Genomic DNA, 56,268 nt, shown 5'->3' with positions numbered 1-56,268 from the left:
AAAATGTTTTACAGCGAAAACACAATATGTATTTCTATTAGCTAACCACAATAGCCAAACACACAACCGCATATTTTCACCATGTTTCCACCGCATAGGTAGCTTTCACAAAACCGACAAAATAGAGATAAAATTAGTCACTAACCAAGAAACAACTTCATCAGATGACAGTCTTATAACATGTTATACAATAAATTTATGTTTTGTTCGAAAATGTGCATATTTGAGGTATAAATCATAGTTTTACATTGCAGCTACCATCAAAAATAGCACAAAAGCAGCCAGAATAATTACAGAGAGCAACGTGAAATACAGAAATACTCATCATAAAACATTTATGAAAAATACATGGTGTACAGCAAATGAAAGATAAACATCTTGTGAATCCAGACAATATTTCCGATTTTTTAAGTGTTTTACAGCGAAAACACAATATAGAATTATATATTAGCTTACCACAATAGCCAAACACACAAACGCATTTATTCACTGCAAAGGTAGCTTTCGCAAAAACCAGCAAAAGATATAAAATGAATCACTAACCTTGAACAAATTCATCAGATGACAGTCTTATAACATCATGTTATACAATACAATTATGTTTTGTTCGAAAATGTGCATATTTATAGCTACAAATCCTGGTTATACATTGTGAATACGTAGCATCGATTCACCAGAATCTCTGGAGATATTTTGGACACTCACCTAATCTGACCAAAGAACTCATCATAAACTTTACATAAAAATACTTGTTGTATGGCAAATGAAAGATACACTGGTTCTTAATGCAACCGCTGTGTTAGATTTTTAAAAATAACTTTACCATAACATACAGCTTGCGTTATTGTGAGACAGCGCTCACCAAAACGGCGGAGAATAGGAGTCAACATTTTACACAGAAATACGAAATAACATCATAAATGTTTTCTTACTTTTGCTGAGCTTCCATCAGAATGTTGTACAAGGAGTCCTTGGTCCAGAATAAATCGTTGTTTGGTTTTAGAATGTCCATTTCTCCTGTCGAATTTGTGCCACAATGCTAGCCAAGGTTGCTAACATTCCCATCCTCTCTTGACGCAAAGAACGGAAAACTCCAAAAGTCCCAATAAACGTTGAATAAACTGATAAAACTTGGTTGAAAAAACCTACTTTATGATGTTATTATCATATGTATCAAATAAAATCAGAGCCGGAGATATTCGCTGTGTAAACCGAACGCTTTTCAGAAGACAATGTCGAGCTCTGCCGCGCGCCTTCGAAGACAAAGAAAATTCCGAACCTATCACTCCAAAAGCTCTTGTTCGGCCTCAGATCAAGCTAGACACCCCATTCCACCTTCCACTGCCTGTTGACATCTAGTGGAAGGCGTATGAAGTGCATGCATATCGATAAATAAAAGCCAGTTGAATAGGCAGGCCCTGAAACAGAGCCTCGTTTTCAAATTTTTCACTTCCCGTATGGAAGTTTGCTGCAAAATGAGTTCTGTTTTACTCACAGATATAATTCAAACAGTTTTAGAAACTTCTGAGTGTTTTCTATCCAATAGTAATAATACTATGCATATTGTATGATCTAGAAAAGAGTAGGAGGCCGTTTCATTTGGGCACGATTTTTTCCAAAGTGAAAACAGCGCCCCCCTATTGACAAGAAGTTACAAACAGATCATCGACCATTTAGAATCCCACTGTACCTTCTCCGCTATGCAATCTGGTTTCCGAGCTGGTCATGGGTGCACCTCAGCCACACTCAAGGTCCTAAACGATACTATAACCGCCGTCGATAAAAGACAATACTGTGCAGCCGTATTCATCGACCTGGCCAAGGCTTTCGACTCTGTCAATCACCACATACTTATTGTCAGACTCAACAGCCTTGGTTTCTCAAATGACTGCCTCGCCTGGTTCACCAACTACTTCTCAGATAGAGTTCAGTGTGTCAAATCGGAGGGCCTGTTGTCCGGACTTCTGGCAGTCCCCATGGGGGTGCCACAGGGTTCAATTCTCGGGCCGATTCTTTTCTCTGTATACATCAATGATGTCGCTCTTGCTGCTGGTGATTCTCTGATCCACCTCTACGCAGACGACACCATTCTGTATACTTCTGGCCCTTCTTTGGACACTGTGTTAACTAACCTCCAGACGAGCTTCAACGCCATACAACTCTCCTTCTGTAGCCTCTAACTGCTCTTAAATGCAAGTAAAACTCAATGCATGCTCTTCAACCGATCGCTGCCTGCACCTGCCTGCCCATCCAGCATCACTACTCTGGACGGTTCTGACTTAGAATATGTAGGCATCTACAAATACCTAGGTGTCTGGTTAGACTGTAAACTCTCCTTCCTAGCTCACAATAAGCATCTCCAATCCAAAATTAAATCTAGAATCGGCTTCCTATTTCGCAACAAAGCGTCCTTCACTCATGCTGCCAAACATACCCTCGTAAAACTGACTATCCTACCGATCCTTGACTTCAGCGATGTCATTTACAAAATAGCCTCCAACACTCAGCAAATTGGATGCAGTCTATCACAGTGCCATCCGTTTTGTCACCAAAGCCCCATATACTACCCACCACTGCGACCTGTATGCTCTTGATGGCTGGCCCTCACTTCATATTCTTCGCCAAACCCACTGGCTCCAGGTCATCTATAAGTCTTTGCTTGGTAAAGCCCCCACCTTATCTCAGGTCCCTGGTCACCATAGCAGCACCCACCCGTAGCACGCGCTCCAGCAGGTATATTTCACTGGTCACCCCTAAAGCCAATTCCTCCTTTGGCCGCCTTTCCTTCCAGTTCTCTGCTGCCAATGACTGGAACCAATTGCAAAAATCACTGAAGCTGGAGACTCATATCTCCCTCGCTAACTTTAAGCATCAGCTGTCAGAGCAGCTTACAGATCATTGCACCTGTACATAGCCCATCCAACTACCTCATCCCCATATTGTTATTTATTTATTTTGCTCCTTTGCACCCCAGTATCTCTACTTGCACATTCATCTTCTGCACATCTATCACTCCAGTGTTTAATTGCTAAATTGTAATTACTTCGCCACTACGGCCTATTTATTGCCTAATCTTACCTCATTTGCACACACTGTATATAGACTTTTCTATTGTGTTATTGACTGTACGTTTGCTTATTCCATGTGTAACTCTGTGTTGTTTGTGTCGCACTGCTTTGCTTTATCTTGGCCAGGTTGCAGTTTTAAATGAGAACTTGTTCTCAATCTGGCCTACCTGATTAAATAAAGTTGAAAAAAATAAGAAATTACCTCCTCAAAAGAATATAGCATGGAGGAACCCAGAATGTATATGACTGTCTGAATTCTGTAATATGGTCGCAGTGCCCCAAAACTGTCTTCGTGGGCAAAAGCTGCATTGACGCAACAGCCAGTATGGCAGTAGCAACGTTCAATGAGGGAACCACTGCTATATCAAATCTGATGGACAAATTGTGGCTTGACAGCCCTTTGGTGACACTGGAGCAATCAGAGAGGAGTTGTGAGAGCTGATGCTGCTTCAATGGAGTGTGTCAAGAGTAGGCGCAGGTCCCATGACACAGTAAAGCGGCACCAGCAACAACTCAGAGGACCTTACATATGGGGCAGGCATAGCTTATTAATGTTCTGCACATTTCAATAGCCATAAAATATTCTTGTATGTGACACATTGGGCAAAGTGACATGAGAATTTGCCCAAAAGTGCATATTTGCCCATCAGACAAGTATTTAAAGCATATGCTCTATTCCTTGAAAGAAATGTATTAAACGTGCTAATGTATTAGTAAAAGGTATATCTCATGTTTATTTGTCAGTTTAGAAGTGATATATGAATAAGAGTTTAATTAATGTGACATGAATGGTAATATTTATGGAAAGTACATTTTAATTGCATTAGCCTATCTTTATCGGCCATTTTCTCAAAATGACATGTTCCCTGTGCGCCAATTCATTTTTCTCAGCCTTCAAACGACGTACATTCACATTATTCCACATTATTCCATACATAGGTTCTTAGGTCTTATTTTTATTTTATCTTTATTTAACTAGGCAAGTCAGTTAACAAATTCTTATTTTACAATGACGCCATACCCTCCACTAACTGGGCCAATTGTGCCCTGCCCGATCACGGCTGGTTGTGATACAGTCCGGGATCGAACCAGGGTCTGTAGTGACACCTCTAGCACTGAGATGCAGTGCCTTAGACCTGCTGTGCCACTCGGGTAGACTTTTAGTCAGACTTTTACTAAGGCTTTTATTTTACATCTTGTGTTGTTTTGATTTTAAGTGTAATTTTATGTGTAAATATATGCAAAATATGCATCCGTCATACATGTGAATAGTGTTTTTTAAATAATTCCACGAAATTACAATATTTTAATAAAATGATCTGTAAAAGTCTGACTATTGAGTGTCATATCACAATAAAACAAAAACAAAAATCATTCTGCTTTGAAGCAATGTGTTTAAGAACGGATTCTTGGAATATGCAAATTAGCGCATATTGTAATAAAATAATATATTGTATTTATGTATACTTTCAACTGGTAAAGGTTCAGTCTGATGAGAGTAAAGGAAGAAAAAAATCCCTAGTAGTCTGTGGTGCCTGGACTTAACATGGCTGAAGTTAATGTTATTATTACTAAAGTTACTTTACAGTAATGAAACTGGTTAACTTTCATTCACTTCATATTGCCCCCTGGAGGTGATGGGACTGAAGAGCAGAAGTATGTGCCACTCCTAAATGACCTTGGCAAGAGCCATCCCGAGTTAGCAGGTAATGAAAAAAACATCCACAGCACTGAGGCAAATGTGCCCGACTGAAACCACTGCATGGCTTTATTCAGTGCCGGCACCGAGCATGATCTAAAGTAATTCTTTGTGGCCTCCTAATGGGACAATACCTGTAACGTGACTTTGTTGCCTAGTTACTGTACATGTGCAGTACACTAGCCTTAAGCAAAACCACATCAAGCCTGATTTAAGACTGTATGATAAGGATGGTTAATATGTGGTGGTTAATATGTATTAACTGTCTATACTTGTGTATGTTACTTTTGTAAATGTTTCTACCTCAGAGGTCCTAAAGAAGCTGTCCAACCCCTGTAAGGAGGGGGTGAAGGGTGGTCCCTCAAGGAAAGGCTCTGTCAATCAGATCCGGCGCAAGCCCACTGCTGGAAACAAGAAGAGCCATCCTAGAAGACTTAAAGATATGAAGAAAGGAGAGGAGGAAGGCTGAAAAAGATGGTGATGGACATGCATGTGTAGAAAGCTGTGGACCACATACATGTAATTGTGTTGGTGCTGTGGTTCTCTTCACTCTAATTATTTTTTACTTACGTAAATTTAGGTTGATAAATTAACATTCCCACATATCCCTGGGAAAATTAAGAATGGCATTTGCATGTAGCTTGTCTCCTGTATGTACTAGAAGCTGGTATTGGCCCAGAAATGTTTTTTACTAATCTAGGATTATTTGGCTGAGTTAACACAGGCAGCCCAATTATATGTAAAAGAGCTGATCTGATTTGTCAAAAGACCAATTAATGAAAAAAGATCAGAATTGGACTGCCTGTGTAAACTGCAGCCTAATGTGAGAATTAGACTATATGGACCATTGAACTTATTAAAGGAATATAAATGTAGCCTGAGCATACTTGTCCATTTATTCACAACAATTAATAATGTTTAAATTAAATTATTAGTTGAACAACTAATAAAGGTAGCCTATATATTTACAGAACAACAATATAAATGTTGGTCCCATATTTCATGAGTTGAAATAAAAGATCCCAGAAATGTCCCATATGCACAAAACGCTTATAACCAGAAAGGCGTGGCATATCAAGAAGCTGATGATTAAACAGTTTGATCATTACACAGGTGCACCTTGTGCTGGAGACATTAAAATACCACTAAAATGTACAGTTTTGTCACACGTCACAATGCAACAGATGTCTAAAGTTTTGAAGGAGAGTGCAATTGGCATGCTGACTACAGGAATGCCCACCAGAGCTGTTGCCAGATAATTTAATGTTCATATCTGTACCATAAGCCACCAATTTAGAGAATTTAGCAGTATGTCCAACCAGCCTCACAACCGCAGACCACGTACGTGTATGGCGTTGTGTGGGCGAGCGGTTTACTGATGTCAACGTTGTGAACAGAGTGCCCCATGCTGGCGGTGGGGTTATGGTATGGGCAGACATAAGCTACAGACAACGAACACAATTGCATTTTATCTATGGCAATTTGAATGCATAGAGATACCATGACGAGCCCATTGTCGTGACATTCATCCGCCGCCATCACTTCATGTTTCAGCATGATAATGCACGGCCCCATGTTGCAAGGATCTGTACACAATTCCTGGAATTTTAAAATGTCCCAGTTCTTCCATGGCCTGCATACTCACCAGACATGTCACCCCTTGAGTATGTTTGGGAAGCTCTGTGTTGACGTGTAAGACAGCGTGTTCCAGTCCCCTCCAATATCTAGGTCAAAAAGGCTCATTAATAACAGTTTCTACCCCCAAGCCACGACTGCTGAACAATTAATCAAATCTCCACCTAGTCTATTTGCATTGACTATTCCCCTTTTTACACTGCTGCTACTCGCTGTTTATTATCTATGCATAGTCACTTTACCCAACCTACATGTACAAATTACCTCGACTGACCTGTACTCCCGCACATTGACTCCGTACCAGTACCCCCTGTATAGCCTCATTATTGTTTATATATATATATATATGTATATATATATATACACTTTTGTTTGTTTAGTAATGTGACCAATACGGCGCATGTGACCAATACAATTTGATTTGGATTTGATATTCAGCAACTTCGCACAGCCATTGAAGAGGCGTTGGTCAACTGGCCACAATCAACAGCTTGATCGACTCTACGTGAAATAGATGTGTCGCGCTGCATGAGGCAAATGGTGGTCACCAGATACTGACTGGTTTTCTGATCCACGCCCCTACGTTTAAAAAAAATGTATCTCTGACCAACATATTGTAAAAAGGCAGGGAGCAGGCTTCGAACCCTCGATCTTCTAGCCCGAAGTCCAGCGCGCTATCCGTGTGTCCCAAAAGCATGCTCAAGCGGCAGAGTCAATATCGATATCCGCGCGTATAAACCCAGGGTCGTTACAATATGTATCTGTATTCCCAGTCATGTGATCCATAGATTAGGGCCTAATGAATTTATTTCACTTGACTGATTTCCTTACATAAACTGTAATTCAATAAAATCTTTGAAATTGTTTCATGTTGTGTTTATATTTTTGTTCAGTACTTCTGTTGACACAGTAGACCTACCCTAGTCCGATACTACACATGAGACCTGTCAAAAGCATACTTCCTGCAGTGCTGAGCATGACATTTGACCTTGAGAAATGTGATGGAATCCGGCTGGTTGCATAACCGCAGCAAAATTAACTATGTAGATTTTGCCCAATAGTCGAAGGGGTGGGTTTACTAGGCTATCGGATTCACAAACACACGCACAAGGCTTGGACAGTATACAGAAGGAGCCTCAAAATGTCGGGGTCTGAGTTTGAATCTCTGGAGAAGATATTGGAGAAACATATTCCAGATGAGGAACTGAAAGAAGTTAAACGAATCTTGTTTGGAAAAGAAACCAAGTGAGTTGTTGTCGAATTCTGCACGCAACATTATCAGGGTTAAAAAATCCTGTCTGTAGGTTACTAGCCAGCAGATCCGACCCGCTTGCTTATAGCTGCACTAGGGTCAGACAGGATTCCTGTATAGATTAAGACAACATGGAGCCGGCACGAGATATGGCTCGGAAAACGTACCTCAATCCAGTGATGAGAAAAACGGTGTACTCTGAATTGTCAACTTATCCAAACTGTTACATCGAAAAGATTGAACGACTGCTATTTCTTTCCGGAAAACTTTCCTTTTCGTCCTCATGCTAGGTAGCAGAAACCAAAGCAGTCTTTTTGGAATGGCAGTGTCAGCCAATCAGCTCCTTTGTGACACTCCCCAGTAGGAGAAGTCCTCCATAGGAATGAATGGAATTTTACAGTATTTAAATTAAATTGATTTTGATTTTTTTAAATTAAATTAAATTTAAGTATTTATTTATTGTAGTTGGGACAGTAACATTAGTAATCTAAAAAAAATCTACTTTAAAGGAAATGTATATATATATTTTAATGTTTTTATTTTGTATGTTTAGATCACATAATATATTTTAAAAGCATACATTAAAGTGTCTTTAAAATAATACATATATAATACAAAACAAATAGAGACATTAATAAATGCATTTCTATAGCGTCCAAAACATTTTTTACAATGGTTGGGGTGCCAAGATGGAGGCACGGTGGCTTCAACACAGCACCACCTATTAGTCATCTAGTCTATATATAAATCATTGAGTGCAACGCATTTCTCATCCCTGGAATGAGGTATGTTTTCCGAGCCATATCTCATATCTCGCACTGGCTCCTATGGCGTCTTAATCTACAGTGGAAGCCTGTCCAACCCTAGTGCAGCTGTAAGCAAGCGGGTCAGATCTGCTGGCTAGTAGGCTAACAGAGAAAATAGATCAAGTTTCATAACTACTTGGACAGTATGTATGGCCACATTTTGACACTGCTACTATAAAGTAAAACATATAGGAAAATATTGCTGTCTTTATTTTTCCTATCCAATCATTCCTTTTCACTATGATGTTCTGCATAGTGAGTAAATTATTTACAATCAAGTGGACTTTGACCAGTCAGTGTCCTTTCAACCTCTGTCATATTTGTGCCTGTAGATGGGGGCAGTATTGAGCCTTTCACTGGGTAATCCTCAGTCTTAAGTATATGGTTGGTGCACCCTGGCAGCGGTGGCCAAATTAAAGGGATAGTTAAATCAAAAACAATGTTTTGGTATTTTGTTAGTTAGCCAACTGTTAATACAATCACACAAAAACGCACTTGTTTGTAGGTTTTACTAGCAATACATGTGTTGCTGAGGGTCTGTGAACCCAGATGAGAGTCAATGAAGTCATTTTTGTCTGGGTAATTAGGGTTATCTGACCTTCTGGCCCTCCACATATTGAGTTATTTCCTCCTTGAAACTAAAAGGTTTACAGCACATTTGACAATCTCTTGCAGGAAGTTGGTTCTACCAGCATGTGCAGTGGAGGCAGCTTTGGAGTGGGACTTTGAGCTTCAGGGGTACATGTTTGAAGCTTCCATGGAGCAGCTCAGGACCCCGAGAACTGTCCGGGTGGGCCTCATTCAAAACCGCATCGTCCTGCCCACTGATGCCCCTGTCCTTGATCAGGTTAGAGAAGAATGACTACTTGGATTCCATTTATTTTACCAACCAAAGCCTACTACAATATTGTTTAAAGCTATGGCTTTCTCTCTTCCTTCTCATTATATATGCATGTGAAGTTACAATTGCACTTTCAAGTCCTTGCTATGAGCAGTGTTGAGAAGATGCATGAGGCTTGGTGACTGATCCCTGTGTTTATCCCTCTGCCCAGATCACAGCGCTCCACAAAAGGATTGGTGAGATGGTGGATGTGGCAGCCATGTGTGGGGTCAACATTGTCTGCTTTCAGGAGGCCTGGAGTGAGTGACATAACTAAATCTCGGTCTTACTGGGGTAGCCTATTAGAGCTTATCAATGCTTTCCCAAAACTTTTCTTTGTGCAATTTGTTACAGAGAATACGGTAATTCCACTTTAAATAGGATACATATTGTGCTTGTTCACTTTACAGTATCTGTAGAAATTTGGAATTATAACAAGGTGATATTGGATTAGCCAAGGTGATAGGATCTGGGTATATGGCAGTAGGTTCATTTGTCCTTAATTGGTCATAGGGACGTCAGCAGCACACCAAACAGTCTGTTGTCTTATTTGTTTTGGCTCCTAAATGGCATGTTGATGTGTTGTGAATGAGGAGTGCATTACTCTGGTTCCTTAGAGTCTCCCAGTATAGAAACATACTAAACTCACCCCAAAGTGTCCCGCAAGGGAGGTGACCCCCATTCCCACAACTATTTACGGCATTGATAAGCGTACACAGAAGTTTGCACCAAAATGCTTCTCATGGTGTAAAGAAGGATCATGTGACAAATAGTTTGAGCATATTTTCTGTCCTCTGAGAGATGTACTTATGATATGCACCCAAAGTGATGTTTAACTGCTCTCTTGCCTTACTCTTACTGCCTTGAGTTTTTAGAGATGATCCTGCTTTGTTCCCCACCACAGCTATGCCCTTTGCTTTCTGTACCCGGGAGAAAGAACCGTGGACAGAATTTGCTGAGTCTGCAGAAGAAGGATACACTACCCGCTTCTGCCAAGAGGTGAGAGGTCAGGGGTCATCCAGAGTACAGGAATGTACCATGTCTAATGCAATACTGCTAGTGACTCGTACTCTGAGAACAGTCAGAGTAGTAGCCATTTAATAGTATGGTTAGTAAGTATGCACAACTATACTGAAGTTTTACAAATTCCTTTTACAGCAACTAACAGATATGAAACAGTTTAATAATGTCATTGCATAGATTGGAGATTGGCATTGCTCCTTAGTGTATTATTTAGCATGTGAAATAATGTTCCATTATGATTCATTACAAGGCACATTCTACAACATTTATTTATATAGGCCTAATTGTTGAATGTATACTGTTTTAAGAAACAGAGTGATTGTACTGTAGGTTAGTTCGCAAGGTAATAATATTGAATAATAAATGTTTGCAGTGGGAATTCATGCTCAGCTTGGGGACTAAAACATGTCAAAAAACATCAGCTCCCATCTGAGATGAGCATTCCAGCACGTAGCTGTGCACTGTTGTCCACAATACATCCCTGTATGTACACATACTGTATGTGTGCTGATAAAGATGGGAAATTCCAGCCTTGTGTCTTTGTATGATGACCCATGTCTAAAACTGCTCTTGTTTGTCTTTAGCTGGCAAAGAAATACAATATGGTAGTGATATCGCCCATTTTGGAGCGAGAGGAGGTACACAACGTTCTGTGGAACACGGCAGTAGTGGTCTCTAACTCGGGCAGCGTGTTGGGTAAAACCAGGAAGAATCACATTCCCCGAGTGGGAGACTTCAACGAGGTCAGTACAGTAATCAATCTTTTTTTTAATCAGCGATCAAACAATCAATAAACAATTGTATGTATACAGCCCAATTTGTCACAAAGTGCCAAAACACCCAGTATACAGTACTGTATGTCTCACAGCTGGCACTATGTATCCTTCCCATGGTGGTCTGTGCCTCTGTCCACAACCTATCCATGAACCAGGGAACTGGTGCCTTCTTTCACAGAATATGGTTTTCCAGTGAGCCTCAAGGAATTGAACAGTGAAAGCACACTGGCACTAGTTAAATTACAGGGTTCAGAGAGGGTTCTTGCATGTGTGGACAGCACACCTCCTACCCTACTTTACTGCCATATTTGCCGTGCAGTACATGCTGAGCTTTCTATGTCTGAAAGGTTATGTACATGTACAGTGCCTTCGGAAAATATTCAGACCCCTTGACTTTTTCCACATTTTGTTACGTTACAGCCTTATTCTAAAATTGATAATAGTTTTTTCCCCTCATCAATCTACACACAATACCCTCTAATGACAAAGCAAAAACATACCCTTTACTCAGTACTTTGTTGAAGCACCTTTGGCAGCGATTACAGCCTCGAGTCTTCTCCGGTATGATGCTACAAGCTTGGCACACCTGTATTTGGGGAGTTTCTCCCATTCCTCTCTGCAGATCCTTTCAAGCTCTGTCAGGTTGGATGGGGAGTGTTGCTGCACAGCTATTTTCAGGTCTCTCCAGAGATGTTCGCTCGGGTTCAAGTCTGGGTTCTGGCTGGGCCACTCAAGAACATCCAGAGACTGAAAGTCACTCCTGCGTTGTCTTGGCTGTGTGCTTAGGGTTGTTGTCCTGTTGGAAGGTGAACCTTCGCCCCAGTCTGAGGTCCTGAGCACTTTGGAGCAGTTTTTCATCAAGGATCTCTCTGTACTTTGCTCCGTTCATCTTTCCCTTGATCCTGACTAGTCTCCCAGTCTCTTCCTCTGGAAAACATCCCCACAGCATGATGCTGCCAACACCATGCTTCATCGTAGGGATTGTGCCAAGTTTCCTCCAGACTTGACATTTGGCATTCAAGCCAAAGAGTTCAATTTTGGTTTCATCAGACCATAGAATCTTGTTTTTCATGGTCTGAGAGTCTTTAGAGGCCTTTTGGCAAACTCCAAGCGGGCTGTCATGTGCCTATTACTGAGGAGTGGCTTCCGTCTGGCCACTCTACCGTAAAGGCCTGATTGATGGAGTGCTGCAGAGATAGTTGTCCTTCTGGAAGGTTCTCCCATCTCCACAGAAGAACTCTAGAGCTCTGTCAGAGTGACCATCAGGATCTTGGTCACCTCCCTGACGAAGACCCTTCTACCCTGATTGCTCAGTTTGGCCGGGCGGCCTGCTCTAGGAAGAATTTTGGTGGTTCCAAACTTTTCCATTTAAGAATGTTGGAGGCCACTGTGTTCTTGGGGACCTTCAATACTGCAGACATTTTTTGGTACCCTTCCCCAGATCTGTGCCTCGACACAATCCTGTCTCTGCGCTCTATGGACAATTACTGTGACCTCATGGCTTGTTTTTTGCTCTGACATGCACTGTCAACTGTGAGACCTTATATAGACAGATGTGTGCCTTTTCAAATCATGTCCAATCAATTGAATTGACCACAGGTGGACTCCAGTGAAGTTGTAGAAACATCTCAAGGATGATCAATGCAAACAGGATGCACCTGAGCTCAATTTCGAGTCTCATAGCAAAGGGTCTGAATACTTATGTAAATAAGGTATTTCAGTTTTTTGGGGGCAAAAAATTCTAAAAACCTGTTTTCTTTTCATTATGGGGTGTAGATTGCTGAGGATTTCTATTTTATTTAATCCATTTTAGAGTAAGGCTGTAACATAACAAAATGTGGAAAAAGTCAATGGGTCTGAATACTTTTCTTCCCTCCCTAACTCAGTCCACATATTACATGGAGGGAAACACTGGCCACAAAGTGTTTCAGACCCAGTGTCCTGAGCAGATCACCATGTACATATTAATCGAATAGTGTCCTATTTGTTTATCAAACAGTAAGTCCTAATGTCCAGCTCCCACAATGGTGTATCTAGGAAGACATGGGTGCACGCTCATTTCGGGCAATTTTCAATAAGTCATGTCATCCACTAAACCTATTTACAGGTCAATGGATTCTGCATATTCATGCAGATGACATGGCATGTATGACATGTTCATTGATCATGTTTATTGTCCTACACTGACATCTACAGTATCAACAATTTCCTTAACCTCTACAGGTCTACTGTATTTCTATGAGAACTTATTTGAACCTTCTTTAATTTTTGTCTTTTTTTTCTATATTTCCTTACATGTAACCTTGTTATGCTCACCTCTTACATGTTTTTAAGGAAGATATACTGTACTCGATGCAGATATGCACAGACTTTTGCTTTGACATATTTTTCTTCCCTCCCTAACTCAGTCCACATATTACATGGAGGGAAACACTGGCCACAAAGTGTTTCAGACCCAGTTTGGAAAGATTGCTGTGAACATCTGCTATGGGCGCCATCACCCTCTCAACTGGTTCATGTACAGCATGAATGGAGCAGAGATCATCTTCAACCCCTCTGCAACTGTTGGAGGACTCAGTGAGCCCATGTGGTCAATTGAGGCTAGGAATGCAGCTATAGCAAACCACTGCTTCACCTGTGGAATCAACCGTGTTGGGACAGTAAGTACCACCAAAGACAGGATTATTTTGTTGCACATCTTTCTCTATTACAACCACCTATTATTGAGCCAAGTCCTAGAGGCATTGTAACATCTATTTTATGCTGCCCCCTACTGCCTCCATAGTACAATTATCTACAGTATACTGGTATTCCTTCTATTGTGTATAGCCATACATGCCATTGCTAGACTTCACAGCTGGTGTAAATTACATTATGTATGTGCCATCATTATTCTCTTTCTGACAAGGATATCTCTTGTTTTATGTAGGAGCACTTTAACAATGAGTTCACCTCTGGGGATGGAAAAAAAGGTATGAATCTTTTAGTCTTTTTTTAGTACAGCGTAATATCATGCATATTACTTTGTCCTCTCCTGCCTTATGCTGTCTGTGACAAAATATAGTCATATGCATATCTCTATTTCAACTCACCACTGCATCTTTCTGTCAAGAATTTTACATGGATGTACACTACCGCTCAAAAGTTTGGGGCCACGTAGAAATGTCCTTGTTTTTGAAAGAAAGGCAAATTTTTTGTCCATTAACATAACATCAAAATGATCAGAAATACAGTGAAGATATTGTTAATGTTGTTAATGACTATTGTAGCTGGAAACGCCTCATTTGTTTATGGAATATCTTCATTGGCGTACAGAGGCCCATTATCAGCAACCATCACTCCTGTGTTCCAATGGTACGTTGTGTCAGCTAATCCAAGTTTATCATTTTAAAAGGCTAATTTATCATTAGAAAACACTTTTGCAATTATGTTAGCACAGCTGAAAACTGTTGTGCTGATTAAAGGAGCAATACGGGCCTTTTTTAGACTAGTTGAGTATTTGGAGCATCAGCATTTGTGGTTCGATTACAGGCTCAAAATGGCCAGAAACAAATAACTTTTTTCTGAAACTCGTCAGTCTATTCTTGTTCAGAGAAATTAAGGCTATTCCATGCGATAAATTGCCAAGAAACTGAAGATCTCGTACAACGCTGTGTACTACTCCCTTCACAGAACAGCGCAAACTGGCTCTAACCAGAAAAGAAAGAGGAGTGGGAGGCCCCGGGGGCAAAACTGAGCAAGAGGACAAGTACATTAGACTGTTTAGTTTGAGAAACAGACGCCTCACAAGTCCTCAACTGGCTGCTTCATTAAATAGTACCCGCAAAACACCAGTCTCAACGTCAACAGTGAAGAGGCGACTCCGGGATGCTGGCCTTCTAGGCAGAGTTCCTCTTTCCAGTGTCTGTTCTTTTGCCCATCTTAATCTTTTCTTTTTATTGGCCATTCTGAGATATGGCTTTTTCTTTGCAACTCTGGCTAGAAGGCCAGCATCCCAGAGTCGCCTCTTCACTATTGCCGTTGAGACTAGTGTTTTGCTGGTACTATTTAATGAAGCTGCCAGTTGAGGATTTGTGATGCGTCTGTTTCCCATTAAGACCATTCTTGATTCACACGGGAAACTGTTGAGTGTGAAAAACTCAGCAGCGTTGCAGTTCTCGACACAAACCGGTGCGCCTGGCACCTACTACAATACCCCGTTCAAAGGCACTTAAATATTTTGTCCTGCCCATTCACCCTCCGAATGGCACACAGACTGTACACAATTCCTGTCTCAAGGTTTAGAAATACTTCTTTAACCTGTCTCCTCCCCTTCATCTACACTGATCTGAAGTGGATTTAACAAATTACATCAAGACTGATTCACCTGGTCAGTCTGTCTTGAAAAGAGACGGTTTTCTTAATGTTTTGTATACTAGGTGTAAGTGAATTTGCCCAAATACTTTTGGTTCCCTAAAATGGGAGGTCTATGTACAAAGAGTGCTGTAATTTCGAAACGGTTCATCCGATATGGAGGAAAATACCCTAAAATTAAAGCTGACAGTCTGCACGTTAACCTCATATTCATTGTATCATCCAAAGTGCTGGAGTACAGAGCCAAAACAACAAATGTGCCACTGTCCAAATACTTTTGGTCCTCACTGTATGAGCCACACCCCAAAGCAAAGTGTCTGTTTGTTGTTGACACTCAGAACAGGCCTGGGGAAAGCAGCCAAGTCAACAAGTGTCATGTTTCTGAACGTTATATCCACACTCATATCCAAAGACTTCATTACCCATGTATAAAGTGTAAGTTTGAACATGCAGTCCTGCCCTACTCTTGTTACACGTAGGTGAAATCTGACCAGGTAGACACGAGCCATCTGTCATTCAGTTGGGATTCCTTTGACTAGTTTTATTGAAAAGCTCATTGTCAACTAGAGTCCTGTCTTTGTCCTTTTATAGCTCACCAAGATTTCGGTTACTTCTATGGGTCAAGCTACGTGGCTGCTCCGGATGGCAGCCGCTCACCAGGCCTGTCCAGAACCCGTGACGGACTCCTTGTGACCGAAATGGACCTCAACCTGACCAGGCAAATCAGTGACAAATGGAGTTTTAAGGTGAACTACTTTCATAAGAACCTTATTTCACAAGAATTGCACATAGCATGGGCCATCTTTTACATGATTTCAGCTCATGTTTTTGGCAGTAATAGCAGTTCATTGCGTCCTTATTGGAAATGCATTTTTGCCTAACAGACATCACTATCTGGTCTACCTTTCTAGCTTTCAGTTAGGCGATAACACAACCCTGGTCTATTACATTTGCATTAAGTAGTTTGCACTGTAACTATTTGCAGATGACTGGGAGGTATGGAGAGTATGCAGAGGAGCTCACCAGGGCCACCAAGCAGGACTTTAAACCCAACATTATCAAGGAGTAGAAGATCCATGTGTCCTGAAGGGAACTCTACATGGAGACGTGCTGCACTGTAGACTGTATCTCAATGAGGACATGAAGTCACTGTTGAGGCAGACATGTCTAGTGCCATCAAGAGTATGAACAGACCAATCAAGCCAGCCATTTGCTCAAATTATTTTATTGATTACAGTACGTAATTGGAATTGTAAAAAAATAAAGCCATTTTAATACCTAACATGCTCACAACAAATACACAACCAGGAATAAATTGTCTTCCCACCCAATTAGTAGATTGGGAAAATATCTTATGTTAAAATATAAATTAAATAATACATAATTATGGCTGGTACAAATACCATAGTGCAATAACATCATCCATGATACCAAAATGTAAAAATAAATGTTGAATGAGAATTAAATAAAGGTGTCATTCTATGTGTTGTCTCTACTTGATTGCGGTTTTCAACAGAAAACATCTTATGATCGAATTCCTTTAAAACCTTACGGTAGTGTTAAGTTATACACTGAAGAAAAACCTACAAAGCATCCATACCCCGTACTGAGTATTTCAGACTTTACACTGTCTCCATTCTCTCTTTTTTCAAACTTAAAGAGCATGGAGATCGAGGCATGTCGTGCAATCCAGAAAAGGGACCTTCTGATGAAAACGAAGTTAACTGATTAACTGGTGCACACAACAAGAGCAAAGTCTGTTCAAAGCAGCTGGCTGAGGTTGAACATGATGTCCTGATTGCCGACATCTAAGCCTGCCAGGCAGATGTGGTTCCATAAACAGGCTATTGAATTAAGAAAATGAGTTTGTGAAATGGGTTTGCCATCGTAGTACAACACACAGACTTCATGGACATTAATTACCAGAGTCCTTCAAAAACAATTTCTCCCTCTATTCCCTGTTATTAGAAAATCCTAAATAATAAGTTAAGTTTAACAAACAGACATGCCAAAGGTCTCTTCACGTTCCCCAAGTCAAGAACAGACTATGGGAGGCGCACAGTACTACATAGAGCCATGGCTACATGGAACTCTATTCCACATCAGGTAACTGATGCAAGCAGTAGAATCAGATTTAAGAAACAGATAAAAATACACCTTATGGAACAGCGGGGACTGTGAAGAGACACACACACAGACACATGTTAAGACACGCACTCTACACACACGTACACATGGATGTTGTATTGTAAATATGTGATAGTGGGGTAGTGGACTGAGGGAACACTATATGTATTGGGTAAAGTGTTATGAAATGTAATGTCATGTACTGTTTTAAACGTTATATAACTGCCTTAATGTTGCTGGACCCCCGAAAGAGTAGCTGAGCAGCTAATGAGGATCCTTAATAAATACAATTAATACAAATCAAACTATTAATAAAATAAGACTATGCTAGTCTTAGGGGAGGAAAGCAGCTATACATGGCCCATCAGACTTGCATGACAAGTAGCATGACACCGGAATAAACCATTAAGAAAGCATCATGTTGCCGTAAGCCCTTGTATGTGCATTGTTTTGCCCTCGTCTCCAAGTTTAGAAACAACTTTAGTGTCATTGGCATTTTGTCCACTCAGCAATAGGAATAGGATTTATAGGCCTGCACTGCTAAATATTTCACAATGTCAATTGGTAGAATCAACTAAAACTAAACAAAAGGGGACACTGTCAAAATTCATTTCTTCTATTTCATCTATCTGCTTGTCCCCCAACTAACGTAAAAACCACACTTGCTTTGTTGATCTCTTCAGCTGTTATTCCTTTAGACACTGACGACTAGCATGGGCTATGTGTGGTGACGTAGGAGTGGTGTTGTATGTTCTGTGAGCAATCAGCCATGTTAGCACTGGAGTGGACAGCCCAGAACCATCTACAACACTGGGCCAGAGCTGGAACCAGCAGTCCCTGTTCAGGGACCTGTAGACCCACTATTGTGTCATCATAGTGAGGATGGGACGCTATGATGATGTGGAGACCATCTGCATCGTCATCTGCACCGTCACCATCAGCTCTCCTTGAAGATGAACAGAATATCCTCATCTGTCCCGTAGCTCATTCGAGCCTCTTCAAAGTTACTAATGCTGGTGCAACACACGCCTGCAAGCAAAACACCCAAAGGCTTTCTGTCAATGTGATATTTTCACTCTTACTCAATCTCCCTGTGCTTACTGCCAAGAACATGGTCAACCTTTCACCCTCTGGTTACATGTTAATGCAATGCACCATGCAGGGGTCAGGTGTGGGTGTTAATGTTATTGTGCAATTTATTAAGAAGCATTTAAATGTAGAACTTCAATGCCCAAAAATACAATGCGATTTATTCCACACTTATACATAATGATATATGGGTCTGGTATGTCAGTGGCCCTGTTTACTGTTGGAGATGTGTAGAGGGACCACTCACGGTCTGAGTAGGCAGGGTTGTTGTAGAAGATGCAGCCGCTGCTCCGGTTGAAGCCGCACACCACCACGAAGTGACCCTGGTATTCTGGCTTCCTGCAGAAGCACTTCTGGCCCACAGGCAGGAAACAGCAGTACTTGACAGACGAAGAGCAGAGTTCACACACCAGAACCACAGCGTTGACCAGCACTATGGCCACATGGCTCTGGTCAACATGTTCCTGGATTTCCTGAATTGTCACAGAGCTACAGGTGACATTGAAAAAGGGAGAAAGTTGGGATCTGTTAGTTATTCTCTCTCTAGGTCTGAAAAACAACTATTACTAACCAGACAAGCTGGTAATTTTGGAACAATTTGTCTTTACTTTTCACAAAGTTAATTAACCATTGTTTCACCACGACACTCTTGCTCTCAGCCTTAAGGAAGAGTTTGTTCACTCTGTCTTCCTCAGTGTCAAAATGCTTTTTGTAGAAGGACTGGAAAAAGATCAAAGAAACACAAACACATAATAAGTCTCTCAGGTTAATTAATTAATTAAGGATATTTGTTATGGTGGGCTACATCAAAAAAGGTGTGATGGGTCCGCACTCAAAAAGATGTTGCATAAAGCTTACTTCATTTTTATAATTGTTTTATTTACTTCACTAATTTCATCAGGGACATTTCAGCTTTGCAGCCTTCTTCTACACACTGAAGAATGCTGCAAAGCAGAAACATCTGTGTACATTATCCCTGATGCAATGAAAATAATAAAAAAAGCTATGCAACATCTTTTTGAGTGTGAATTCACAGGTTCTATGCACCAACCAAACTTCCTGAAGAGCGCAATGGTCTCCTTTTAATGGGTACATGACAATGAAATATACTTATACATTATAACTATTGTACTTCTTGTGATGGTCTACAAAGTGTTTCCTCGTTACCTGATTCCTGAAGCCCTTGTCAACACCCAGTGTCTGAGTGCAGAAGCGGTACCTGACCCCCAGCTGGCACATGAGGTAGGCCAAGTCAATTGTCCACACACTCTCCGTCAGCTTCAGCTCCCAGCAAGCACCCTGAAACTCCTCATCACTTACAGGGTGGAGGTACCTGCCAAATCATGGACAAAAAGTGACACTTGCATGATGATGTCTTCAGCGTCACAATTTTCTGTATCTACTGTGGTTAAAATGCCGACACATGCAAGTCTGTGTACCGTGTATGTAAAGTATATGATGAAATGTTCCCGTACTTCAAAACCATTCTTGCGCAGGCTAATCCACAGTCCCAGTGGTACAGCTGCCGAATGACAGGTACATTCAGCAGAATGGCATCACCTGTCAAAAACAAGATATGATGAGGCTGCTACAAAGAAGTACACAATCATAGATACTGGTCTCAACTGGGCCTAAATCTGTCTGTTACTTGCTGTTCTGGCAAGCTTCTCTAAATGAATTCAAATCATGTTTACAAAACTAGCTAGCTAGTTAATGTTTTTCTCGTGGATTGGAAATTCCTTTAGCACCCCTGATATAGAAAGCAAGTACTATTCACATGTGACAACGTCATGAAATGGATGGGGTGCTTTTGCTCCACTGTTTACATTGGTGGCTAGCTAACTAACGTTAGCTAAATTAAGTGGGGTCAACTACCAAACTCTACATTTCAAAACCACTCTCTAGCTAGAACATAACTACATTTACCTGACATTCTGTTGGATTGTTCTTTGCTGCTAGATGCAAAACCCAAGTTAGTCAGACTTGTTTACAGTTGGTAGCTAGCTAATCCTCCGGAGTTGGATTGCCTCATGAGGGTGTTGGCTAGGACTGCCTAGCTAGCAACGAAATTAGCTTACCCTAACAGATAACGTTAGCATTATTTACATCTGGTAGGTCGACTTGATGGTCGATTCGCTCACTAAGTTAACTGTTAGATCCTTCAAAGTGGTAGCTACAGCTTTGACGTATGTGAACTGTTGAGGAATGGTTTCTAGTGTACACAGACAGTTCTGTTCAGCTAGCTAGTAAGCTAACTAGCTATATGGTTATATTCAGAGAAAACTACAAACGAAACACCACTGTGAAGTATGCAAGAATAACTAAGTTCTTCCGGGTCAAGGATTTTTAGACTCTTCAGCATAACAGTTCCGTTCTGTATGCTTTGTAAATGAATAATTAGGCTAAAACGATGGAAAATGTGCACAAGTATCTATAAATGTTATACTAGTTATGATATAAATAATAATTAAAGTATTTAAATGAGATATTATGTGTTTTATTTCTTTCTTATTTTTTCAAGACTGTCAACAATGTTTCTTTTTTTGTATGCACTCTTGTAATTTATTGCACCATACACAATTTCTGTACGTTGTGTTGCAGTATAAGGGGGGTCTATTTTACTCAGGAGAACTAAGTAAAATAATGTTTATTTTATCTATATAATGTTTCTTTTATCTATTTTACTCAGTTCTCCTGAGTAAAATAGACCCCCCTTATACTGCAACACAACGTACAGAAATTGTGTATGGTGCAATAAATTACAAGAGTACATACAAAAAAAGAAACATTGTTGACAGTCTTGAAAAAATAAGAAAGAAATAAAACACATAATATCTCATTTAAATACTTTAATTATTATTTATATCATAACTAGTATAACATTTATAGATACTTATGCATATTTTCCATCGTTTTAGCCTAATTATTCATTTACAAAGCATATAGAACGAAACTGTTATGCTGAAGAGTCTAAAAATCCTTGACCCGGAAGAACTTAGTTATTCTTGCATACTTCACAGTGGTGTTTCGTTTGTAGTTTTCTCTGAATATAACCATATAGCTAGTTAGCTTACTAGCTAGCTGAACAGAACTGTCTGTGTACACTAGAAACCATTAGTTTACACCCAGAGGAGTTTCGCTGCTCATTGTGGAGCCCTTAAAGAATGCCAAATCAGCTTAAATACAATATTTTTTCATATTGGACATACATATTACACCATATACAATTTTCTGTACACTGTTTTGCATGAAATTGGGGTCCATTCTACTCAGGAGCATCTCTAGTTTAAAAATTCACAGTTTACACTCTGGGGGGTTTCGCTGCTCATTCTACAAACAAACAATATGTTTATTAAAAAAGTGAAGAGAGATGCAATTTTCTCAAAAAAGCATACTTTATTCACAATGAAGTTAATTAATCCAATACTTTCGTGAAATTGATAATCAACAGTAAAACATAAGTTTCAAATTATATGCAAGATCCTCTTCATCTCATGGGCTGAGTCAGCCCACTGGGCACAAACTGGTTGAGTCAACATTGTTTCCACCTCATTTAAAAAAAAATCAGCATGATGATTGGGGAGATACTAACCTGTAGCATCATGATCTTATTAGGAAACTGCCTCAAAAAAACATAGTTAGCTTCTCACCTAATCAGCTGCTAATAGTCGGAATTTGGCACCTCCATTTTAGGGCAAGCCAAGAGTATACACTGAGTATACACTGAGTGTACAAAACATTAGGACCACCTGCTCTTTCCATGACATAGACTGACCAGGTGTAAGCTATGATCCTTTATTGATGTCACTTCTTAAATTCAATTCAATCACTGTAGATGAACGGGAGGAGACAGGTTGAAGAAGGATTTTTAAGGCTTGAGACAATTGAGACATGGATTGTGTATGTGTGCTGTTCAGAGGGTGAATAGGCAAGACAAAAGTGCCTTTGAACGGGGTATGGTAGTAGGTGCCAGGAGCAGCGGTTTGAGTGTGTCAAGAATTGCTGGGTTGGGTTTTTCACGCTCAACAGTTTCCTCTGTGTATCAAGAATGGTCCACCACCCAAAGGACATCCAGACAACTCGACATAACTGTGGGAAGCATTGGAGTCAACATGGACCAGCAATCCCTGTGGAACGCTTTCGACACCTTGTAGAGTCCATGCCCCAACGAATTGAGGCTGTTCTGAGGGCAAAAGTGGTGCAACTCAATATTAGAGAGGTGTTCCTAATGTTTAGTACACTCAGTGGAGTACGCTAAAACAATACATTTATTGTTTTGTAATTAAGATATAGTCCGGAATTAGTCAGTCAGCAGAGAATTAAAGTGATAGACTGGACCCTGGTTTTATGGACACAAACAATCACTAGTTTTTCCTCTAAAATGCAATATTTGTACCATATAGTCTCCATGCACCCCACATTAAGCTGTTTGACCAAAGTAAAAGCCCAGCAACACTTCCTATGACATAGCTTTTTGTTCAAACTAATCCGTTTTGTACACATAATTATGTAAGGTGCAATATGTACGTCCAATATGAAAAACATACTGCAATTCAGCTGATGTGCCACTCTTTAAGGGCCGCATAATGAGCAGCGGTGCTCCTTGGGTTATGAGCTCTATGGATTTAGACAGTATAAATTCTCCTGAGTAGAATGGACCCCCCCCTCCTTTTTCTGTTTTACTGTGACACAATGTACAGGAAATTGTGTGCAGTACAATATGTATGTCCAATATGAAAAATATACATCTTGCAATATAAATGGGCTAATTAACAATGGGATTTAATAGTGCTTCCTAACGTTGATTATTAGAATTATAATAATAATATTATTAATACTGTTATTACTATTATAATTAATAGTAACATTATAAATCATGCTTTGTTATTTATATTACTGTTGTTACCATGATAACTTTATAGTAATCATTACTTTTAATGCTGTTAACAATAATGTCAATAATATTACTTGTGCTATAAAGGCGATAAACTGGGTGGTTCGCGCTCTGAATGCTGATCGGCTGAAAGCTGTGGTATACCACAGGTATGATAAACATGTATTTTTACGGCTGGTAACCAGTTTATAATAGCAATAAGGCACCTGGTGGTTTGTGGTATAAGGGCTGTATCCAGGCAATCCGCTTTGCATCGTGCGTAAGAACAGCCCTTAGCCATGGTATATTGGCAATATACCACACCCCCTCGGGCCTTATTGCTTATTTAACCTTTTTCCATTTGTATCTTTTTTTCTTTTTAAACGTCACTATTGTGGGACAATTTTATTTTTATTTTTTTATCCCATTTTCTCCCCAATTTTCGTGGTATCCAATCGCTAGTAATTACTATCTTGTCTCATCGCTACAACTCCCGTACGGGTTCGGGAGAGACGAAGGTCGAAAGCCATGCGTCCTCCGAAGCACAACCCAACCAAGCCGCACTGCTTCTTAACACAGCGCGCCTCCAACCCGGAAGCCAGCCGCACCAATGTGTCGGAGGAAACACCGTGTACCTGGCCCCCTTGGTTAGCGCGCACTGCGCCCGGCCCGCCACAGGAGTCGCTGGAGCGCGATGAGACAAGGATATCCCTACCGGCCAAACCCTCCCTAACCCGGACGACGCTATGCCAATTGTGCGTCGCCCCACGGACCTCCCGGTCGCGGCCGGCTGCGACAGAGCCTGGGCGCGAACCCAGAGACTCTGGTGGCGCAGTTAGCACTGCGATGCAGTGCCCTAGACCACTGCGCCACCCGGGAGGCCGGACATTTATTTTGAAGGGAAATCGCCGAGGTCACGGTCTTATTCTTGGTAGGTCTTGCTTATTCTTGCTGGCTAATGAGACTACCGAGCCAAGCAGTCAAAAGTGTCTGCAGAAACTACACTGCCTCAGAGAAACGCTGGTTGCGCACAAGAAGAACATCCATCACAGTGTATTCTACATTATTATAGTTGATTAATTTATTGTGCACACTTTACATTTAATATAAAACACGCATTTTAACGGTTTGAGCGCTGTTTGTAAAATAAAGCGGTAGTAGGGCAATAAACTGCACCGTCGGCAGTAAGTTGCAGCATACAAAGTTATCTACGGTAGTTTTCGCCGTGCATGGCTGTGAATCAAACAGGAAATTAACGGCGCTGGAGATGCTGAAAGCATCTTTGGCATTCTCCCATAGCTAGACCTACATAAAAACATTAGCTAACGGGCTAACTGAATAATTGACACGAATATTCGCCAACTGGTTTGCAAGGATTTAAACGGTAAGATATTACGGTTATCACCATGATTAGCTAGCTATAGTAGTAGAGTAGTTAAAATATTGTGGCAGTGTAACTTACACGATGAGCTAGCTAGGTACTGTACCATGCTTGCTAACTTCATGCCAACCAATTCCATTCATCCTGTTTTAGCTACTAGCTACTGATTTTATAGGCAAAGAAGCAAACGTTAGCTATTAAGCTAACTATTTACTCTGACTAAAACCATTACGGTATATGTGGTGGTACTCAGAAAGATGTCCATTGGAGTGCCAATCAAAGTTCTTCATGAAGCTGAGGGCCACATTGTTAACTGCGAGACCAACACCGGGGAGGTGTACCGCGGGAAACTCATTGAAGCTGAGGACAACATGAACTGCCAGGTATGATCATGAATCTCAAACTTTAAAGTCAGGGGAGCTACTTTTGTTTTAGAAGTGGGGGGTTTGGGGGTCCTCCCTCAATTTTATTGGCCATCTAAAGCTAATTTCCTGCATTTCTACACAATCTAATATTTTAGGGTCACTTTTATTGTAAATAATAATATGTTTCTAACCACTTCTACATGAATGTGGATGCCACAATGATTATGTATAATCCTGACTGAATAATGATGAGTGAGAAAGTTATAGACTCAAAAATATACCTGCTAAAATTGCTAACCTCCCCTGTTATTGTAATGGTGAGAGGCATGTCTTATTTGTGCGTCTAACTTTCTCATTCATCATTATTCACGATTCATTCAGGATTATCTGTAGAGTCACAATCTTGATTTAGTCATGGCGTGCTATCAATGTGGGACCAAATACTTAACTTTTTACTACTTTAATACACAAAGTGAATTTGTCCCAAAATGTACAAAATGCGTTCTAATTGCTAAACGGTTCACCCGATATGGATTAAAATACCCCTTCAAATTAAAGCTGACAGTCAGCACTAGGGTTGCACATTTTGGGGAATATTCAGAGGTGGAAACTTTCCATGGGAATTTATGGGAATTAACAGAAGTGTATGCAAATTAATATTAATACCACTTAAATGTAGATGTTTTTTGCATTGGATATATTTACCATATCATATGGTGACAGAAACATAAATATTTTAACTTATCATAAGTAGACATAATTTCAAATGATTAAATCCTTCCAATAGAAATTTAAAAAACTATTTTATTACAAATTGAACTAATTAAATGAGTTGACACTTCACATGGGATGATTTCACTGAGCAACAAAAGAAAGGGAATATTCAATGATCCATCGCATCTCCCAAAAACATTTTCAACATGCATCTGTGAAATGATAGTCTAGAAACTAAAGCTTTGGTTGTCTTCCTCTCAGGCTTCCATGTCTTCTCCCTGGACCTCAATGTTCACCTCTTGAACATCAGACTCGATGAGGCCTCATCTTCACTGTCACTTTCCAACCTTGTTGAGGATGGCTCGTTGTCAGGCTCAAAAAGCCTCCAATTTGCCCGGATGGCCACTAATTTTTCAACCCTTGTATTGGCCAGCCTGTTGCGTGCTTTGGTGTGTGTGTTCCCAAACAAGGACCAGTTGTGCTCTGAGGTGGCTGATGTTGGTGGGATTTGGAGGATGATGGAGGGAACAGGGGAAAGAGCCTCAGATCCACAAAGTCCCTTCCACCAGGTGGCTGATGAGATATGTTGGCACGACTGTCATATTGCATTTCCATCCCAAAGCCCTTGCTTGGACTTCGCCAGACTGCCAAGAACCTTGCCCTCATCCAGGCCAAGGTAGTGAACACGGTAGTGATGACACCATAGGCCTTGTTGATCTCTGCATCAGACAGGATGCTCTTGACAGCATACTTTGGGTCCAACATGTACGCTGCGGCGTGTATGGGCTTCAGGCAGAAATCTTCATGTTTTTTTATGTATTTCAGAACTGCAGTTTCCACTGCTTGGAGCAACAGTGAAGTGGGCAGGGCAGTACGGATTTCTTCTCTTACATCTGTAAGCAGAGTCTGAACATCAGACAGGATGGCATTGTCTCCCTCAATCTGTGCAATGGCTACTGCTATAGGTTTCAGGCTGCTTACCACTCTCTCCCAAAATACATCATCCAGGAGGATCCTCTTGATGGGGCTGTCCATATTTGCAGACTGTGTTATGGCCATTTCTTGGAGAGACTCCTTCCCCTCCAGGAGACTGTCAAACATGATGACAATACCACCCCAACGGGTGTTGCTGGGCAGCTTCAATGTGGTGCTCTTATTCTTCTCACTTTGCTTGGTGAGGTAGATTGCTGCTATAACTTGAGGACCCTTCACATACCTAACCATTTCCTTGGCTCTCTTGTAGAGTGTATCCATTGTTTTCAGTGCCATGATGTCCTTGAGGAGCAGATTCAATGCATGAGCAGCACAGCCAATGAGTGTGATGTGAGGGTAGGACTCCACCTTAGACCAAGCAGCCTTCATGTTCGCAGCATTGTCTGTCACCAGTGCAAATACCTTCTGTGGTCCAAGTTCATTGATGACTGCCTTCAGCTCATCTGCAGTGTAGAGACCGGTGTGTCGGTTGTCCCTTGTGTCTGTGCTCTTGTAGAATACTGGTTGAGGGGTGGAGATGATGTAGTTAATTATTCATTGCCCACGAACATTCGATCACCCATCAGCGATGATTGCAATACAGTCTGCTTTCTCTATGATTTGCTTGACCTTCACTTGAACTCTGCATCCAGCAAATTAATAGATAAAGCATGTCTGGTTGGAGGGGTGTATGCTGGGCGAAGAACATTCAGAAATCTCTTCCAATACACATTGCCTGTGAGCATCAGAGGTGAACCAGTTGCATACACAGCCCGAGCAAGACATTCATCAACATTTCTCTGACTACGTTCCTCCATTGAGTCAAAAAAACATCTGATTCAAGGAGGACCATGAGCTGTTGCTAACGATAAGGTGTCTGATTCATCATTTCCACCTCGATTAGAAGTAGAGGGACTTTCGTCAAAGGTTGCTTGTTGTGAGCGCTGAGGGAACTTTATGCACTTGGCCAGATGATTCTGCATCTTTGTTGCATTCTTCACATGATTTGGCACAGTATTTGCAAATGTACACAGCTTTTCCTAGCTGCAGGGAAATGTCTCCACACATCAGATGGTGCCCGTGGCATTTTTATGTAAAGATTAGAATAAAATTTGTAAAAAATAAATAAAATACAATTCCATGTACAGATAAATAGTTAAGCAGTTAGATTAAACAACTCCTTTGTAAGATAAATGTTTTAAAATTAAACATGTATTGAAACAGGTGAATTAACACTCCTCAGTTAGCGGGCTCAAGCAAGCTAAAACCCACATGGTAGCAAAAACTAACTAGCAGAAATTGTTAAGTTAGAAATGATTTAAACACTTTGCTGTAGGCAACTATTTACTAGTTAACAAAAAATCATGTATGTCATATAAATTATTCACCCCACCCAGTATTGTAATCAAATCTTACCAGAAAGCATGTAGTCCTTGGCTCAGACAGTGTAGTAGTGTGGGCTCAATAGCATCTCATTAGTGTGCAAGATCTTGAGAATCAGCTGTACATGTGATGGAAGAGTGCACTGCACATGTGATGGAAGAAGACATTGTGCATGCAAAGGGTTGCAATTCCATTGAATTGGGGATAGTTGAACCAAAATATGCCACAAGACCTAGAATTGCCTTATGTGTATCCCACAAAAAAGGTTCACTGCTATAAGCTAACTTTTTTTTGTTGTTGATGAAATTCTATCAACATATTGATTGTTGTACTCGCGCTGCTAAAACCCTCGACCATTGCTATACTACCTTCCAGAATGCACATAAGGCCCTCTATTCGGCAAATCGGAACACAATTCCATCTTGCTCCTCCCTTCCTATAGGCAGAAACTCAAACGGGAAGCACCTGTGGTGAGGACTATTCAACACTGGTCTGACCAATCGTAATCCACGCTTTAAGATTGTTTTGATCACGCGGACTGGGATATGTTCAGAGTAGCTTCAGGAAATAATATCGACACACAAATTCATTCACCGTTTCAGTATATCAGGAAGTGCATAGAAGATGTTGTACCCACTGTGACTGTTAAAACCTACCCCAACCAGAAACCGTGGATAGATGGGAGCATTTGCACAAAACTGAAAGCACGAACCACCGCATTTAACCAGGGCAAGAAGCCTGGGAATATGGAAGAATACAAACTGTAGTTATTCCCTCTGTAAAGCAATCAAGCAGGCTAAACGTCGGTATAGGGACAAAGTTGAGTCCCAGTTCAACGGCTCAGACACGAGACGTATGTGGCAGGGTCTACAGACAATCACGGTTTATAAAAGGAAAACCACCCACGTCGTGGACACCGTCTTGCTTCCGGACGGGCTGAAAACCTTCGCTTGTTTTGAGGCTAATACTGTGCCACCGACACGGCCAGCTATCAAGGACTATGGGCTCTCCTTCTCTGTGGCCGACGTGAGTAAGACATTTAAGCGTGTTAACCCTCGCAAGGCTGCCAGAGCATGCACAGACCAGCTGGCTGGTGTGTTTACAGATCTATTCAATCTCACCCTATCCCAGTCTGTTGTCCCCACATGCTTCAAGATGGCCACCATTGTCCCTGTACCTAAGAAAGCAAAGGTAATTGAACTAAATGACTATCGCCCCGTAGCACTCACATCTATCATCATGAAGTGCTTTGAGAGACTAGTCGAGGATCATATCACCTCCACCTTACCTGCCACCCTAGACCCACTTCAATTTGCTTACCGCCCCCAATAGATCCACAGACGATGCAATCGCCACCACACTGCCCTGTCCCATCTGGACAAGAGGCATACCTATGTAAGAATGCTGTTCATTGACTACAGCTCAGCATTCAACACCATAGTGCCCTCCAAGCTCATCATTAAGCTTGAGGCCCTGGGTCTGAACAACGCCCTGTGCAACTGGGTCCTGGACTTCCTGACGGGTCGCCCCCAGGTGGTGAATGTAGGAAATAATACCTCTTCGCTGATCCTCAACACTGGGGCCCCACAAGGGTGCGTGCTCAGCCCCCTCCTGTACCCCCTGTTCACCCATGACTGAGTGGCCAAGCACGACTCCAACTCAATCATCAAGTTTGCAGACGACACGAGTAGTAGGCTTGATTACCAACAACGATGAAACAGCCTACAGGGAGGCTCTGGGAGTGTGGTGCCAGGAAAATAACCTCTTACTCAACGTCAACAAAACTAAGGTGATCTTGGACTTCAGGAAACAGCAGAGGGATCACCTTCCTATCCACATCGATGGGACCGCAGTGGAGAAGATGGAAAGCTTCAAGTTCCTCGGTGTACACATCACTGACAACTGCAGTGGTACACCCACGCAGACTGTGGGGAAGAAGGCTCAACAGCGCCTCTTCAACCTCAGGAGGCTAAAGAAATTTGGCTTAACACCTAAAACCCTCACAAACTTTTACAGATGCACAATTGAGAGCATCCTGTTGGGCTGTATCACAGCCTGGTACGGCAACTGCACCACCCACAACCGCAAAGCTTTCCAGAGGGTGGTGCGGTCTGCCCAACGCATTACTGGGGGCAAACTTCTAACACTCCTGGACACCTACAGCACCCGATGCCATAGGAAGACCAAAAAGATCATCAAGGACATCAACCACCCGAGCCACTGCCTGTTCACCCTGCTATCATCCAGAAGGCGAGGTCAGTACTCCCTATAGACATAGATTAGGAATCACTGGCCACTTTTAGAAATGGATCACTAGCCACTTTAACTTCTTATGGCTGCAGCCCGACACCGGTACACTTATGACAACAGCCAGCTCAAAGTGCAGGGCGCGAAATTCAAAATATATATTTTTTAAATATTTAACTTTCACACATTAACAAGTCCAAGACACCAGATGAAAGGTACACATCTTGTGAATCAAGCCAACATGTCTGATTTTTAAAATGTTTTACAGGGAAGACACAATATGTAAATCTATTAGCTAACCACGTTAGCAAAAGACACCACTATTCTTACTCCATCAGTTTTTTACTCCATCAGTAGCTATCACAAATTCGACCAAATAAAGATATAAATAGCCACTAACCAAGAAACAACTTCATCAGATGACAGTCTGATAACATATTTATTGTATAGCATATGTTTTGTTCGAAAAATTTGCATATTTCAGGTATAAATCATAGTTTAACATTTCAGCTACAATCAGAAATTGCACCGAAAGCAGCCATAATATTTACAGACACCAACGTCAAATACCTAATTACTCATCATGAAACATTTCTGAAAAATACATAGTGTACAGCAATTGAAAGACAGGCATCTTGTGATTCCAGACAATATTTCCGATTTATTAAATGTTTTACAGCGAAAACAAAATGTAGCGTTATATTAGCATAGCCACAATAGCCAGAAACACTTGGGCGCCGACGACCAGTTCACATGCACGACAGATATTAGAAATAGCATCATAAAATGTTTCTTACTTTTGGTGATCTTCCGTCAGAATGTTGGACAAGGTGTCCTTTGTCCAGAACAGTCGTTGTTTGGATCTGGAACGGCAAATTTCCCTCTTCATTTAGCATGGGCACTTGCCAAGTGCTACAGATCTCTCCAACGTCAACAAAGTCAGAGAACGGAACACGGCAAAACTCCCGAAAAAAATTCAATAATCTGATTAAACTATATTGAAAAAACATACGTTACGATGATATGGTCACATGTATCAAATAAAATCTAAGACGGAGATGTTAGTCGTCCATAACGAGAGCAAAACAGAAGGCAAATCCATGTCCTCTTTCGCGCGCTCCAGAAACAGGAAATGGACGGTCACGTCATACAAAGACCTTTAATTCCACCTCAGACCAAGATAAACACGAAATTTTTTCTCTCACCGCCTCTTGACAACCAGGGGAAGGTGTATGAAGTGTACGTAGACTCTTACGTATCAAGCCCATGTATAGGCAGGCAGTTGAACAGAGCATCGATTTCTGACATTCCACTTCCTGGTCAGGAAATGTGCTGCAGAATGAGTTCTGTTTCACTCAGAGAAATAATTCAAACGGTTTTAGAAACTAGAGAGTGTTTTCTATCCAATAGTAATAATAATATGCATATTGTACGAGCAAGAATTGAGTACGAGGCCGTTTGAAATGGGCACGATTTAACTGGCTACTCAATACTGCCCCTTGCAGCCATAACAGGTTAATAATGTTCCGTATCCAGCATTACTCATCTCATATGTGTAAACTCTTAGTCACTTTAATTGTAGTAAATATTGCTTCACCCATCTCATATGTACAGTTGAAGTCGGAAGTTTACATACACCTTAGCCAAATACATTTAAACTCAGTTTTTCACAATTCCTCACATTTAATCCTAGTAAAAATTCTCTGTCTTTGGTCAGTTAGGATCACCACTTTATTTTAAGAATGTGAAATGTCAGAATAATAGTAGAGAGAATTATTTATTTCAGCTTGTACTTCTTTCATCACATTCCCAGTGGGTCAGAAGTTTACATACACTCAATTAGTATTTGGTAGCATTGCCTTTAAATTGTTTAACTTAGGTCAAACGTTTTGGGTAGCCTTCCACAAGCTTCCCACAATACGTTGGGTAAATTTTGGCCCATTCCTCCTGACAGAGCTTGTGTAACTGAGTCAGGTTTGTAGGCCTCCTTGCTCGCACACACTTTTTCAGTTCTGCCCACACATTTTCTATGGGATTGAGATCAGGGCTTTCTGATGGCCACTCCAATACCTTGACTTTGTTGTCCTTCAGCCATTTTGCCACAACTTTGGAAGTATGCTTGGGGTCATTGTCCATTTGGAAGACCCATTTGCAACCAAGCTTTAACTTCCTGACTGATGTCTTGAGATGTTGCTACAATATATCAACATAATTTTCCTGCCTCATGATGCCACCTATTTTGTGAAGTGCACCAGTCCCTCCTGCAGCAAAGCACCCCCACAACATGATGCTGCCACCCCCGCGCTTCACGGTTGGGATGGTGTTCTTCGGGTTGCAAGCATCCCCCTTTTCCCTCCAAACATAACAATGGTAATTATGGCCAGACCGTTCTATTTTTGTTTCATCAGACCAGAGGACATTTCTCCAAAAAGTACGATCTTTGTCCCCATGTGCAGTTGCAAACCGTAGTCTGGATTTTTTAAGGCGATTTTGGAGCAGTGGCTTCCTTGCTGAGCGGCCTTTCAGGTTATGTCAATATAGGACTCGTTTTACTGTGGATATAGATACTTTGTACCTGTTTCCTCCAGCATCTTCAAGGTCCTTTGCTGTTGTTCTGGGATTGATTTGCACTTTTGGCACCAAAGTACATTAATCTCTAGGAGACAGAACACGTCTCCTCCTGAGCGTTATGACGGCTGTGTGGTCCCATGGTGTTTATACTTGCTTACTATTGTTGGTACAGATGAACGTGGTACCTTCAGGCATTTTGGAAATTGCTCCCAAGGATGAACCAGACTTGTGGAGATCTACAATTGTTTTTCTGAGGTCTTGGCTGATTTCTTTTGATTTTCCCATGACGTCAAGCAAAGAGGCACTGAGTTTGAAGGTACATCCACAGGTACACCTCAAGTTGACTCAAATGATGTAAATTAGCCTAACAGAAACTTCTAAAGCCATGACATCAATTTCTGGAATTTTCCAAGCTGTTTAAAGGCACAGTCAACTTAGTGTATGTACACGTCTGACCCACTGGAGTTGTGATACAGTGAAATAATCTATCTGTAAAAAAATGTTGGAAAAATTACTTCCTAACCGACTTGCCAAAGCTATAGTTTGTTAACAGGAAATTTGTGGAGTGGTTGAAAAACCAAGTTTTAATGACTCCAACCTAAGTGTATGTAAACTTCAGACTTCAACTGTATTAACTGTACTCTATATGCCACTGTATCTTAGTCCAATGCCGCTCTGACATATGTATATATATTCTTAATCCATTCCTTACTTAGATTTACGTGTATTTTGGGTATATGTTGTGAAACTGTTAGATATTAGTTGTTAGATATTACTGCACTGTAGTATTTCGCTACACCCGCAATAACATCTGGTTAACACGTGTATGTGACCAATAAAATTTGATTTGATTTTTGGGAACCACACATGCGGAGATCATCCGCTCACCTACTCTTTGTCTCACGACGACACGGCGGTTGGAACCGAAAATCTCACATTTGGACTCATCCGACCGAAGGACAGATTTCCACTGGTCTAATGTCCATTGCTCGTGTTTCTTGGCCCAAGCAAGTCTCTTCTTATTGGTGTCCTTTTAATAGTGATCCTGCTTCTGTTGCCTGTTTGAGTGTTTTGGTTGATAGCCTACTGATTCCGTGAGCACCAAGCCTCATGCAACAATTTCACAAATTCCTCTTTTTTTAATCTTTGCTATGCTGTAATAAAGGCTTTATACTTTTTTTTCGTTAGACCAGCCTGTTATTATTTGTAATTCATATAGTGTTGCTTACACTGTTCCAAATTGTCATAAAAATAATATTTATAATAATAACCCTCCTTTATCCTTCCTGTTATTATTATGATCATCATTATAATAATAGGTAATGTCATCATCATTAGTAGGCTTAGTATAGCAGCCTTGTATAACCACCATCAAGATGTAGGCCTAAGAGCGCACCCTGTTTAGTCTTAATACCGTAACTTACTTAGGCCTATATGTTAACACTTATAGCCTGCGGCTATGGAACCCTGACCTGTTCACCGGATGTGCTACCTGTCCCAGACCTGCTGTTTTCAACTCTCTAGAGACCACAGGAGCGGTAGAGATACTCTTAATGATTGGCTATGAAAAGCCAACTGACATTTACTCCTGAGGTGCTGACTTGCTGCACCCTCGACAACTACTGTGATTATTATTATTTGACCATGCTGGTCATTTATGAACATTTGAACATCTTGGCCATGTTCTGTTATAATCTCCACCCGGCACAGCCAGAAGAGGACTGGCCAACCCTCATAGCCTGGTTCCTCTCTAGGTTTCTTCCTAGGTTTTGGCCTTTCTAGGGAGTTTTTCCTAGCCACCGTGCTTCTTCACCTGCATTGCTTGCTGTTTGGGGTTTTAGGCTGGGTTTCTGTACAGCACTTTGAGATATCAGCTGATGTACGAAGGGCTATATAAATAATTTGATTTGATTTAAATAGGATACTGTATCAATCAATCGTTTATTCGTCATCACACAGCATACAAGTCATTCATGATGTGAAATGTAATCAAGCATTTTAGTTTAAAAAGCGACCATTAAATACTTAACGTAAACAATAAATAGACCTGAATTTGCATTCATGAATGAATGCGACTTTTTTTTGTCTTTGCTGTAAGGCTTTACAACCAAAAAAGCATTACAACAGACTCTCTTGGTATGCTTATAAATGATTCCAAACAGTCTTAAAAATGATTGTAATCTAACAGCACCTGTTTGACACACACAGGCCTAAAATGCCTGCAGCGCTTGCTCCATACCTTTTCTTGATCTCCAGTATTTTCCAGAACTAGACCAATTTATTCCAAACATCTGACTTCCCCTTTACCTCCTGAGCAACCAGTAAACATTTCCCTGTTTCAAGTTTATATGTCACGTCCTCGCCATCCATTTTGCTGTTACGTGTAATTATATGCTATAGGTTAGGCCCGATTGGTCAGGTGCATGTGAAGCATATGTGTCCCATACAGAGAGCAAATGTTGAGGGAATAGGGAATGTTTTTCCTAAACAAATTAGGGATTTTGGTAAACCAGCCTGTCTTTTTAACACAGCACGGCAAGTCTGAGCCAGGCGGCACAATCAAATCAAATCAATTGTGGTCAGACTTCCTCTAGTCATTTATGTGTCTTAATTATTTAATCAAACTGATAGCTAGTCTAGAGCTGAACTGGCTGTGGTAGCTAGCTAGTTCATTCACTTCAGACAGAACTTCAGTCGAGTGGTCGAAACATGTAATGCATTAGCTTACGTTACATGTCAGTTACACTACTAACTCAGCACTGGGAATAAAATACTTTTTTTTCTGTTAAGTAAAACAGCAGTTACCTTGCCAGCTACATCAGTAAAATAAAGAATAGCAAATCAGCCTCTGTGATCCCTGAGTCCCCCATAAAGTAGCTGAGGAACCCTCAACTCTGTTCCCTTATATCAAGGCGGAGTTGAATTTTGATGACTGGTCACGGGATTTGCGAGCAACAACATTGAGTCACCATCAGTCGATTCTTGTAAAAAATGTAATTCTGAAAACGCTATGTTTGTCCTGTGCAACTGCGGCGCTTCCACCGGAGGCTGAAATTCATACTGCTATAAAATCTTTTAGCGAATACAACCACCAACTTCTTTCCCCCTCGTTGCTCATACTACATATTAGGTAAGCTGAGATTCAATTGGTCTGCTATCCGGGTACCATGATGTCCCTACCCTAACCGTAACCCCTACCCATATTCAGGTGTCAGCATGCTTAAGTACGCCTAGCCGAGCTCGGCTAACCGAATGAGCGTGCTCGCATACTCCCTTAAAAGACCTTCGCTTGAAAAACGAGAAACGTTTTCAGAATTGACATTTTTACAAGAATCGACTGATGGTGACTCAATGTTGTTGCTAGAAAATCCCGCGACCAGTCATCAAAACTCAACTCCACCTCCATATAAGAGAAAGGAGTTGAGGGTTGCTCAGCTACACATAAAGTTGTCCTCCACAACCTACCTTCTCCCTTCCTTATCTAGATGTGATGTATTTCTTATTACACATTATGCCTCCTCCAGATGGCCAACATCACAGTGACCCACAGAGACGGCCGTGTAGCCCAGCTGGAGCAGGTGTGTACATCCGAGGCAGCAAGATCCGATTCCTCATTCTCCCTGACATGCTGAAGAACGCACCCATGCTAAAGAGTATGAAGAACAAGAACCAGGGAGCTGGAGCAGGAAGAGGCAAAGCGGCCATTCTCAAAGCACAAGGTACAGATTTACATTACATTCTGGCCCTAATCAGACCCACCTTGGAATCCTACTAGCCTGGGTGCCAGTCTGTTAGTGCCATCATGCCAACTCCTTGTTAGTCATTGGCCGTGTAAGAATACCAATACTAGCGTACTCCATACTTAAACTGCATACTATGTAGGCTACTCATCGTCTCATACTATTTAGCACGTGCCATTTAGTAAAAAGTATGCATTATGTCACTGCTGCGACGTAGTAGCGGATCCTGACTGGGTGAGAATGTGGAGCGGGGCTGAGTGTGGGATGATTTTTTTTTCTTCAGATTCAACAGACATACAGTCAGAAGAAAAAGTATGCGAACCCTTTAGAATTACCTGGATTTCTGCATAAATTGGTCATAAAATTTGGTCTGATCCTCGTCTAAGTCACAACAATAGACAAACACAGTCTGCTTAAACTAATAACACACAATGAATATTTTTCATGTCATTATTGAACACACTGTGTAAACATTCACAGTGCAGGTTGGAAAAAGTATCTGAACCCTTGGATTTAATAACAGGTTGATCCTCTGGCAGCAATAATCTCAACCAAACTTTTTCTGTAGTTGCGGATCAGACCTGCACAACGGTCAGGAGGAATTTTGGACCATTCCTCTTTCCAAACTGTTTCAGTTCCACAATATTCTTGGGATGTGTGGTGTGAACCGCTCACTTGAGGTCATGCCACAGCATCTCAATCGGGTTGAGGTCAGGATTGATTGGGCCACTCCAGAAGGTGTATTTTCTTCTGTTTAAGGCATTCTGTTGTTGATTCACTTATGTCTTTTTGGTTGCTGTCATGTTGCATCACCTTACTTCCGTTGAGCTTCAATTGGCGGACAGATAGCCTTACATTCTCCTGCAAATGTCTTGATAAACTTGGGAATTAAATTTTTCCGTTGATGATAGCAAGCTGTCCAGGCCCTGATGCAGCAACGCAGCCCCAAACCATGATGCTCCTTCCCTCCACCATATTGTACAGTTGGGATGAGGTTTTGATGTTGGTGTGCTGTGCCTTTTTTTTCTCCACACATAGTGTTGTGTGTTCCTTCCAAACAACTCAACTTTAGTTTCATCTGTCCACAGAATATTTTGCCAGTAGCGCTGTGGAACATCCAGGTGCTCTTTTGTGAACTTCAGACATGCAGCAATGTTTTTTTTGGATAGCAGTGGCTTCTTCCATGGTATCCTCCCATGAACACCATTCTTGCTTAGTGTTTTACGTATTGTAGACTCGTCAACAGAGATGTTAGCATCTTCCAGAGATTTCTGTAAGTCTTTAGCTGACACTAGGATTCTTCTTAACCTCATTGAGCATTCTGCGCTGTGCTCTTGCAGTCGTCTTTGCAGAACGGCCACTCCTAGGGAGAGTAGCAACGGTGCTGAAATTTCTCCAGTTTTAGACAATTTGTCTTACCGTGGACTGACTTTTAGAGATACTGTTTAACCCCTTCCAGCTTTATGCAAGTCAACAATTCTTAATCTTAGATCTGAGATCTCTTTTGTTTGAGGCATGGTTCACATCAGGCAATGCTTCTTGTGAATAGCAAACTCTAATTTTGTGAGTGTTTTTTATGGGGCGGGGCAGCTCCTAACCAAAATGTCTAATCTCGTCTCATTGATTCGACTCCAGGTTAGTTGACTCCTGACTTCGATTAGCTTTTGGAGAAGTCATTAGCCTAGGTGTTCACATACTTTTTCCAACCTACACTGTGAATGTATAAATGATGTATTCAATATAGACAAGAAAAATACAATTTGTGTTAGTTTAAGCACGCTGTTTGTCTGTTGTGACTTTTAGATGAAGATCAGATCAAAATTGGTCATATTTATGCAGTAATCCAGGTCATTCCAAAGGGTTCACATACTTTTTCTTGCCACTGTTCATCGCGTTAACCAGCCTGATAATAGCTCATTTCTAATTCTATTAATTTCTCTAAACTCTCTGAATAGAATAGAAATGGAGTCATAGGCCTACTCAGGCTGGTTTTAGGCAGACTATCACATTCAACATATACCATAGCCCATCTATCCCATTTTAAAATGGACTGAAGACAAACTGGTCATGTACATTAAATAGCCTAGTACACACACACTTTTCAAATTAAAATTCTGTTGCACAGAAAAACGTGGACAGTCGGGTGCATCACAAATTCAGAACCGCTGGACAGCAACATATTAAACTAAAGCACTGATCATTGGGAACGAGATCCATTAATTACATAGGTAGCCTAGGTTACAAAACTTAAGCTGGTTGAGAGAATGCCAAGAGTGTGCAAAGCTGTCATCAAGGCAAAGGGTGGCTATTTTGAAGAATCTAAAATATATTTTGATTTGTTTAACACTTTTTTGGTTACTACATGATTCCATATGTGTTATTTCATAGTTTTGTTGTCTTTACTATAATTCTGCAATGTAGAAAATAGTCAAAATAAAGAAAAACCCTTGAATGAGTAGGTGTTAACTTTTGACTGGTACTGTACTGTTTTATTGACAAACAATTTGCTTTGTCTCCTCTCACAGTGGCTGCCAGGGGTCGAGGACGTGGAGGGATGGGAAGAGGACATATTTTCCAGAAAAGGCGATAGTTTAAAAATATATTTTTCCTACTTTCTATATTACAACTTGTTTGTTATTCTTTTGTGATCAATTATGTGAAATGACAATTTCCATATTAAAATTATTTTCTTACTATTTATTTGTACCTTGTTTTAAGGTAGCTTATAACAGATTATATACTTCACATTTGACGAGGCTTAATCTGGAATATTAGGAAATATGAGTATATGCCTCATGTATGATGTTTAGGGGGCAGGGGCTGGAGATGGCTAGAGGTCTGGACAAAAGAAGATGGCTTCAACATTCCCCCACAATGTGAAATGACCACTTCTCTGTGCAGGATCTACCGGGTCCCATACGTTGTTTCTCCCAGCTGTACAGACAAATAAGAATTTGTCAGATTAATAATACATGATTTATATAACTAATTTAAGTCAAATCTGCATAATGAAAAAGTTGATAAACAGTCAAGTTGCAGTTGTTAAGCAAAGAATAGTGATGGTTATTTTTGTAAGTATTCCCTGATAATTAATTTGGTCCTGTATATAGTGGAATAAGCTTGAAAAGTCAGTAACTCACAGGTTCACCAGCATTGTCATCAGTGTTATCCAGATATGTGAATTTGTGTTTGCTGTAGTAATCTCTTTTCTTTGTGCATGTCAGGAGAAACCAGTTACAAACTGCATTCACCTAAGGGCACACACTTGCATGACTATTTCAAACTGAAAATGACAACTCAATTACACTGTATTAACAGGCTAACATTTCTCTGAAAAATGCTTTACGGTACTAATAATGAATGTTTGTTTACAAATAATGAGTGTTTTGGAGATGGCTCCACTTAACAGAACTTACCAAAGACAGAAACGTAAGCGCTGCACCTACATTCACTATGGTCGGAACCATGTTGAATTTACCTGCCTGTAAAGATGGAACAGTAGAGGAAGGTAGGTCGATTTGTCATTTGACATTGAAACCCTTATTGTGGTCGTCTCAATTGTTGCCTTTACCATCTTGTGAACATAAAGCTCATACATTGTCAAAATTAAGTATTCTACTCCTGTGGTTTGAAGAATAGATCATTTTTTGTATGTTGAGTCTCACCGTTCCAAAAACAATGACATCAAATCGGATTCCATATGCTTTGATCAAGGTTCTTGTTTCCCTACCATCTGTGGTTTTGTAGTACTTGGCAAACCTGTGGAAATAAGTCTTGTTGAAAAGCTGTATTTATTCTCTATGAAAGTATTGTGTCCACAGGTTCATTGATTTCACCTAAAGTTGTATCCAGGGGCCACATTGTTTTCAGGGATTTTGTTGTCTAGCCTGCGGAAGGAGTACTTAGGGCCACAGTAATGTTCAGGCCAGTCCAGGTCACAGCTCCAGTCAATCATAATCCCAAGAACACCACCCTGAACAAACATAACCAAATAGTCTCATCTCAAATTCATCTATTTAAATGTGTAATTTGATATACCAATGAGTGACACCACTGCCAAAATGTGGCCTGATGAACAAGGATGATTAAAGCCCTCATTCAATTGCAACACACACCAAACACGGCATTGAGAATAACTACAGGAAAATCTAGTATGGGCTTATGCAGAATCGAGGCTTGTAAGGGACCTAAGAGGAGAGTGTAGAGCAAAATGTTATACCCTGATTGCCATGGTCTGAAAGTCCTCCTCAGCTTCAGAGACCATGTCTTTAAGGCGGAAGATGGGACAGTCAGGGTCTGTTTTGCGATTGAATTTACATTGCTTCAGATATGAGGAGTTAACATCAGGCAAAATGTTTCTTCTGCAAGAGACCAAAGAGAAAATATGAGGTATTCTACAGAATAAAGTAAAACTCTCAAGCAGGTGTCCTGCATTTATTCCTTTTCATGTTTCATTTCGGTGCCAGACAAATTAACATGACTCACTTGTGAAAGTTGAATTTGGGGTATGTCACACTGTTTTTGATTAGCACCGTGAAGTCCTCTGCTGCAACCAGCAGTGCATGTCTATGATACAAAATGTGTTCCACTTATAATACCTTGCCCCATGAGTATACCCCCATGAGTATACCCCCATGAATCATATTATCATTTGTTCTTACTTACTCGGGTAAGTTGATGTCTATTTCAAGAGGACACCAAGATAGCACTTCACATGTTTTGACAGTCTCTGAGTAGTTCATGCATAGCCCTGTCTGGATACCTTTTAACAGAGTAATATGATTAGAAAACATTGCTCTTTAGTTAATCAAATATGTTGCAGGAGGATTCTAAAAGAAGAAAAAAAGTTTCAGCTGTCTCCCTGCTGGTTGCTGCCCTTGTTAACAATTTTACAAGGACACATCAGCATGGCATGAAGACCTACCGTTTCCACGAACATCATTGGATCCCTCTAAGCAGTCACTGTCTGACATGCAAATGGTGGATTGGTTTGGGAGCTTAAGAAGATACAGGATCACATTTCACTATCATTCAAATACTTTTGATTACCATTGAAATAATGGTTGTATAACGCATATCTTCTAAGTTGATGTATTTAAGTATAAATACAGTCCAGCTTAACATTTCACTGGATATTTTCAGTAGTGTTTAATTCAAGCAATAAATACACATTTTACAATATAGACTTACACATTTCAATGTATTTGAAACGAGAAATCAGCAACTTACCTCGGGACAGGTCGATTGAGTTTGATTGGGGGTGACAATCATGTTGGTCAACACAAAGAAGGAACTCTCACCCTGCCAGACAGAAGAGATTTTCCTAAAACAAATTATCTTTCTATACAAAAATACAAAAACAGTTACCAACACAATCTGAACTCAAACTGACAAAAAAGTGGTAAAGTGTATGGAGTATAGGATGATGCTACCTGAGCAGGGGTGTAAAGTACTTATGTAAAAATACTTTAAAGTGCTACTTAAGTAGTTTTTTATGGTATCTGTACTTTACTATTTATTTTTGAAAATTTTTACTTCACTACATTCATGAAGAAAATCATTTACTTTTTACTCCATACATTTTCCCTGACAACCAAAAGTACTTGTTACATTTTGAATGCTTAGCAGGACAGGAAAAGTGTCAAATTCACACACTTATCAACCCAAGTGCCTCTGATCTGACAGACTCAGTAAACACACATGCTTCGCTTGTAAATTAAGTCTGAGTGTTGGAGTGTGCCCCTGGTTTTCTGGTTTGCTTAATATAAGGAATTTTAAATGATTTGTACTTTTACTTTTGATACTTAAGTATATTTTAGCAATTATATTTACTTATGATACTTAAGTTTATTTAAAACCAAATACTTTTAGACTTACTCAAGTAGTATTTTACTTGGTGACTTTCACTTTTACTTGAGTCATTTTCTATTAAGGTATCTTTACTTTTACTCAAGTATGACAACTGGGTACTTTTTCCATCACTGTACCTGAGGGGGGATGTTGTAATCAGCCACGTCCCACACACGGGCGCCCAGATCAGAGGTGTTGGTGAAGCCAGTGCCCTTCACCTTGGTTGTGACAGAACTGATCACTGAGTCTGTTTCCTGGTAGGACTTTTGCACCACACAGGCATACCTATAGTGTAGCAGGTCAGACAGGAGACAATGGGGCACAGATGTAGAGACAAAGTGATACATTCACACATCCACTCTGAGTAAATGTAGTGGAACACCGGCTTTTTAATGTAAGAAACAGAAGAATTGAATCCCAACTTACCCAATCACATAAAAGAGGATCAGAAACTGGATTAATCTGAAGACGGATCCCACTACTTTGCTCTTCACCACAATCATTCTTTCAGTTTCATATTCAAAGAAACAGCGGTGGCAGCTCTGAGAGCTACAGCCGCCCATCTTCTGAGTTATGGTTACACTGTAGAAAACTAGCAATGGGAGTGATAAAAGAGGTAAAGAGGTGTCACAGCCTGCTGAGATAATAGTCTAATCATTTTAACGGCTAGTATGAAAATTACAACTGACCCTGGCTCAGTTGGCAAATATACCCTATCTGAAAAGTGGCATGATAAAACTGCTGTTCATCCACTCCAATGGATGCATGAAAATGGTATGTATTACTGTATGCACACAAGAACTAGCAAAGTTGTGAAATTATGTTATCAAGTCAACAATATTTTCAAAGTTACATTTATTGCACATGGTAAAAAACATATGTTCCAATCTAAATGTAAGTAGACAGTCAAAGGAAAGATAAAGCAGTTCCCACCTCCAGTTAGCTCCAGTTCAGTCTCATCTAAGATAAGTCTATTACGTTATTTCCCTCTTCATTATTGATGGTCCCTAGACAGTGAGATGGATGGACACAATATCTACAAGACAATGTTCCGGTTGAAAATGTTAACCTTAATGCTGAATGGAAGATTAGATCAATACACCAGTACAAATGCGTTGTACAGTCACTACATGATGAGAACCAATCTCTGATGGAGCTTTCTAGAACACTGACTCTTCCTCTTCCCTAAAGCTGTGTGTCAGGGCTGGACTGGGGAGAGGTAGTTCTCCTGGGCCTCAGACAGTGTACTCTCCTTCTTGGCTGGGGTACTCCTCTCTGATTCTCCACACACTACAACTGGGCATGACAGGGATACTTTCTCTGGGTGGGGCCCCAATTCTCCAGCTGATGTACTGTCTGTAGGCGCAGTTGCGAAGGGCGGCGATCCGTTGCTCCCCCTCGGTCAGGTCAGAGAGAGGCTCCCTGTACAGCAGCACTGCGTCCAACAAGGGCCGACTCAGCACCAGCTGTTCAAACAGAGAGGAGGTGGTAATGCAGCGGCCAATGCTCTGCCTGCAGCACAGCTGCTCTTGGGGATGGGTGGAAGGGAGACAGCAACCACACAGACACCAGGCTGGACGGTTGGGCCGGGGGAGAACCTGGGGCGGCTTGTCTATGATGTTGTTGCCTTTCTGCAATACACCAACCATGGCACTCAGGTGCCCTGTGTCGTCCTGGCAACAAGTGTGCAGTACATATCAAATTAGTCATATGCACTGATACAATATGTATGTTTTACCATACTGACTTACTGTATAAAAGACAAGAGGAGGATAACAAAGTGAGATTAAAAGTGACATCTTTATCTATTGTATCGGGGTGAGAATGGCACTACATTGGGGAAAACACAGTTATGCTAACCTTGCATGGGTGAACAGAGATGGGCTTCACTTGTTGTAAACTTTTCTTATGTGATTTTTTCACCACTCTTATATGGTTCTCGTCCACAAACGAGACACAGAGAATGCACTGGAAAATAGAAGAAGAATTGTCTCATTGTTCAGCGTCTCACCACATATTTACATCAAACAATTCAGCCAATGAGAATGAAAATCTTGCTCTGGGTTTGTATAATCCTCAGTGGGGAATGCCATCCCACTCCTACATCCCACTCCTACCTGCTGTCTGTCCTGAACAGATTCAACTTTCTTCTCGGAGTAGTTCTGTCTGGCTTCTTTAGAGTAACAACTGGTCCCAATGAGCCAGTCGATGAATACAGTGGTCTACGAAAAATCACAATCATTGTCCTTTACTTTCCCTGTTATTAGTTTTGCATTTGAAACAAGTTGAATAAAAAAGTCTGAATAACACTCACCAGTGTATAATATGATAGAGTTGATCCAATAAAGATGATCAGTTGGATTATGCTGAATTTTCCTGCCTTAGAAGAACACATGATATAAATTACCATTTGTATTTTTCTGATTTTCATGAATTAGAAAAAGAAATGCACGCCTACTGAGTGGCGCAGCGGTCTAAGAGGCATCACTACAGCCCTGGGTTCAATCCCGGGCTGTATCACAACCTCCCGTGACCGGGAGTCCCATAGGGTGGCGCACAATTGGCCCAGCGTCGTCTGGGTTAGGGGAGGGTTTGGCCTGGGGGGACTTTATTTGGCTCATCGCGCTCTAGCGACTCCTTGTGGCGGACCGGGTGCCTGCAGGCTGAAAGCAGTCGTCAGTTGAATGGTGTTTCCTCCGACACATTGGTGCGGTTGGCTTCCGGGTTAAGCGGGTGGGTGTTAAGAAGCGAGGTTTGGCGGATCATGTTTTGGAGGATGCATGACTTGACCTTCGCCTCCCGAGCGCGTTGGGGAGTTGCAACGATGAGACAAGATCGAAATTAAGGAGGAAAAAGGGGGTAAAGGGGGTAAAAAAAACTAAAAAATAACAACATTCACAAGATTACCATCATCATTGTTGCAGGTTTAAATGATGAGACTTACTCAGTCATACAAACCTTTCCAAACACCATGACATCAAACCTGATCCCAAATACTTTAAACAGGGTTCTCTCCTCAACACCTTTCTCTGTCTGATATCTGGCAAACCTGCCAACACAAGTAGTAGGTTAAACAATGTAATATCTGGATTGCACTGATATATACAATTACAAATGTCTAGAGCAGTATTGAATGACAGATTTCCATAATTTGACATGGGTCAACTGACCATGTATGACCTATGACATGACCGTTGGCCTCAAGAAGAAGGCCTGTCACAATTACCTGAAGTTGAGACCAGGGTACAGTGTTCTATTGCTCTCCTTCTCATCCAGCCGGCGGAAGGAGTATTTGGGCAGACAGTTCCGCAAGAACCCATCCAGGTTACAATCCCACTTAATTTGGATCCCAATGACGCCACCCTTTGGTGAGAGAGCATGGTGGAGATGATCTACTCATCGTGTTTTATATCAACCTGACAATCATGTAATCTGACGTAACTAAGGTGATTTAGGGCTAGATTCAATCCGTATCGCCGAAGTATCGCGGGAACATCTGCGTTATATCTCGATTTAAATGTAAAGGCAATGTTCCCGTGGTCGCGGAGACTGCACTGCACTCACGGTACACGCTGCACGTCGGCTCAATTTTTGACACCACACTCCAAAAAGCAAGTTCTGCAGGCTCTAGTTTTGTCTAATCTTGATTATTGTCCAGTCGTGTGGTCCAGTGCTGCAAGGAAAGACCTAGTTTAGCTGCAGCTGGCCAAGAACAGAGCTGCACGTTTTGCTCTTAATTGTAATCAGAGGGCTGATATGAATACTATGCATGCCAGTCTCTCATGGCTAAGAGTTGAGGAGAGATTGACTGCATCACTTCTTCTTTTTATAAGAAACTTTAATGTGTTGAAAATCCCAAATTGTTTACATAGTCAATTTACACACAGCTCCGACACACACACTTACCACACCAGACATGCCACCAGGGGTCTTTTCATAGTCCCCAAATCCAGAACAAATTCAAGAAAACGTACAGTATGATATAGAGCCCTTACTGCATGGAACTTCCTTCCATCTCATATTGTTCAAATAAACAGAAAACCTGTTTTCAAAAAACAGATAAAGCAACACCTCGTGGCACAACGCCTCTCCCCTATTTGACCTATTTAACATTTTTACGCGGATACGGATTGAATCCAAACCATAATTCTGTAATTCATTAAGTAATCAAACATGTCCAACATTATGTGCAGTGCCAAAATAGATACAGACAACAGTGAGTGACATACATAATTGAGGGTCATAGAGTTAGTTAATGTGAAAGTTTGTGGTTGCTTGAGAAACTCCCTGTAACAAAGCAGCCCACCTCAACTGCCATCTCTGAGAAGTTCTCTTTAGCCTCCTTTACAATGTCCCCCAGACGGAAGATGGGGCACGAGGAGTCTGTATGCCTGTTAAACTGGCAGCGCTTCAGGTAACTTTCCGTCATCTCAGGGAGGATGTTCCTTCTGTAAGACAAAAACGCATCCGTTAGATCCACTTTCACTAAATTGAAGAAATGTGCTTATTTTCCATATTTTTATGAATTCATTTAATAGTTTTTTATGCTCTCAGAGTATGTACAGATGAATGATCTTAGTTTGAAGCAGTTTGCTACAGCAGGAAAATAATCCTGCAGCAACAGGAAATTTGAATTATTATATGGATTACAATTGATGGACATTTTTGATACATTTTTCTTAAGGGAAAATCAAGTCTGAAATTTCTAAGTGGATATTACAAACTTCAGAAGCCTTTAAAATGTTTTAAACCTCAAATACACTACAATTTTTAAATGTCCTGCATTGCAGGAGTGTTCTCCTGCAACAGGGTGTTCAAATTAAGATCCCACATCTGTAAAGGTGGTGAAGGTTACTCTAATTATAATATACTTGAGAACTGTGGTGTGCAAACTAAAAAGCCAAATTAATTCATATTGAATTGGAAAGTCTCACCTCATGAAATTAAAGTTTGGGAATCTGATGTTGTTTTTGATGAGGACTGTAAAGTTCTCAGCTGATGCCAAGAGAGCAGGCCTAGACGTCAGAGCAGTCATCAATTGCATTATTGAAGCAAAGTTGTGAAAACAATAATTTTTTACAGCGGACGGTTTCATTTTCATTTAAAAGTTTCTGTTAAACTACTGTGAAACAATGTTCCTTGGCATATTTGACTATATATGCAGCACTAACAAAGTGAGCTTCCTCCACATTAGAGGAACTAAAGTATAAATATAGCTGTCAGGCAGTGGTCTATGTAGAAGAGAAGATAACATTATTTACTGAGTAACTAACCTCTGCAGGGACCACATGTCAAATCACACTGAATTTGATGAGAGTAGGAGGACAGGCACACATAAATGCATACTGATGCTGAGAACAACAACAACAATAATAGTGAGCTTATTTACTTGGGGGGCTTTTTCTTGGACTCTATGGGGCACCACGCAGACACCTCACATGTTTTCCGTGTCACATCAAACTTCACACATGCACCTGTCTGAACCCCTGATAAGGAAAGCAACATTTGAATTATTGAATGGGTCACATGACAAACAATACCAACTATTATCTTAGATGTTCTATTATCATGTGTCTACATGTTTACTACTACTGTATAAACGTATATAACCATAATGTATCTGCAAATAGTAAAGAGCCCAGAGCGGAGCTGACCGTCTGAAACCTTAACACATCAGGGACAAATTCCTCCCCTCCATGCAAGAACAAATGGTATCACCAGATAGAGGTGACACAAACAGAAGAGAAGGATAATGGGAGAAGTTCTGGACAGTTGTAGTTGTACCATGACTGTGCTGATCCCAGAATCCCTTTACACAGTCCTCGTCTGTCCGACACACTTTTCCATAAGGAGGGACCTGTAATATAAACACTCCTAGGAGATTAGTGGGTTCTAGTCATCAAATAGAAATGATATAAGACATTAGAATGTACAGTAATTGGATGTCCTACTGGCACTCTACCTCAGGGCATTTTCCTTGCCTTTGTTTCTTTGTAACAATGACATTGGTCACCACGAAAAATGAATTCTTTCCCTTAAACAGAAAGTCAAACAAATGTATAGAAAGTCAGAAGCAATGTAAAAATATGTGCATGTATATTACAAATGTAATATGTGTATAATATACAACAATAAAACAACAATATTCTCTCACTATCTCACACACACATAAACACACACACATTAACCTGTGATGGCCCACTGTAATCCACAACGTCCCATACTATATCACCAACATCTGGTAAACTGGTCAAGGCCACTCCCTTGACCTTAGCAGTAACAGAGCTGACCACATAGTCGTGTTCTTGGTACTCCTTGTGCCAGAGCATCATAATGCTACAAAATAAAACAATATTTGATCATGGTATTAGGCAAATTGGAGTAAGTTAGCCTACTTTGATATATATCCCTGATCGTTTTAAAATACTATTGGCATGGTTACAAGAGATACAGTTGATGCAAGTAATACATAATTATTTTAGAATATAATCATTATATAAAACATTCATACTTTATTTTCATGCACACATTCTTGATCAGTCAAGGCGCGTGGGCGTTCGTAGTCTATTGCCGTTATTACCGCAAGATGAATAATTCTGCAGAATAGCCTACTCACCAGATGAACATCAGTATGACTCCGTTAAATGTCCATTTCAGTGATCCCAGCCTTACACTTTGTATTCGGACCAGTTTATGTGTTTCATACTCACATAGATTTAGCAGTTTACAAGGCATTTTGGATAAGTCTGACTGAGAGAAAGGATCTCTTCTGACTCATACTTGGTTCTTTCTTCTCCTTCCTCTGGGTCAGCTTGCAGCTGTTGCAGTTCCATTGACCGAACAATATTCTACGTCTGTGAAATTCAAGACTGGTCCAGTCATCGTTGTTGTGGAGGCAGTGTGCGTGCACATCCCTACTGAGCAGCCAAAGGGGAAAACAAAGTCGTCTTTGTCGATTGTTTTATGTTATTTGCTACTTTGAAATGATTTGACAATAAATTGCTTGAATAATAATATATTCATATTGAATAATGATGTAGGCCTTGGGCTATACCGGCAAGAACATTAAAAGAGGTAAAGGATATTAAATTAAGATTTCTGTCACTATCAGTATTTGCATATCAAAGGGTCACATATCCTTATGAAGGGTTTCATTGTATCTGGGCAGGGGCACAACTTTCACTGGGGAAGGGGGGGATGTCTCCCCACACATTTTTGTCCCCCCCAGTATTATCATTGTAATGTGATACAAAACAAGGCAACGGTGTGCAGACACCTACGAGTGGTCGGGTAGGTTTTTTGGAGTGTTTATCCGACTGGATTTAGGACCATGTGGAGACCACAGAGTGGGTAGACAGGCTGTGTGAAGGCAAAGCCTCTGGAAGTCTGTCTGGACCAGCACAGGAGAGTTGAGCATAGTTCAGTGTACTCCTTGCGCTCTTTCATAGAGTTGTGAAAGGAACAGAAACTAGCTACTCTTTAGTTGACTGACGTAGCCGTCAAGGTAACTGCTCTTTAACAGAAAAAAAAACTAAACTAGTGTTTATTCGCAGTGCTGAGCTAGTATTGTAACTGACATGTAACATCCCCTCTCTGCTGAAGTGAATGAATAAGCTACACTAGTGAGTAGCTACCACACAGCCAGGTCAGCTCTAACTTCTAGTTATCTGTCAGATAGCGATATGAGGTGGCAATTATTACTATCTAACAGCAGTTGTTTGTATGGATATGTTTTGTAGCCTTTGTTTTGTTTGCATGGACATGTTATGTAGCCTTTGTTTTGTCACATTTCAGAAGTAAATGAACTTGGCAAGCTTTCGCCAGTTGATGTACCATTAGAGAGAGAGCACCAAAAGTTGGCTTACATAAACTATTATTTTCGCCTCAATCAAACTAGACAATGTGAGTTTTATTAGTCAGTATGTCAATGTAACGTTATTGATCTGTCAGTTTCCCTAGTTAATTCCCTACTTTTCACACTGACACAGTAATAAACAGCTCTAACATTAGAGGCTTCACTATCATGGTAAACAGAAGAGGTCTGTGCAGGACCAATTTCTTAATCCTTTTTTGCCCGCAGTCCCGCAATGTTATTTTAGGCGTGTGTAACGCAGCTCACTTGCCAGCCATGGTCCCAGCAATTTTGCGCCCAATAGGCAATATCAAATGTGCAACAATACCTTAAGAAACAGGTTAAATTACCAGAGATTCTGGCATGGCCCTTATATTAGGCTATCTGTATTACTGAGCTATATCAGCCAATATGCTAGATGTAGATTGAAGCAAGCAGAGTAGGAGAGACTTGCACTTCCTCTTGAGCTATTTTTATAGCCTACCTTTAAGGAGTGGGAAGAATTTCAGACTGAGAAATATGGGTGATCAATATTTAGGCCTATTTCTAGGCAATGCAATGTAGTAAACTATAGCCTAATCATAGGAAAATTTAGGAAGTACATTTCCTTGGAAAGATAACTGCCCCGTGCTTCTCCGTCCATGTATACATAGGCTATAGCCTACTCTATTTAATTGAGACCACACACGCACCTGATTTCGCAGGTATGGCTACTGAACTGGAAGCAGCAAGAATGAAGACAGTGACACTTGCTACATTTTGCATAATCCTATAGGATATAGCCTACCTTTTAGGAGGACTATTTACAGGCAGAGACAAATAAATGGGTAATCCATACTTATTGAAAATGAAAAGGCGCAACGCTCACTCAGCATAGTAGCCTAACCTATGTGCAAGTTGTGCGTTTTCCTTTTCAATCATGATAAAAACATTTGATTGCACTTCGACTCACATTGGTTGAGCGCCTTCCACTTCTTTTCATTATCAATGTTTATTTACAGACACTGTAGTAAACTACAGTCTAATTATATTTAAGTTAATTTCATCGCTTACTCTATTTCAACGAGAACACACATACTAGGCGCCCAACTACGAGAGGTAGGCTACTGAAGTTGAAGCAGCGAATTCTGAGTGTGTGAATAATGCGAAAAATATGTGCTTTTAATACAATAGGTAGGCTAACGCTTACAAAGCAGAAAGAGGACAGTTTCAAAATAATCTGTGGGACAACAAAAATATTTTCATCCCAAAGTCGTCTGTCTGACCGCCCGCTCCCGCCTGTAGCATGAAAAATGTCAAACGAGCCATAATCTCTGTCGGGACCAGCAGGTCCAACACTATGCTCATCATGTCTTAGCAGGATCAGACGGTGACAAGGGTCCCAGCAGGGTCAGACAGCCAGGGAAGATCAGTCTATGGAGCTCAGGTGAATTTCGCAGTATGTTTAGTGAATGATACAAAGTTCCATCTTGAATTGATGGGTAGACCTACAGTAGCTACATGACAGTAGGTTAAGTTTAAAGCTACAGTCTGGGATCTGGGAATAATGTTAGTTTCAATTATTGAACCATTTCTTCTATTTTTGGATAACATAATGTATAAATGTTCACCAAGGTAATTATTTGTCATGCCTCATTGTAGGAGGATCAGATGGTGACAGGGGTCTCAGCAGGGTAAGGCAGCCAGGGAAGACCAGTCTGTGACGGAGGTGAGGTGGATTTTTGCAGATACAACACTTTATTCTCTCTGTCTAGCGAACACTGGACAAGCCTGATGCTATTTTAAGTCAGTCTAACAAACTTCCAAAGTTGATTTCCAAACTGTATCAAGGGTTGATAGAGGCTTTTCCCGATGACACAAAACATGTAAAACACAAATGTGAGGAAGACCTGGGAGACACTACGGATGATGATGAATGGATACAGATATGTTTGAATGCCCAGTCATGTTCATATAATCTCAGACATAAAGACCATCCATATAACATACTATATATGCCAGTGAAACTGAATATCATGCTCTCAAAAATTGTATTATTCTGCTGGAGGTGTAAAACACAAAAGGGGACATATGTGCATATGTTATGGTCTTGTGAAGGCTGGCTGAATTCTGGCAAATAGTATGTTCTTGTATCTCAGCATGTCTACAGATTCTCCCTTCTCCTGTCACGCCCTGACCTTAGAGATCCTTTTTATGTCTCTATTTTGGTTGGTCAGGGCGTGAGTTTGGGTGGGCATTCTATGTCTGGTGTTCTATGTTGTCCTTGTTTTGTATTTCTATGTGTTTGGCCTGGCATGGTTCCCAATCAGAGGCAGCTGTCTATCGTTGTCTCTGATTGAGAACCATACTTAGGTAGCCTGTTCCCACCTGTGTTTGTGGGTAATTGTTTTCTGTTTTGTGTTTCGTCACCTTACAGAACTGTTCGTTTGTCGTTTTTGTTGTTTTGTCAAGTGTTTCGTATTTTATTAAAAGTAATATGAACACTTACCACGCTGCACCTTGGTCCTCTTCTCCTTCTCCCGACGACAGCCGTTACATCTCCCTGTTTTTGTTTGCTTGGAAATGTTGATACTGGAGACTGTTATCAGAAGAAACTGTGTAACCTAGTATTTATAGTGGCTAATAAATGCTTTGCCATTCATTGGAAGGTTGGTTATCCTCCCACAATGTATGGAAGAAATGTCAAGTTATGTACAGTATCACTACATTTGTTTTGAGATTAAAGGTATACTGTGCAACTTTCATAAGGTCTTATATGGACTACTAATATACGACAAAAGGAGTCTGTATTGAAAACATACCCACATCAGGGGAGATGTAGGCAGTCCCTAGCTGCTGGGCTGCTCAGTCCTGGCCATGGGGGTCTGCTGTACTGTTGTCACTCTGGCCTAACACACCTGAAACCAATAATGAATGTTTCACTAAATCAAATTTTAAAAATGGTCACATGCGCCGAATACAACAGGTGTAGAACTTACCATAAAATGCTTACTTACTAAGATCCTAAAGCTGAGTGTGGTGTGTTGGGTTGGGGCGCTACAGGGACGTGGACCGCTAGGGGCAGGACGGGGTGACCCAGCTATATTGTGTGCAAATAAAAAGCTCTACAGTACTGTTAGGCCTATGATATTAATTATATGGAGGGTGTACTGTTTCTGTGTGTTAATGGTGTATGTGTGTTTTCATTCATCTTTTTTTCCCCAAACCTTTTCCTTGAAATATTTTTTTTTTTAAATGGGAAGGAAGTTGGGGAGAGAGTTGAGTTATTGACTAGACTGGTGGGGGTTGGGCATGTAGGCGGCTTGGGTTGGCTGGGCGTTCTGGCTGAAATTTGATATAGAGGATGTCTTAAAGACAATCAAAAGTTGTCTTTGTACTTTATTTGTAAGAGTTGTTCATTTGTTAGGCTATTGGTTAAAGGTGCAACACAATATTGATTATGGAATTATCATGGATCTAGTTCAGTCTTATCAATCACTTAAACATATTTAATAATCTCTTACCTAGCTTGATGACTGTGGGCATTTTTGCTTACTTTTTGTGGTTCTAAAGATGGCTAGAAGGGCCATGGGTCATATTAGATTATGTAGAAATGCAGGAAAAGTGCTTTAGATGCCCCCAAAAATGGGAGGGCCCCCAGACCCCCTGCCACATTATGTCCCCCTCTGCAAATAGCACTGCTGGGTGATTTAAAAAGTCATCAATAATATATCAATAATATAAGTCAATAATATAATAATACCCGGAAGCCAGCCGCACCAATGTGTCGGAGGAAACACCGTTCAACTGGCAACCAGGGTCAGCCTGCAGGCTACAGGCCCGCCACAAGGAGTCGCTAGGGCGCGATGAGCCAAGTAAAGCTCCCCCCGGTCAAACCCTCCCCTAACCCAGATGACGCTGGGCAAATTGTGCGCCGTTCTGTAAGACTCCCGGCCATGGCCGGTTGTGGCACAGTCTGGGAATGAACCCGTGTCTGTAGTAATGCCTCTAGCACTGCGAAAATTTTTGTAAAATATGTAAAATCTATGAGAATAGAAAGGTTCAGTACATTTGTGTGTACCTGTATGTCATTATCACACACTATTTAGTTCAGTTCTTTGCACCCCATCATTGTGAGGTATTGTTTGTTTTGTGACAGTTCTATTCAGAGCTCTGTTTTTCCCCGTAATTTAGTCCTCCCGTGTATGATAGTTTTTGTCTGCCTTACTAACGATGCCTTTGGCCTATTCCCTGCATGTACCTTAGCCTATCGTATTTCCTGTTATCAAGCTATTGCATGATCTCCCGGACGACGGTACTAGCCTTTTCCCTGCCTGTACTGTTGCCTTGTTGGACCCCCTGTGTATGACCTTCTGCCTGCCCCTGGACCCAGCTACCTGCCTCCTCCTGTGGTCCTTTACAAATAAACACCTGCTGCACCCTGCGCTTGAAACCAGCACTCTGTCTCCCATCATGTTCATTACAGTTAGATATTACTGCATTGTCGGAACTAGAAGCACAAGCATTTCGCTACACTCACATTAACATCTGCTAACCATGTATGTGACCAATAAAATTGGATTTGATTTTATATGAATATTGTCATTCTTCTGCAGCAGGGGTCTCTGCAACACCTGCCATAGACCTATTGCCCATGTTTCAGATGTTTTTGTTTCCTTTCACTCTACATGCACACCTTTGCCCAATGTATCATTATTATGTAATGATTCGAGCATCAGCGTGTATCTTGCTTGTAAAACAGGACGAAACTGACTTGTGAACAAAAATAGCTTTGAAGAAAGAATTAACTGATCACGAAAGCTGTACATGACGTCATTACAAATAAAATCAGTACCATACTACATCATGGGTTGATCTTCCTTCAGTCTCAGTAAGGGACCCAACCAAACTCCCACCTCATTCCTTTGTTGTTGTAAGTCTCACAGGAGGTCAAGCCAGGTCACTCATGGGGAGACTTGTATATTCTACAAGTTTTATCAGATTAATTGTTTTGTACAGATAATTATCACACTCAAGTTACAAATGCTGGTAAACACTTAAATACATGGAGTTTAAAGTTTTTCAAAAAAGTAGTGCACTGGGCCTTTACTAGTCCTGTATTAGGGACGGATATATATCTTCAGCTCTGGACAATTTTTTGCACCCCCTACACATCTGCAAAAAAGAATCGCAGCATCCCCACCCTAACTACTTCCCGCTGCTATGGTGGGCAGAGCACTGGATTCTTGGAAAAATATTCCCTAGAAGGTCATGTTCTTGTCGGGTGTCCACTCAAGCCTTTCAGTCCTTGAAAAGCTTTAGCTAGTCAGTAATTTCGGGAACACTTTACTTGACACCCAGCGTCATAACATATTATGACACAGTCATAACCATGTCATAATATGTCATAATAGCTGACGTAACTTGTCACATCCTGTTATAATATAGTCATAACACTGTCATGACACATATATTTAGACCTGTTGTGACATATATTGCGTTATTTTATGGCTGGTTATGACACCTACATAAGAGTATAAAAACCTTGGAAACCTACCATGGAATTATTTTATGGCTGGTTATGACATCTACATAAGAGTGTTACCGCAATTTCTAAATACTTCACACATACA

At 40.8% G+C, this 56,268-nt stretch overlaps 4 protein-coding genes and 1 pseudogene across 7 annotated transcripts; 2 read left to right on the top strand and 3 right to left on the bottom strand.

Annotated features, from left to right (window-relative positions):
- Nucleotides 1-7,463: 7,463 nt before the first annotated feature.
- On the top strand, nucleotides 7,464-16,944 carry upb1 (ureidopropionase, beta). The gene is made up of 9 exons (XM_039013339.1): nucleotides 7,464-7,647; nucleotides 9,136-9,307; nucleotides 9,513-9,600; nucleotides 10,245-10,339; nucleotides 10,948-11,106; nucleotides 13,548-13,799; nucleotides 14,069-14,111; nucleotides 16,084-16,238; nucleotides 16,478-16,944. The coding sequence occupies exons 1-9, from the start codon at nucleotides 7,544-7,546 to the stop codon at nucleotides 16,559-16,561; spliced, it is 1,152 nt and encodes a 383-aa protein (XP_038869267.1). The 5' UTR covers nucleotides 7,464-7,543; the 3' UTR covers nucleotides 16,562-16,944.
- A 708-nt stretch (nucleotides 16,945-17,652) lies between these two features.
- Nucleotides 17,653-21,002, bottom strand: LOC120063147 (protein GUCD1-like). Of its 4 annotated transcripts, none has more exons than XM_039013335.1 (6): nucleotides 20,635-21,002; nucleotides 20,148-20,268; nucleotides 19,876-20,041; nucleotides 19,337-19,428; nucleotides 18,956-19,197; nucleotides 17,653-18,648 (listed from the first exon to the last, which is right to left on the bottom strand). In XM_039013335.1, exons 1-6 carry the CDS (start codon nucleotides 20,639-20,641, stop codon nucleotides 18,557-18,559), a joined length of 720 nt encoding a protein of 239 aa, XP_038869263.1. In that variant the 5' UTR covers nucleotides 20,642-21,002; the 3' UTR covers nucleotides 17,653-18,556. The 4 variants fall into 4 exon arrangements, with proteins under 4 accessions (XP_038869263.1, XP_038869264.1, XP_038869265.1 ...); XM_039013336.1 differs by having other exon boundaries at nucleotides 20,184-20,268; XM_039013337.1 differs by having other exon boundaries at nucleotides 20,787-21,002.
- A 4,217-nt stretch (nucleotides 21,003-25,219) lies between these two features.
- LOC120062713 lies at nucleotides 25,220-39,544 on the top strand (annotated as a pseudogene).
- Nucleotides 39,545-39,858: 314 nt separating this feature from the next.
- Nucleotides 39,859-43,670, bottom strand: LOC120063586 (P2X purinoceptor 4-like). Its single transcript, XM_039013933.1, has 13 exons — nucleotides 43,658-43,670; nucleotides 43,231-43,396; nucleotides 42,942-43,089; nucleotides 42,184-42,255; nucleotides 41,879-41,951; nucleotides 41,620-41,716; nucleotides 41,440-41,520; nucleotides 41,174-41,315; nucleotides 40,791-40,927; nucleotides 40,620-40,713; nucleotides 40,371-40,436; nucleotides 40,095-40,205; nucleotides 39,859-39,888 (listed from the first exon to the last, which is right to left on the bottom strand). The coding sequence occupies exons 1-13, from the start codon at nucleotides 43,668-43,670 to the stop codon at nucleotides 39,859-39,861; spliced, it is 1,230 nt and encodes a 409-aa protein (XP_038869861.1).
- Nucleotides 43,671-44,039: 369 nt separating this feature from the next.
- Nucleotides 44,040-49,539, bottom strand: LOC120063585 (P2X purinoceptor 4-like). The gene is made up of 13 exons (XM_039013932.1): nucleotides 49,421-49,539; nucleotides 48,993-49,140; nucleotides 48,767-48,838; nucleotides 48,589-48,661; nucleotides 48,194-48,290; nucleotides 47,739-47,819; nucleotides 47,111-47,252; nucleotides 46,031-46,167; nucleotides 45,763-45,853; nucleotides 45,119-45,184; nucleotides 44,922-45,026; nucleotides 44,665-44,772; nucleotides 44,040-44,477 (listed from the first exon to the last, which is right to left on the bottom strand). Exons 1-13 carry the CDS (start codon nucleotides 49,537-49,539, stop codon nucleotides 44,040-44,042), a joined length of 1,677 nt encoding a protein of 558 aa, XP_038869860.1.
- Between the last annotated feature and the right edge of the window lie 6,729 nt (nucleotides 49,540-56,268).

This window comes from Salvelinus namaycush, chromosome 18 (assembly GCF_016432855.1).
Source record: "Salvelinus namaycush isolate Seneca chromosome 18, SaNama_1.0, whole genome shotgun sequence".
Lineage (NCBI taxonomy): Eukaryota > Metazoa > Chordata > Actinopteri > Salmoniformes > Salmonidae > Salvelinus > Salvelinus namaycush.
The sequence above is the reverse complement of the archived record's forward strand: the minus strand, read 5'-3'. Positions and strand labels throughout refer to the sequence as shown.

Coding starts and splice junctions, on each gene's coding strand:
- upb1 (XM_039013339.1), top strand. CDS start 7,544: ATGTCGGGGTCTGAGTTTGAATCTCTGGAGAAGATATTGGAGAAACAT. Junction 11,107..13,547: donor GAGTGGGAGACTTCAACGAG/GTCAGTACAGTA, acceptor TCCCTAACTCAG/TCCACATATTACATGGAGGG. Junction 14,112..16,083: donor CTCTGGGGATGGAAAAAAAG/GTATGAATCTTT, acceptor GTCCTTTTATAG/CTCACCAAGATTTCGGTTAC.
- LOC120063147 (XM_039013335.1), bottom strand. Junction 19,429..19,875: donor ACAAGGGCTTCAGGAATCAG/GTAACGAGGAAA, acceptor ATCTTTTTCCAG/TCCTTCTACAAAAAGCATTT. Junction 19,198..19,336: donor AGTGTCGTGGTGAAACAATG/GTTAATTAACTT, acceptor TGTCACCTGTAG/CTCTGTGACAATTCAGGAAA.
- LOC120063586 (XM_039013933.1), bottom strand. Junction 40,437..40,619: donor ATGTCATTGTTTTTGGAACG/GTGAGACTCAAC, acceptor CCATCTTTACAG/GCAGGTAAATTCAACATGGT. Junction 40,206..40,370: donor CGCTTACGTTTCTGTCTTTG/GTAAGTTCTGTT, acceptor GTGTGCCCTTAG/GTGAATGCAGTTTGTAACTG.
- LOC120063585 (XM_039013932.1), bottom strand. CDS start 49,539: ATGCCTTGTAAACTGCTAAATCTATGTGAGTATGAAACACATAAACTG. Junction 47,820..48,193: donor TCCAAGAAAAAGCCCCCCAA/GTAAATAAGCTC, acceptor TCTGACGTCTAG/GCCTGCTCTCTTGGCATCAG. Junction 46,168..47,110: donor TCTCAGAGATGGCAGTTGAG/GTGGGCTGCTTT, acceptor CTCTCACCAAAG/GGTGGCGTCATTGGGATCCA.